General features: G+C 31.6%; 3 protein-coding genes across 11 annotated transcripts; 2 read left to right on the top strand and 1 right to left on the bottom strand.

The window, feature by feature from the left end:
- Positions 1-14,731: 14,731 nt before the first annotated feature.
- LOC148629528 (uncharacterized) lies at positions 14,732-21,713 on the bottom strand. 4 transcript variants are annotated; one of them, XR_015916649.1, is made up of 6 exons: positions 21,580-21,713; positions 19,275-19,378; positions 18,663-18,735; positions 17,485-17,534; positions 15,341-15,785; positions 14,732-15,151 (listed from the first exon to the last, which is right to left on the bottom strand). XR_015916649.1 is itself a non-coding variant. In XM_088553018.1 (6 exons), exons 1-6 carry the CDS (start codon positions 21,689-21,691, stop codon positions 15,048-15,050), a joined length of 597 nt encoding a protein of 198 aa, XP_088409144.1. In that variant the 5' UTR covers positions 21,692-21,713; the 3' UTR covers positions 14,732-15,047. The 4 variants fall into 4 exon arrangements, 3 of the variants coding, with proteins under 3 accessions (XP_088409144.1, XP_088409156.1, XP_088409162.1); XM_088553018.1 differs by having other exon boundaries at positions 15,632-15,785; XM_088553030.1 differs by lacking the exon at positions 15,341-15,785.
- A 2,550-nt stretch (positions 21,714-24,263) lies between these two features.
- On the top strand, positions 24,264-30,654 carry LOC148629529 (eukaryotic translation elongation factor 1 epsilon-1-like). Of its 3 annotated transcripts, none has more exons than XM_088553049.1 (6): positions 24,264-24,403; positions 27,229-27,328; positions 27,709-27,812; positions 28,626-28,721; positions 29,553-29,612; positions 30,542-30,654. In XM_088553049.1, exons 1-6 carry the CDS (start codon positions 24,329-24,331, stop codon positions 30,620-30,622), a joined length of 516 nt encoding a protein of 171 aa, XP_088409175.1. In that variant the 5' UTR covers positions 24,264-24,328; the 3' UTR covers positions 30,623-30,654. The 3 variants fall into 3 exon arrangements, with proteins under 3 accessions (XP_088409175.1, XP_088409179.1, XP_088409184.1); XM_088553053.1 differs by lacking the exon at positions 30,542-30,654 and adding an exon at positions 29,949-30,473; XM_088553058.1 differs by lacking the exon at positions 24,264-24,403 and adding an exon at positions 25,505-25,763.
- Positions 30,655-32,334: 1,680 nt separating this feature from the next.
- LOC148629530 (putative methyltransferase-like protein 24) lies at positions 32,335-41,450 on the top strand. 4 transcript variants are annotated; one of them, XM_088553076.1, is made up of 7 exons: positions 32,335-32,535; positions 33,105-33,205; positions 33,587-33,715; positions 34,355-34,429; positions 34,737-34,878; positions 35,737-36,035; positions 36,889-41,450. In XM_088553076.1, exons 1-7 carry the CDS (start codon positions 32,425-32,427, stop codon positions 36,950-36,952), a joined length of 921 nt encoding a protein of 306 aa, XP_088409202.1. In that variant the 5' UTR covers positions 32,335-32,424; the 3' UTR covers positions 36,953-41,450. The 4 variants fall into 4 exon arrangements, with proteins under 4 accessions (XP_088409202.1, XP_088409196.1, XP_088409220.1 ...); XM_088553070.1 differs by having other exon boundaries at positions 37,274-41,450; XM_088553085.1 differs by having other exon boundaries at positions 32,336-32,499; positions 37,274-41,450.
- The last annotated feature ends 30,639 nt before the right edge of the window (positions 41,451-72,089 follow it).

Raw genomic sequence — 72,089 nt, forward strand, 5'->3', positions numbered from 1 at the left:
AAACAACATGATTCTATGTTTCAGTTGCTTAAAACGAAAATCAGTGCACACGAAGCATCAGTCGCATGTTTACATGTCGTTTTCCCGAAAACTGCATGGTTTAACAATTTAATCATACAAGGCACTTAGTTGTGTTAGTCTCTGCATTGAATTGTAATTTCTCTGACAATTTTCTCTCTTGACAATTCTAATGTCAATTTCATTGGTTTTTATTGAACTTCTCTCCTTAGCTGGTAAATGAACTATATTGCACTGAAATATTCTTTGTTGGATAAACGTGTTTTGTAAAGTTTCTAAAGGTTTCAGTTTGTGAATTTGGAAGGAACAGATTATCAGAAACACTGGGTGCAAATGTGTCCATGACCGACACCAAGTTTTGTTCAAAAAAGAAAGTATACTTATACATGATATTATTGTTATTATTTTAAGACAATTACGAATTCACCACCAAACATGGAATATCAGACGTTCAAAATTGCTGAGAGTCATGCAAATGCTATTAAATAAGTTAAGATTCTAACAATTTTTTTTTTCATTATAATGACTTTCAAGATAAAGTAAATATTGCAAAAAGGACAGTTTACAACCTTTGAACTATGTATCATTTGATGTATCAAAATTTGCTGACACAAACCATACGAAACCCCTTAAAATTGAGGCATGATTCCTAGTATAAAAATTGGGCTATTAAGGTTGTAGCTCCTTTAACAAACTGTAATTGAACTCAACTGTGCTTGATTTGGCTTTCTATTTGGATATATTATTTCAGGATTGCTTGTGTGTCATCTATTTTTGATGAACGATTACTCCTTGAAACAGCATACCGATCTTTGCACTACTCAAATGATTGGTGTTTTTGTGTTTGTAGACATGAAGTCTTACTACAACAAGTAGAGCTCTTTACGTGAAGAAGGTAAGCCAAGTTATTTACCACTACCTTTATTTGTTTCTGGAATTTCTGTTCATCTCCTTAGAATGCTGGTCACCAACTTTGTAAATAATCCACTGATCATTAGTAGTTTGAAAGGAGATTTTAAAAGCAAATTTAAAATGAAGAGATGACTACAACCGAAGGGATGGCGAAAGCTCACAAAACCAGACCAGTGTAATATATTCATCCTCCGTCTTGATTTGGTGTATATTGTTAATCATTGTATGTTATATTTAACCTCTAAATACAATTGCATGTGAGGAAAGAGTGCGTTTATATATATATATATATATATATATATATATATATGCGTTGATAAAACTAATAACTGGAATAATAAAACCAATAAATTGAACTCACCTAGCTACTTAATCACTGCTTTATGACAAATTCGAATTGGCCAAGACCTAATTATATACGTGTCAAAGAATCAGCCTAACAAATGTTTATGGACGGATGGAAGGTAGACTAATATTACAAAAATAAGCTTTTTCTACTCCTAGACAATATAAATGTATTAAATAGGTCGGAGGAAATATGGTATTTAGACAGTGGATCAAATGAATTAAAGAGTGGAGTAATAGAGTAATCAGGGGAACCAATGTTATAGCGGTAATCAAAAGAATGTAATCCAGGGACAAAGACCAGACATACACAACAAAGAACATAGAGTAACTAAAATCATACATACAAAGTAACAAAAGCAAATGAGCAACTCGGACTCCACTACAAACTGGAAGCATGGACCAGGTTCACCGGTCATATTACATTTTAAAAGAAATTTTGAGTCTGAGTTGCTCATTTTCTTTTGTTACTTTGTATGTTTCATTTTTGTTATTTTATTTTCTCTGTTGTCTTTGTATGTTTTCATTGTCTGGTCGTTGTCCCTTGATTACATTCCTTTGATTTCCATTAGAATCTTGGTTCCCTTAATTACTCTTTATTCAAATATGTATTTTTTATGTTAAATTAGAATGCTGATATAAAGTGCAGATGATGCCAAATTAATTTCACTCTACGTTATTTCAGTATGCAAATATAGTACATTGAAAGGTTTACATTTAAAAAAAATTTTATGACACAAAAAAGCTATTGGAAATTATTATTATTATTATTACAAAAAGGATTTGATAAGCCTGTGTAGCAAAACTTGAAATTCAATTCTGCTCTAGTTACACCAGTAGGGAATTCCGATGAATCAGGCGATCCTAAAAACAATTCATGACTTATCGATCATAATAATGTGTGTTATATAATTTCTTTGCATTGCAATGAATCAGCAAAAAAAAGGACATGATTGCATATTTCAGCCACAAGAAATCTAAAATGAAAATTATAAATCAATATGAATATAATATATGTGATCCACAATGAAGACAAAGTTAAGGGAAGATAAACTCGGTGTTATTCTTAATTTCGAATAAACAATTAAATGTTTAGTTCTAAGAACATTAAATCGATTGGGTTTCAAAGGAATTCAATCTTAGCTCCTTTTACATTTGGTATAAATGAAATTACTGTTGCTTTTTTGGCGAAAAGATGGTAATGCTGTTAACCCAATTTCATCTTCATCCCTTTATTGAATGACATAAAGAAACCAAAATAAACTTGTATCCTCGATATATCTGTTCTCATGCTAAAAATATATTCCATCAATGTTTAAAAATGTCCTCATTCTTTTATAAAATAATAATATTAAGGGTATGCTTTTCATCAATTTCAAAAACTATTTTTTCACATGAAACCGTGTCTAACATCAATAGGTGGAATATTTTCATATACTAATAACTGTTAACTCTGTCAAGGATATCAGTGTCTTACACAAGATGTCAACTCGATTTGAACCTGAAGAAGATAAATAGATGTTAGTTAATTAAATTGACCATCGTCGCATTTCGGCTGTGACTTTGAATCCAAATGACTCTAATAAATCCCTAAACCCAATTCTTATTCAAGTGGCCGTAATAATTTGCAAGATTTAAGATGAAACCAGCTATTTTTTCTTAGAATGAAAATAAGGGCATTTAAGGTCTTGCTCAGAAAACCAAGTTCTGTGACCCAGTATAAACATAACATAATAAATGTAAGCAGTGCGAAATTGGCTTGATTATTAATTAGTTTAGTTAAGCTATACATTTTATATGATATTTTTTATTAAAAATTGTGATTTGATTTGATTTTGGGGGGTCAATCTGAAGAAGGTATGAACTGTTTTGCATCGCATTTCAATGAAAAAAGGGACCTTTATCGCTAAAATGAGAATGTGTTACCATTTAGGGAAATAATCAGACTTTCCCAATATCAAAGTTGATTTAAACATATTATCTGCCTAAATGGGTGCGTAAAATATATTTAATTCAGGTCAAGTATGAAAGCATGAAAGTCCGCTTTCTCGGTAATAAAATAGTTGTTTTTAAGTTAGAAATGCCCGTCCAAAAGCTATTTCTCTTCTTAAATAATAAAAAGGTTGGGGTTTATTATTATTATTAATCAAGGACCGTTTTTATGTTCCATTTTTTTTTAAATGTGAATGTACTCTTATATTTTGGTCAAAAAAGTCAAATAACGTGGTTATCCTTTCCTTATATCTGGGTTATCGTATTCATTTTTTCTGATGCCATTATAAAGGCTGTGCGTAAGAAGATCAACTTTGTTTTCCTTTTTTCTGTTAACCTGAAATCAAATTGTCATTCAATGAAAACTATCGAATTCATTTTGATGACTATATTAAGGACCAAAAAGATAGTAATGATCATTGAGTTAGCAATGATGTCTAGTACATTAACCATTTCCATAAAACAATGATATAAACGTTTGATTTATATTCTAGTCAATGAACAAAATGTAATTAGTTGAAGTTATTGTATTTTGTTATTTTAATATTGTTTTCTATGAACTTTACTCTACCGGTGCACCTGGTCCATGCTTCCAGTTTTTAGTGGAGTATGAGTTGCTCATTTGCTTTTGTTACTTTGTATGTATGATTTTCGTTATTCAATGTTCTTTGTTGTGTGTGTCTGTTTTTCTATGTCTGGTCTTTGACCCTGGATTACATTCTTTGGATTACCGTTATAACCTTGGTTCCCTTGTTTACTCTTTATCTATAATTGAAATTGTTTCAATAACTTGAAATGCAATTCTGGTTACACATTTCGGTTTACATGTCGTTCACCATTTTTTATTAATGTCCTCGCTGTAAACTCTATGATTGTAGATATCTGGAGAGACGATTGTTCCAATTAAAAATGTCATGATGGACAGTTTCGATATGAGTGTCTACGGGGAGCGAAGAGTTAATGAGGAATGTGAGCAAATTAATCGATAATTAGAAATTATCCACGTCATTATAGTGATATTTTATGCCATAACTTGTATGTATGTTTAATATATTTTAAATTACACTTATATTCAAATATTAGTTCCAATAGTGTTTATAACTGGTAAATTGTTACCAAATTATGCATAATACGAATTACATAACGTAGAAATATAAGCATCGAATTTAAGTAACAGGCTTCAAAAATAACAGATATCTTCTTGTACGAATCCGGTACACTTGAACGCAATCAAATTCATCCGATTTATCGGCCTGGTACATTAGTGTTTTAAAGAGACACAAATGTAAATAATTGTTTGCAGAAACGTACTAATATTGGAAATCGGAAAAGGGGACGCCAAGTCACCAATAAAATGGTTTTACTATAGCTGTTTTTTTTTTAATACACAAGATACTACTCAAATGTGATGGGCATATATTATCCGTCTGTCCGTTACACCTTTAAGTAACATATTTCTCAGTTTTTACTAGAGGGAATACTTAGATTCCACTGTATAGAAAGGTTACTACAGACAACTTTGTGACAATTTCTGAAAATAAAGCTAAATTGAGACACTTGAAGAAGCAAATCCAATTTTTTCTTGTAAAACGTATATATTTTTTCAAAACTTTACATTATGGAGATCCACGAAAAAAAAATTATTTTCTATTTTGTCTTCAAAATCTGTAGCCATGGTAACATAAAAATATATATCAGTTTTCATAACGTTTTTGGGTGCTTTACCCAAATTGATTGTAAAAAAACAACTTTCCTTAAATATCAGGCACTTTAAAACTGCCAGAAAAAGTAAGCAGGCATGGTATTATTGTAAAAAAAACAATTAAAAAGTGCTTTCTCGTGATGATTTGGGTCGTGTCTCCCCTTTTTACGTTCGTCGCTAATCTACTTCCCTTTCAAGATCGACTTTGTAGTTTTAGGTACTGCAAAATGTAAATTTTCGTAACAGATTTCTCGGCTTCCACAGGAGGAAGCGCCTAGACATTTGGTGCATTGCTTTCGCATGATGACTTATACCGTGTCTCCCCTTTTCAGGTTTGTCACTCATCTACTTCCCGTTTATTAATCAACTTTTGCGCTTTTTTCAGGTACTGCATAATGGAATTTTTTAGTAACAGATTTCTCAGCCTCTACAAAAGGGACTGCTTACATATTTGGTATATTGCTTTCTCGTGATGACTTATATTGTTCTCTCTTTTTCAGGGACTTGCTTATCTACTGCCGTCTTAGCGATCAACTTTTATAGTTTTAAAGGGTGCTGCATAATGGGAATTTAAGTAACAGATTTTGCAGCTTCTACTGAAGGAAATGCTTCGATATTTAGTTTATTGCTTCAGCATACAAATTGTAGTGTGTTAGGCTTCTGGAACAGGGTTATGTTGCTACAAGATTGAATTCATCACTACAGAAGTTTTATGGTCGTCATCATGAACTCGTGGATCGTTATGGTGTATCCATCAGCACCATGAAAACTGATTTATTCAACGGGTCATAGTTTTCCTTTCCTCGTTTGTCTACCCCGGACATAACTTTTTATGAGCAACTCGGCGGGTGTTTCTAGAAAAGCAGAGGACACTTACCCTATCGGTGTACCTGGTCCATACTCCCAGTTTTTAGTGGAGTCCGAGTTGCTCATTTGCTTTTGTTATTTTGTATGTATGATTTTAGTTACTTTATGTTCTTTGTTGTGTATGTCTGTTTTCCATGTCTGGTCTTTGTCCCTGGATTACATTCTTTTGATTACCGCTATAACCTTGATTACTCTTTGCTTTTCCAAGCTTTGACTGAAATAGCCGAGTAGGGGTATTCTTAGCGCGACGTAGCGTGCAACATCTTGTTTATTATAGCATTACTGCATCGAATGCTTCTTTTTAGTACTGTTATGTTTTTTTTCTTTTTTGTTTTTTTGTTTTTTGGTTTTTTTTGTTTTTTTTTTTTGTTTTGTTTTTTTTGTTTTTTTTTTTTTTTTTTTGTTATAGCTGATCTGATCCGAAAGGCGGAAACTCCTTTAGCCTGATCATTTGATCTCAGTTTCTGCTTTAAAGAAGACGTATTGTCTTTAAACAATCTTAGTTTCGAGGATTTAATACATCGCATCTACACTTTTTTTAGATAATTGAGATAAAGGATACTATAGACACTATGAAGTCAGCCTAATATCTTGACTTACACATCCCTTTAACATCTGTATACGGAAATTTCAAATAACAACTCGTATGTTATGCCAGAGCTTGCCGCAGCTACGCGGATTTTTGTTTCGTGCTCGACTTCATACAATGAGGCTTCTGGAACAGGGTTATTTTGCAACAAATTTGTAGTCATCACTGCTGTAGTTTTATAATCGTCATTATAAACTTGTGGATCGTTACTGTGTAATTGTCGGCATAATGAGAAATGATTTCTTCATTTTATGATCAACTCGATGGGTGTTTCTAGAAAAGCAAAGGATGATAGCCCTACCAGTGCACCCGGTTCATGCTTCTAGTTTTAGTGGAGTCCGAGATGTTCATTTGCTCTTGTTTCTTTGCACGTGCATCTTTTTTTTTAATTTCATGTTCCTTCTTGTGTGTGTTTGTTAACCTGCTTGGTCTTCATCCTTGGATTAATTTCTTCTGATTTCTGCTTGCATCTTGGTTCCTGTGATTAGTTATTTCCCATTACATTTCTTTTTTTAAGAGTATCATTTCTAATGAATATTGATTCTAATGACATCAATACAGATTGCTCGTTTTGTTTTGTTTTGTTTTGTTTTGTTTTGTTTTTTTTGTCATGAGAGGAATTGTTCGTATTTGTTAAATGTTAATTTAAAGTGACAGTTTCTAAATCCCATGACGCAATAAGAACTACTATAAGACTGTAATATTCCCATTTATCAATTCGAATTAAATTTCAGAGCTTCCTTCTTGGTGCCCTTAATGGGATTATGGCTGTTTGCAGTTATTTTGCAAGTTTTCCCAGAATCAATTAGGAAACTAATCGATTTTAATGGTCGCTAGTAGTATAGTGTTTTGCTTCTGATCTGCTTGATATGTAAATTTCTCCACAGGCGAGATAACTTAATTAAAATAGAAGTTTATTTCATTCTAATTCGATCGGGTTTTGTTAAACTCCAGTAATGTTTTGTTTAAACAAGTATTCTTTGCATCTTTGATGTCACACATTAGAAACATTTTTTATATCTAAAAATTCGAATTTGTACTAGTATTAGAAAGAGTAATCAAGGGAGCCAATGCTATAGCGGTAATCAAAAGAATGTAATCCAGGGACAAAGACCAGACATGGAAAACAGACATACACAAAAAAGAACATAAAGTAACTAAAATCATACATACTAAGTAACAAAAGTAAATGAGCAACTCGGACTCCACTAAAAACTGGGAGCATAGACAAGGTGCACCGATAGCGTAAGCGTCCTCTGCTTTTCTAGAAACACCCGCCGAGTTGCTCATAAAAAGTTATGTCCGGGGTAGACAAACGAGGAAAGGAAAACTATGACCCGTTGAATAAATCAGTTTTCATGGTGCTGATGGATACACCATAACGATCCACGAGTTCATGATGACGACCATAAAACTTATGTAGTAATGACTTCAATCTTGTAGCAACATAACCCTGTTCCAGAAGCCTATTTGTTAGAGTTCTAGCACGATACAAATATAGAAATTGTTCGTAAACTCGTGATCAAATATAAACTAACGTAATATTCCATAGGTACATGGGAACGTCAAGAATATCAGATCATTATGCTATCATTTGATGGGAAAATTGGTAGGCTATCCTGAATGGCAGTAAATATTCATAAATTGCATTAGACAGGCAACATTTTTTGTGCAATTGAAATTTTTCACAGAAATAACAAAACATTCATATGAATTGGGGCTTTACGTAAAATTCATCAGAAATTCATGCGAAGTGAATGTCACATGAAAACCATGTTCATTGTATATGAAGTTCACGTGAAATTTAAGTGAAGCTCGATTGCATAATTTCACGTGAACAATAATTCCCTATGTAGGGTTAATTAATTTAATTAATAATTAATTAAAAATGTAGTCCAGGAATGATTTGTTTCGTGGTTCTTTGACACGAATATTGCTCAATAAATATCAATTATGCAACCTATACTACATAATGATAAACAGTTGGATAAACCGTTCAACACTTTTGGTTTGACAAATTAAAAAGTTAAAGTTCAGAAATTAAACACTTGGCCAAACCAGTGGATAAAGCAAGAGGTCTGTTAAATAACATTTTCGACACAAAATCACGACTGCTTCTCACAAGTCAATGATCGCATATAAAACAAATCTAGCAGAACTACATGGAGTTACTAATAAGGAAGAATAAACAGGTAAAATGTAAAGTTTTTGGAGCACTAATTAAAGGTCTAATTATTGATAGACACCAAGTTGTTCATATTAGTGACCTCTGGTTATTTTCGAATTTTGATTTACATATTTACAACGTTAACATTCAACTGAATATCTTGGGCTTTCCCTTCAAGTCATGATAGAAGATAAAGAATTGAAGTTTTGCAGGTCCATTTTGGTTTTTAACTTTGATTTATGTTTATGTGCATGTATCTATGGAAAGGAATTTTGTTTTAGTTATCACATTTTTTATCAATTACAATCGGCGATTGTTTCTAGAAAAGCAGAGGACGCTTACCCTATCGGTGCACCTGGTCCATGCTTCCAGTTTTTTGTGGAGTCCGAGTTGCTCATTTACTTTTGTTACTTTGTATGTATGATTTTAGTTACCCTATGTTCTTTGTTGTGTATGTCTGGTCTTTGTCCCTGGATTACATTCTTTTGATTACCGCTATAACTTTGGTTCCCTTGATTACTCTTATCATATTTTTTTTTCATTTTTACCATTTTTGTCAGCTTTGCTGTTCTAAAACAGATGATATATTTTCTCACGCTCATGAAGGTTAGACTGTTTTATGAAAATTGCTTATAATTTCAATTTCCACATTATTCCCAACTTTTCATTTTGCAAAAACACTTTACAGTGTAAAACATGACGAACATCTATTGCATTTAATAGACGTTCGTTCCTGTGCATTAAACTCTGTAATTGGAGTTGTCGGAAGGGGTGATTATTCTTTTTATATGCGTCATGAAGACAATTAGACCCGAAATTGTCTATGGTAATAGGAATTACCGTTCGCATGGCACTGAACTCAGTTGTTTACTGCGATATCAATAAATAGGAATGGTATAATTAACAATTGCTAAGACTTGATGGTTTAAAGAAACCGCCTTCATCGCTATGAAGCTCAACGTATATAACATGTAATTATTCGTATAAACGTCATAGGGATTGTTATTGTAAAATAGAATCAACTTCTGCGCTACAGAACATGATAAGCTCGACCCCAAACTTTGATCATATAAATGAAATATCAGTTGATTTATAAATTAATGTGAGATAAGTCTTTCAAAATACATTTTAACAGCAATCTATAAATATTTTTGACTTTGACAATTAAGTCCCTGTTTTGGTACTAAATGAACCCACTTGGGCTTTTGCATCCATATTTTATTCAAGTAAAATCAAGTATTCTACTGAATTCAGTAGAAAAGGAAACAGATATGGTGAAACCAATAGATGCACCATCGAATAATATTTATACAAAGAGGAAACAATCACGGAGATCACAAAAAGGTCTACAACAAATGTAAACCCACCTTTAAGTAAGCTCTGAAGGGCTCCCACAACAATAGTCATAAAATCAACGGTAATATGACGATGACACTTCTTCAAAATAAACTTAAAATTCAAAACACAGCACACGAAGACACATTAATGACCAACATCTCCTTCACTGTTGCAAGACGTATTGTGCAAAAAGAAAGAAAACGCCCTTGAGAACTAAAACTACGGAAAAATAAATTAAAAATGGTAGTATTATGTTCTCTTTATCCGATCACCTTTATCTATGCTTTCCTCCTGTTATGGTTTCTTAGTGCCTGTTATTTCATAAAATACTGAATTTGGCTATCATATTTGTAACGATACTTATAGTTTCCGCTAAAACTCATTAATAGATTTTGCAATATATTCCCAGGGATACCTTTGTTTATGACAATATCCTTTCAAGCACTTAATAGTGTTTTTATGAATCTCTATAATTCAAGGATTACAAAATTGGTTCTTTTCTTAGAAAATGACACATGCACTTCTTTCTGATTTCCACAAAGCATCTTTACTTCAATAAAATGAGAAGTAAGAAAATATTGCTACCTTATTTGCAACATTTGTCTTAAAACTCTTACATGACAAACTGGATAATAGTACAAATCAACCAAGAGCTTTCTTTCATTACTTTATCTATTTCACACAGATAAATGTACATACACATAATTCAGTTCAAAAATGCCAATCGACAAACCAATTTACCCTTTACTTTGAAAAACTTAGATTCATAACTCTAGGTATGCCACGGAAAGTAAGAAAAAAAATAGCACTCTATGCCAAATTCCTCCCTAAATTGCAAACATATATCAGAAAGAAAATAAACATTTTGCAAATTCGTTGTAAATCGAAAGAGATTCAATCAACAACACAAATAATCTACTACCACATCTGGAAAATTGCACAAAATGTTTTTGGTTTATGGTAACATGTGTATTACCTAAATCCTCACTTTGGGAACAACTTTTAATTTTCACAATTCCATGCATATAAGTGAAGCAAAAAACACATAAAAAAGAACAATACTTACGTAACTGGCGTCAATATCACAACAATTCGTAAGTGTATAGTTGATCGTAAGTCATGACGTCCCAACAGAAAAAATTATTTTGACATAATAACTTACCATTAATTTCACACTTAAGACTTTTTTGTGAAATTGACGCCTGGAAGCAGACTTGCAGTAACAAAATGGTGAGCGCAAAGTTGTAATACGATGTTAATTGGTGCCTTGATCTTATAAAAGTTATTTCCTTAGATTTTGATTGAAACCAGATGATCAATACAAATGTACTGAAATGAAAACTACTGTGATAATTATATAAAATGTTTCGCTTACTAAAGTACATAATTGATTTTCATGAGCAAGTAATGGCCAAGGACGTTGAGAAATCCTTCTAAACACGAAAACAACAATAACACCAAGTATAGGAACAGTCAGCTGATCGTCAGCGTCACTCATATCCTTCGTTTGATTGTTTAACACTGCGTTACGAAAGATTTTTGAGATTTTTGTGGTTTATATTCAAAAAGACAGTAAAATTATATCCTCGAAGCTACGTTCTATCAGCTTTATAATGAACAAAATAAAGGGTGTAACAGGTATACAGAAAGTGCTTTTCAACTTTATTGTTATCGTGTTATTTAAGAAAGCAACAGGCAATGAAATTGGTGCAAACTTATAATTTATAACTGGCATACATTACTACAGAGTGAATCCGATGACAACTTATAATTTATAACTGGCGAAATTCACCACAGAGTATGAATTTAAAAAAATGCCAAGAAAACACACATGTGCAAAAATCAACTATTCAGGGTTGAAACATTGGTAAATGTAATTTTTCTCTTCAGCCAATAAACTATATCAATGAAAAAGGAAGAATTTTAAGATACGAATACATGCAGATTTGAAGTTTGTATAACGCATATACTTGTAGTGCCGGTAATAGTTTATTTTTTGGAAGGCTTCGATTGGACCATTCATGGTCTAAAGTACATTGTTGTATTCCGATATATAAGTGGGCGATTGTATAAACCCGTTATTCAATATTATTCCAAAGGTAATTCTGAACGGTGCCTTCTTTATCTCACTGTGGTGAAGATTTAACGCCGAACCGTGGCTTCATTCAGCATCTTCCCACGTCTTTTAACAGTTATTGGGGAACTTTGCCTGGTAAGTTTTAATTTGTATATCAGACTAACAAAAATACCACATATAATCACCTTATAGAATAATGTCAGGTTGTAATGCCCTTACAGAATTGACACTGCTGATGTGATTCGAGTTCTAGTCAGTCAAGTTGACAAAGCGTTTCCTTACAATGTTAAATTAAAATTAATTGGGTTCATTTAAAGTAATGTAAATGTGATTTGATGCCCTCCCGTCAGATATATTAATCTTAACTGTCATATGTCTTTTCCCAGTCGATACAATGTTAGAATCATTTCCGTCGTCCAAGCATATTTTATCTTAAACCATGAGTCCAGTAATAAATAACTGATGAATTATGCTAAACAAAAGTAATACTTACAATACATATCGAGCTAAAAACACATAACTGAAGTCTACGATACTAAGTGTAATAATTTCATTCGTATACCGGTATTTTCTTTTTCCGTCGGCTTAACATCCTTAAAGACTTACATAATTTGGTCAGAGTACTTCAAGTTTAAATTGTAATCAACTATGTAAACAACTTGCAATTTGATTTTTTTTAAGTGTGAATGGATGGCATACATCAAATGTTGCTAAAAACAAGTTCTTGGGTAACTTATACTATTATAAGTCTGGCATGTAAGCGGCAATCTGCACTTTGAATCCATTTGAAAGAGTAATCAAAGGAACCAATGTTATAGCAGTAATCAAAAGAAATGTAATCCAGGGACAAAGACCAGACATGGAAAACACACATACACAACAAAGAACATAAAGTAACTAAAATCATACATACAAAGTAACAAAAGCAAATGAGCAACTCGGATTGCACTACAACCTGGGTGCATGGACCAGGTGCACTGGTAGGGTAAGCGTCCTCTGATTTCTAGAAACACCCGCCGTGTTGTTCATGTCATGTCCGGGGTAGACGAAAGAGGAAAGGAAAACTATGAACCGCTGAACAAATCAGTTTTCATGGCGCAGATGGATACTTGAAGTTGACAAATGATTTCGGCTTTAGTTATTATTGCATTAAAGTAATCTTTGTTTTACATTATACTATATTTGATTTTTGTGTCAAAGTACTTTCAATATAAACATACTTTTTCTCCTAAAGTATGAAATACAATCATCATTTTTTTAATCTATTACAATGTCCCTTCAGAGAAAGCCTTGTTAAAAATGACTGGTAATATGGATAATAATTTAAATTATGTCCAATTATACTGTCTACCGGTAAGATATAGTTATGAGAGATGTATTTGATGTGCTTCTAATTTTTAAAAATAATTGTAGTAATGCTTCTTTTAGATCTGTCCGTGAAATGGGTGCGTGGGGAACAAATACTATACTTTAATTGCATATTTAAAAGGACTTGATTAGTTAGTTTCTGCTTACTAAGTATCTGTTTACATAAATTCATTTCAAATTTACACAACCATATTTTCATAAATTGATGCTGTAAATAAACTTTGACTGAATGATATTAGGGGTTTCTCTTAACATATTGTTTCAGTTGTGGATTTTAAAAAACCAGGTTCAAGGGCATATAGTCATATACATTACGTCCTTACTATACGCCAAGTTTTGTGTAAGTCTGTTAAGTGGATCCAACAATACAGGAACGTAAGTTCAAAAAGACATTTTCTCGACAAAATTTGGGGTAGCGAAACGTACAGGTAACATGCACAACTGAATGTTGTCTCCATACTTCTTATTCAGTTTCATGAAATTCAGTTCGGTACTCTGAGGGGATTTGCAATGACAAAAAAAGGACTGACGGAATGGACGAAAGATAACAAAATTAAAAAGCTGGAAACATTAAAGATATATCAGACGAAGAACAAGTTCGAAATTACATGAAAAATTCTAAAGTAAAATATTATAAAAAAAGAATTGACCCTAGACTTGCACTTAACATGACAGACATTGTTATTCTCGAGGCATTATTTAATTTCTGTGACCAACGAAAGATAACTCTGGCAAATTTCCATAAATAAGCTTTTTCCGATAGCTTTATAAATCAAAGATATCTGCATGAACAAGAAGACAAAAAGAAGTAACACACATAAATATAAATCATCCAAAATATTATCTTGGAATGTTTCAGTGTAAAGTGTTTTGTTTTTACGACTCTTTGCATCACGGTAGTTTAAAACACAACAGTAGTTTTGAATTAGTTGTACAAAGTTATGAAATGCAATACCAAAATTACCAAACTGGTCAACACAACATTGGAAACAACTATGGGGAAAAATTCAAATAATTTTAAATTGTAAATAAAAGGTCAATTTAAGTTCACAAAATATCCTTATACATATAGTACCCTATAAGAAATCAAAAGCATCAGGTCATAGTTGTATAAATTTGTTCATACACTCAGAATGTCCAACTATTCAGGTCAAGTAAAATGTTCTTAGTACACGACCTTAATCGTATATTTTATGCAAGTATCTATTGGCATTTTCCCACGTATTTAAAAGATAACGTACAATGTACTTCTCGTCGAGTTAAAAACTGACATATAGCTAATGCGACACAATAGGTATAAGAATAAAAGAAGTACTATACATTGTCTTATGTCTGAATGAAAAAGCACTTCTGAACTTTATTCAAGTATTTGTTTTTATTGGAGACAAATACAATATTTCCGGATGTGGAAAATAAAAAAAATACAATATGGTATATATACAAATAATGATTGAAACATTATTTTACTATGGTCTGTCTTTATTGACTATATCTGAAAAAGAATTTAAATTTATGTTCTTTTATTCTTCCATTCATTCAGAAACTGAACCTATTCAACTTATTATTGTAATGCATCCAGTAACAAAGCAATGTAGTGTTTATTGTGCGTTTTATCACAGTTTTGTATTGACGATTGCACAAACAATAAATAAATTATTAAAAAAAAACAAAATCAATCGATCCCATTTACCATTGAAATATTTCTAAATTTAAATCCACCAGAATGAGAGTTTGTGTCCTTTAACTTAATTTCCAACTCGTACCACGTTTCTTTGCCTAAAACAAAATAAATTGTTTCATTTTATGTCTTGGTAATGTTAGAAACTAATGTACATTTTCATGGTATATTCAATAGATAATTGGTAAGGCCATTTTTTTTTCATCAATTTTTTACCTTCACAGAAAATCATTTAAAATTTGCTGTTCCTAATCTAGAACATGTTAGAGAGAGAAAAATATACAAACATTTATTCCGGGCCAGCTGAGTTAATTCCCGTTCGATTTTCGTGTCGCTGTTTGCACTTTTTAATTTCTTTGTGTTGTACGATAAGTTCTTCATTTTGTCATTTTTGGTTGATCCCGGCGTTGTTTTGTCCAGGATGTGACCGCATCAGTTTGCTACTTCCTCTCATGGCAATGCCAATACGTTACGAGCCACGAAGGCATAACATTTTTTTCTGAATATATCAGGTTTCATAGTATTCTAACTATCATATTAACATAACTTCTAACTACATTTTCCCAATGTAAACATACCATGAACAACTTCAGATTTACATTTGAAGACGAACCCTACTCGAGTGTATAGTGGTATCAACTTTGACTTGCATATCAGCAGAATTCTAACGGCACCTTTTTCTTCAGTTCGTACATAATCTATAAATTCTTTCAGCATGCATGTCGCTATTCCCTTTTAAATAATCAAGTTATTGTAGCAAACTAATGTTGTACTAATAACTAAGAAAATTGAATCTGTAAAAAACTTCAATATTTAATATTGTCATACAATATTTAATATTGTGATACAATATTTAATATTGTGATTTAAACAATTGCAACAGTTCATGCACTTACACTCAAGTACTTAAAAGTATTCTTAAGTATTTCCCTATGTAGACAATGTTAAGTTAGAAGTGACAGGCATAAAAAATGAATAAAAGACTTAGTACAAATATTTTGCCATGTCCAACCAGCCTTAGTAAAGGTTCAATTCAAAATTACACAATGAAGACTTCTAATTCTGATATCCATTTTTTATTGTGTGTGTATGATCAAATAAAATTATAAATGTTAATGATTGATTAACTATTTTATAAGGGATTCCCCAATTTGATGTTTACCTCATTATTTCAAAGCGTGAGGTGTGTTTTCTTTTAATAACTAAAACAAAGGTATTACACGAAGTGATTTCTCCCTTTGAATTTAACGACCACACAGAAAGTTTTATATAACACAAATATTTATTTTATCTGTTAAAAACCTATATAGTAAATTTATAACAATTCAATATTTGACCAAAAATATTTTTAAAATCTCCATGTATAAATACCATAACCTTTATGATAACCTTTGACAGAAAAGGGCCCTCAAATAGACAATTTTCCAATTATCAAAGTCCTCATAGTTTCAATAAAACATGTGTTGTCATAGGAAAGAGCACAATAAAATCTAAATAGACCAACAGTATTACAAACAAGCGTAAAGGGGTTGTCTTTGTAACGTCATACCTATATACTGTCATCTCTATCACGCTTATGTTTGGCGTAAATTATTTTTAAAATGTGACAATTTATGAAGACGATATATTATGTAAATGTACCATTAAAACTTATTTAAAATGACAGAAAAATACCGGATGTAGTCACGTTAGAACAATCATATAATTACTAAAAGCTGTTTGCTTTCAAATCGTTTGAAATATCTTACAAACACATGTGAGGGTTGCAAAGCAATGTTGCTATATGATTGTATTAATACAGTTGTATTTTCTTTAACGAAAGTGCGTTTAATTATGGTTTGTATGATTATGTCATTGTAATAATGTTTGTTTAAACAACGAAAATGCGAAAAAGGCATGTAAAATGACCCTTTGAAATATGACCTTAAATAGCATTATGGCTCCAGTTTTTTTTTCTAATCAATAAGTACATACCCAGGTTTTGTCTAAATACATTGAATGATGTTGAAAGCGTTCCTAAAAATGTCAGGGAAGGACGAATAGAAGAATGGACATAACAGCCTGTTACATCCATATACCCTTCTATGTTGCAATTCCGTTGTTGATAAAAGTTACATCATACAATAAAGAGAAAACAATGCATCGAATGTTCTTAATAGTGTTCAGAAAAACGTCAGGGAGTAATAGCGACGGAATAACGGATGAAATGACGGATTTAATGGTGGATAGAATGAATGGAAGAACGGAATGATGGGTGGAATGAAGAATTACTGTATACCATGATTATCTGCAGACGCAGTGAAACCGGTAGGAGAGGAAAGAAGTGACTTTATAAATTCAATTGTGTGTCTTTTTTTTTATTGTGTCTTTAAATAATATATATACAAAGCATAAAAACAGGAAATCTCTAGAGCATGATGTATATACAAACCTGCCGTCGCCTAGACTCTTTAACACAAACAGAGTGTAAACAGATGCTCTCTGGAAAGAAAAAGAATTGTTTATTGTCGTTTTGTACAAGTCTTAGTCAATTTACCACAAGTTGCACAACAATACATTAAGGCAGATCTAAAAACTAACAGTATTCTATCCTGGTTCAAAGTGGTATGCTGGAAAGTATTATTCAATATAGCAAACATATCTGAAGTCCTATGCAAATCTAGAACTACAGCAATTCAAAATACATGGCCAATTTCTTAAGGTAGGGGGAATACTTTACTTGAATAAGCATTTAAAAAATCATTGCTTAATTAGCACACACGATATTGATATATTACATATTTATATATAATGAATGTGTAAATGCATTTCACATGCCTTAGTATCGATTAGCTTGGAAATTTAATATTCTTAATAAGGTAATTATGATTTTTTTCATTTCAAAATTGCACGTATTTGTGTGAAGGTCGTTTGATAAACTGAAGTCTGTAATAAAATATGTATAGATTTTTCAATACTTTCATCACGAACATTAATTGATTTTTCAATTTGGTTAATAAATGGTGATGTTAGAAAGAAGTACAACTTGTAAGAAGCATTCCAGCTAAGAATCATGCAAAATGTGATACATGGGTAAAAAGCCTACATATTTTTATTTTTGATATTTTGTTTGAAATGTCATAGTAAACAGAAAATAACATGTGGTTTTTCATATAACCCGTGCTCTTAGGAGATAAAAATTATACAGAATGCACTGTAGATTTCAAAATTAAGGGAGATAACTCTGTAATACAATAGAATCTACTGTATTTTCAATGTCGATTATCTCCTAAGAGCAGGCAGATTTGAATGAATAATTACATATTTCATAGTATAGACCCATAGAACAGCTTAATTACAAAAATAAAAATATGTAGCCTTTTTTGGGGTGTATCACATTTTTCAGATTTTGCATGATTCTTACTAAGACAGCTACTTAAATATAAAAGGGTTCATATATCATATAAAGTCAAAATTCAGACCGACTGGAGAACTATATCTATTCACTGTATAAGTGCTTTCAAAGCACCTTTCTATAAGGACAACACGGTTTTTAATAGTAACAAGGCAGTAATTATTATAATGAAAGTTGTTCTATAAAGAATTCATTTCCATTTTTTTAATATTTACCTCCATTTGGAATGTGCATATGCATTGCTTCTTCTTTCAATGTTGACTCGTGATAGCGAGTTGCAGATATAAACTGACAAAAAAAATCAATGTGTAGATTCATTTCTGAATGATTATGATAGAAAGATAGATATTTTCATTTTTAAGTGCAACTTGGCATTTATAAAAATTACATCACATCCATACAGTTTCTTCCAACCAGCCTTTAGAGGCTTATGATGCACTATCATTTTATAATAGTTATAACATAAATTTGAATTTTTTTTAAACTTTCAATTTTGATGCTAAATTATTCATAATATCTATAAACAATCGTGTTTTTGTTATAATCAGAATAAAACTGAAAGTTTGGAAAACTTGCTAATCTTATCATATTATCATTAAAAGGGAAAATATGTGGTCATCCGCCGCATTAAACCATAGGAAATTAAGTAAACATTTATTCCATTAAACTGGTTTGTTTTTGTTTTTGTTTAGTGTAGTTGTAGTTTTTTAGGGATTATGTTTTCTAGCTCATTGCCCAAGAAGATTCTGTTTTTGCGATACATTTCATTGCAAATTAAAATCAGTGTTGCCGACAATTCTGTTATATAAACTTTATGTAAGTCTTACTCCCACAAGATCTTCACCATGATAACAGCCTCTGTTTAGTTCTGGAGCCTCAGAATTTCTGTAGGTTAGAATTTCTTCACTTGCTGCTTCATCGGCTGGGTAACCTTTAATTAAAACGGTTATACATAAGTTTAAGTTTTTGTTAAGGTAGAAATTGTTGGTTCTATATTAGGGTAAATTAAAATAAAAACTTACTAATACATTCAACGTCTTTGTACTGTAGTTTTTCTTCCATTTCATTTTGGGTTTTTTTTTGTTTTGTTTGTTTGTTTGTTTTTGTTTTTTTTTTTCGTTTGTTTGTTTGTTTGTTTGACCTAACAATGTGAAAAGGAAGAATTTTTACAATATTTAATCATGGAAGTATAAAATCTAGTTTTTATTATATTTTCATGATCTAATGAAGTATCTACTGGTGAATCATTTTAGTATTTGGTGTTCTCGCGATTATATTTGCACCAATGGCTAACTTAATAACTTGTCAAATACAGAACATTTGAACATGAAATTTTATAACCTGAAACCGTATTGAGATCAATTTTGTTGTATTTAATTTTAAAATTGACAAAGGAAACAATGTAAACAAGATTTAATTGCAGTTATTACTTCATTGTGACTAGAAGGCGTCAAATATCACACTACATTGTCCTAGCGACCTGCCTATTTCATTTGCAAACAATTAAACTGAAACAAACATATAAAGTAAAATTAAATGCTCGAACTTCCATTACTTTTATTGCATTTAACAAATTAAATCTATGGGGCGATTAAAACTTTAACAGAGATGTGTCAAAATTAAACTAATAATTTAGCTGGGAAGTATTAGACTAAACGTGAATTCTCCTGATTCAACGGACTACATCTAAAATTTTGGTGGTCTGTTGATACAAAGATATAAATATATAAACATGTTTCTAACCCTTTTTCAGTGTAACTTCATAAAGTTAGAAATACTTGCATATATGCTTCGGGAACAACCAAATTAAAGTATGTTGATTTGAAACAACAAAAAAGACGTTTAAAAATCAAACCACAGTGTGCATGATATAATACTCTAGTGTACTGGTTCTCAACATGCCTGTCGCTCAGATCAAGTTGATGGGGATTTAAAGTTCAACACAGACCTGACAAATTTGAGAAATATAAAGTTTTCCCATAATATTTCCAATCGGCTAAACAAACAAACTAATCCTAAACTGAATGAACTGTCCCCTATCTATGTGTGATAATCTAGGTAATGTTGCTATTATAAATGTTATCAGCTTATAACAAGGTATACATTTATCTTCATTCACATCTCATTGCTCTATTGTGTATTGTGATCGTGTAAAATACTGTAATGAGTTTCAGAAATATATGCTTTGTATCGAAAAAAAATGTACCGTTATCGAACTCAACAGTTATAAAAGGCGTTTTATCAAACATTAAAATATGAGTATTGTATATGAATATTGATATTTTTTTCGAAATGCAGAAAATTCGGGGACAACAGAAATCTATTTTAAATGACTTATATAAATACTAATGAGATTAAGATGTTTAAGACGCATTAATGTTTAATCGCCAAAAATAAAGTCGAACTTTTATGTCCCAGTTTGTTAATTAAGTATGATCGAATGGCTTCATGCGAAGTAACCATTTTTTTGTGATTTTCACCCTTTTAAAAAATAATTTAAACTGAGTCTTAGTTTGTGCAATAGTTAAAGGTGGGGGAAACGGGGCACCGGGGGGCAATATTTTTCACTTCGTATGGTTAAGTTTTAAAGAAAAAAGGTGGCACATCTGAAGGATTTCTAGACAGCACCCTCATGTCCGAAAAATCCAGAATCTGCACCCCTTGAAAAGAACCGTTACGGATTGCAACATCAAAATGACAATATTGCACCACAGTGCATTTTTCTTTGAAATTCTATATCTAATAAACAATATAAACAATCATTTAGATAATGTTGTAAAATAATATGGCTATTCATTTATACACATCGAAAAAACTAGGCCTACAAATAATAGCTTGGAATTCATATAGTGGTCTGAAATGTACATATTTATAGATCCCTATACAGTGTATTTTTAATCTCTATAACACATTTTATCTTCGAACAATAAGAAGTCTAACTGGAATTGAACGATTTTTTTTCTTACCAACATCATCAGAATAGCCACTTGCTATAAATACTACATGTATAATAAAACATAATTAATTATATATATCAGTGACACGTATGACAGTGAATAAGTCTTGAAAAGTTACGTATTTGACAGGTCATACAGTATCATTTGTTCAGAAGATTTATAAATGACAGGTTACCTTCTTTTTCTAACGCATATGCATCCTTTAACTCCTCTTGGTGCAAGGGTCGAATCTGTAAATATTCAGAAGTATACATTTTGTTCAATCGTGATAAATCCGTCGACTGCATTTGGCATTCTGAACCCCTCAGGAATTATCCTAATTCGGTATTAATTTCCGGCTAGATTAATGTGTTCATTTGCAAAATTTGGCTAAATATTAAATAATATACATGATACGCTTGAACATCATTTTCCCTCTATTTTAATAGCTGTTAGAATTGTGAGAATATATATTCAACATTTGTCAGCGTATCATAGATTTGCCTGAACGTGTTGTAGTATGGACTTACTTCGTCTGGTTTTGGATTTTTAACGAGCCGGGTCGAAGGCAGTGTATAATTTGTATATCCATAGAAAAATTTTCCCCGAAATACACGTTTTTGCTTCAGTAAAGTCTACGGACTTATGATATATATTTTTCGGACTTCTTTTAATATGCTTTCAATGATCAGTTACATTTATATGTAATGATTTTGTCAGTTTTCGAAATGGTTTGTTTATTAGCAGATTCAGATTTTCGTCGATTTTCTTTCTGTGGATCAGATTTCATAGAGATAAACTGGATTCTTTCATAAACCGCAAATGTCGATACCCTAAACTATGAAAGACATAATTAATACATGCATACATATTGCACTTTGTCCTTTTACTAACTAGTATTAGACTTCTACATTGAACCATTTTTCGTACGGATTCTCTTTCCATTTATTTGATGATATAACTGACACGGTACATAGATACTTTGACTTTTATTGCATATGCTTGTGTATAACTTGTATTTTCATTTTGTGATTGCATTGACCTATATAGACTGGTATACAAATGTATTTACATCTGACGCGGATTCAAAGGTGGCGGACAAGGCGAATGCCTCCCCTTCCCTAAACTTGGGGCAAAATTTGGAGGGGCATGAAATTTTGAATTTCTCTAATTCTACCTTCTTAAAATTTTTAAGCCTCGCTTAGCTCAGCTTTAATTCTATTTACGCCATTAACCTGAAATCCTGACCATGATCCGACCCTGACGACAAATAAAATCGAAGCAGAATCATTAATGGACACAAAAATACTGAAAAAAATACCAACATTGAGCTCTAACACTGAGGTCATACTTTCCAATGCAGACGATGCATTCTAAATTAACTACAACTACAAATACAATTACTCCAGCAATGCTAGAGGTTGTCTGGCAAGTTATTTTCTGACTTGGTGCCATCCTAACCTCTAGCATCTGACTCTTTGAAAGACACCACAAATGTGAATTAGCTTAACATGTGTTTTAAAATATTTCAAGTCTTTTATTTACATAAAAGAAGTTTAACCTACCGGAAATCGAGCGATAAAAATCCTAAATGTTTGTTAAATACCTAGAAAAAAATTATATTAATGAAGGCAGTTCTCAAAATTACCAGCAATTTTGAATTGGGTCACTAATTTTACGAAATACAATATATTTTTGACAAAACGAACTTAAGGTTGGTAACGGCAATTCGTTGGTTAATTTGATATGTTCGTTTTGCAAATTTTAAAATTCGTAATTTTATCAACCGGAATTACACACCCAAAAAGCTAAAAACCAAATATGAAGTTCATTTTAACTGCATTTACAAAGTATTTCCAGGATTGCCGGATTTTCTCATCAGGTAGGTCATTTGTTTCATGTTAAAGAAACTGTATAAAACGTTTTAAATGGTAAATTGTTTACTATAATTCTACCGATTTCAAAGAACGTCGGACCGAACGTGTTATGCAATATGGTGCTCGGAAGTAAGAGGTTGGGGTATGAAGGTACGGAAATCCAATTAACTTTTTACGTTGTAGGAGTACAAATACCATCATTGGTGAGTACTCATTGTCTATTAAAGACGGGAATGGGTATTTGCTAGTTTAGTCAATGGATAGCCTTTATTCACAAAATTCAGTCGGTGAAAAGCAGTATATAATCGGTATACATGTATAATCGAATTTATGCGGGAATTACTAAAAGTGTGCACGGTATCTAGTTTTATAAACTCCAGAATTATCCCAAAGTCACACAGTGTTGTTTAAATGATCTTACTTAAGAAACTTACTTACTTACTGTCCGTAATGCCATCAGTATGTGAGAAAACAACAAAGGTTCTCCACTTTGCTCAATCTTTTGCCGTTTTGTTTTCTTTTGTTTTGTTTTGTTTTGTTTTGTTTTTTTTTCTAATTCGCCAAGGGCTTATAATTTTGGTTTTCCAAATCTTCCTATATCAAAATCTTGTTTACAATGAATCCAAAATTTACCTTTAACAAAAGGATTCCCTCCAAAAATGCATGTGATCCAAACAGTCCGATTACAAAGTAAATAGAAATCACATGACCAGACATTAATAACTGTCAGTTGCTACAGTTACACTGGTTACACTGAAGAGTAAATATCAACATGAATGAATACTTATAAACATCAGATGAGAATAATAATAAACATAAATTAAAAAAAAACACCATCATGATATGTTATGAAATTTAGTAATTTTATAGGTGGCAAGGACCTCTCTACTTCACCAAAATAAGAAAACTTCTACCAGGGACTTTATATATAGTCCCTGCTTCTACCAAATACATATAAAGAACACAAATTCACTCTACCACAATTAACGCATAAATTGAGTAAACGAACACTTCATTTTAGTTTGCTATCGGAAGGCCTTTAGGTTTTTCCACCAATTACCGATAAAAATGAACGACTTGGAGGCTTTAGCAGCATATTTACGTGTGCCCGTTGCAAAATTGGCTTTAGACCAGAAAGAGAAGGTATATTTTAAGATCCTAAATGCTTTTTTTGTGTCGTGTATTTAAAAATTGTATCAACCTATGCACATTTCCCTCGTTTTAGAAAAAGGGGGATACGCATGTGACACTTCAATACTATTACTAATAAAACTCATGTACTTTATACTGTAGATGAGAGAATCTTCTTTTGATAGTGAAGCCGTATTTAAAATTTATATACAGTATTTATTGATAAGATTTCAAAATATATTTTACTTACAATTACTTAATGTGTTAACCCAGACATTCCAAAAAGGAGGTCTGTTTACTCGACACTGTGCAGACTTGCTGAAGGGAGGCCCTTTTATGTCAATTTTAAAAGCTCTACATAGCATATGTTTCTTGTTTGATATATCGACTTTTAATAAAGTTGACTTGACTTGACTTGACCGCTTCAATGAAGACAAGTGATTTTCTGTGTACAAACAACAATAATTTTGGAGCTATTGATGGTGTGGAACCATCTCCTCTTTTTCAATTCACCTATTAATACATGTATATATATATATATATATTTTTTTTTTGGGGGGGGGGAGAAATCACAATACTGGTATACAATACTGAAATATTTTTATACCAGTATTTTGTACAATACTGGTATACCAGTATTGCAATCGCTGAGTACATGAGATCCCACCTATGCTTATATACTTGTTTGTTGGGCTGGTTATTTTAATACTCATATACATTTATAGTGGTTTAACCTCTTTCTAATGTACCTCATTCATGTGCAATCACAAATTTAGATTTTGTAACGAAAGAAAGAGCCTACATATGTGGGTCTTTTGTCTTCTAATATAGGTCAACAGGTGTTCAGTAATATTATTCAAATCAGCTCAATATGCCGTATATGGTATAGGAGAGTTTGCCATTCTCATTAGTGATGTCATATTCACTAATTTGCATATCATTCAGTGTCAACTGGATTGGCAATAAACAACTAAATAAACAATTAACAATTTCATGATTAGAACCCCAATTTTAAAAACTTTATATCTTTGTTATCTTATATCCAATTTTGGTTCTGTAAAATGTTTCATTTAGATCAAATAATTCATATTTTGTATGTTAATTTATATCTCTTTTACTCGAAAAATAAATTTGAAATTACATTTAAAAGTTAACCTCTATATTCATATAAAATTATTTTAAAATTGTATGCTCATATAGTCTAATTACCGAATATTTATTTAAAAATTCCATGGATAAAAAGAGTTTTATTGACAGTGAAGGGAATTAAAGAATTTTCCAAATATCTTAAAAAATGAAAAGGTTATGATGATTTATAGTTGATGCCCCATGCAACTCAATGGATTTTTTGCCAACCAAAACCAAATCACAGGTAAGTGATAACATCATGAAGAACTCTCCTATACATGTAATATTCATGCACTTTACATTAAATATGCACACCCTTAAAATCTGTGTATGCATTCTAAATTAAATTCATATTTTAACATTGATTTTCAGCCTACAATAAAATAAACAGAATTGATTTATGGTCAGTCTGCTACACGTATGTACATGTAGGAGGCATTCCTCCTTTAAGTCAGATGATGCATTTTTGTTATTAAAATTATAATGTCCACATCATCAAGAATTTTACCTTAGCACAAGAACAAAAATGATAATGGCCAGCAATGACCTTTGTCATTCATTCATTTCTTAAGTTGGTCAGCATTTACAATCATAGATGAATATCCAGTTTACTTTTTTAGAAACAAAACATATCCATCAAGTGTGGTTTTTGATTTTTTTATCAAAGGCTTTATATATTTGACCACTTGCCTTTACATAACTGAAATGTTGCTGGTCGGGCATTCAACCCCAACAATCACTTGAACATATATTTTGACCATAGGAATGGGGTTAACTGAGTATACATGTATATGTACATTGTACATGTAAGTTAAGCCGCTCATAGATACATCACATTTGTATTTTTTCTTTTTTTTTTTTAGTTTTGTTTTTTTTTTTTTTTTTTCAATACACTAAGCCTCAAGTTGAAAATCAATTTATCCTAATACATGTACATTTGTATATAAATGTATCTTTCCAGTGCTTGATATACTTATTTTTTAAATTATTAACAGTAAATGCATCCACCATGTCGTCTGGCAGTACATTGCAGTAATCCACCTCTATTTGGGGAGTAAAGTATTGTCTATTGGTTAGACAGTGCTTTTTGTACTTCTCAATATATTATACATGTATTTGTGTCCTCTTGATTCCTTGATAACCCAAATGTATTTTCTAGTTCTACATTTAAGGATTGTTTTTAATTTTGGACCAGGTTATGGAAAATAACCAATTTTAGGGCATTTATGCTTCATAAACCATGAATTGGTTTGTGAACAAGTGTAAGCTGTCCCAAAGATGGTCATGCAAGCAATGTTGATGGAGACAAGTGTAAGCTGTCCCAAAGATGGTCATGCAAGCAATTGTTGATGAAGACAAGTGTAAGCTGTCCCAAAGATGGTCATGCAAGCAATGTTGATGGAGACAAGTGTAAGCTGTCCCAAAGATGGTCATGCAAGCAATGTTGATGGAGACAAGTGTAAGCTGTCCCAAAGATGGTCATGCAAGCAATGTTGATGGAGACAAGTGTAAGCTGTCCAAAAGATGGTCATGCAAGCAATGTTGATGGAGACAAATGGTGTTTAATGTCTTATTTGATTTTCATTGTTGAAATAAATCTATTTATGATAACGGTGACCTTTGGTGTGCAAACTAGTAACAAATAAATAAATATACCGTATATATATATTATATGTATATGTATTCGTATTGTGCTTTTTCATATACAGATTGTAGTATTAAAAGAAAAAGATGGAAAATCTGTCCGTGGTTTGGTATCTATAGCCAAGCATCTGTCTAGAAATTCTTCTTGCCATAAACAGTTTACAGGTAAATATCTATTTTGCAATATCTTTTAAAACAACTTTAGGGATATGACAATATTCTAATTTTCTGATCATGCAAGTTGTAGGAATTGTATTTTTTTATTTTTTTTTTAATTTTTGCAAAATCCTATACATTTTCCTACACATTTGCAAGACTTTTAAAGTCTTCATTATTTTCAATACTGCTTTTTATGAAAATATGAAGTTTATCATATCTGGACTTCCATTATACATTTGGAATTTAAAAACATTTAACTTTACAATGTTTTGATATTGCAATACATAGAAGCAAATAAATAAACACAAATGATTTTAAATTTATCATACATATTATTAATGGCACATTAGTACCTAACCACAAACTTTATGTGTTTTTTTTTTCAGGCAGTACTATAGAAGAGAGGGCTGCAATTGACCAGTGGTTGGAATACAGGTTGAATAATATAGACAGAGCTCATCAAGAAAAAGATATTAACAATTTATTAAAGGTATTACTGATATATTAAACTGAGACAACTCCAAATAACTGAATATGCTAAACAATATTATTTACATGTACATGTATGAAAAGTGACTCAATAATAATAATGAAGGAATTAGAAACTAAATAAACATTTCTTAATTTTCAAACAAATGCAAAATGTGGTCTACAGTCAAACTTCCCTTGCTACGAATGTAAAGACCTGAAAAAAATGCAGAGGTGTAGCACCCAAATTTTGATTGGTACCACCCGAGTTACAAACACATGTTGTTTTTATTGGTTTCCAAGCAAAATACTCCAGTTTTTCTATTTTTTTACAAGTTTTTTAGGTACGGCATGCAGTACCAATTTTTAGAATGGTGCTAGCCAGCCTTATCTGTTGCCACACCCAAGAAATGCATGTATGATTGAAAAGGAGAATATTATGAATATTTTCATTCCTATTTTTTGACAAAGGTATACTTCTGTCTGTCCATTTATTTATCCATCTGCCCTTCCTTTATCTTGATTAATTGTTCCACAGATACTGATAATTTTTGTTTTGTTTTCATGAAAGGGAGTTGCCCTTTTATTTTTCATGGATTTTATTATATTTTTATTTCATATCCTGATTTGATGGATTTTAAACATAGAAAAAGAGGACAGACTTACATGTACATGTACCATGTGCAATTAGTAGTGATGTTTTATAATAATAGATAAACTAATGTTTTTGTACAAAGAGTTAGCTTATTGTCCATTAAGTCTGTACAGTACTTATTTGAATAATTTGTCTCGAGAATGTTAATTGTATATCTGTATAAACTTATCTCAATTTCAGGACCTGAACACATACTTACATGACAAAGTTTATATAGTGGGACACAGATTATCTCTGGCAGATTTCTTACTCTATTATGGTCTGCATAAATTGTTTGTAAGTAGCAAAAGTAGTACATGTATTTTTCTATTATTCAGTTACAAGAATGTTTGAAGAATCAGTTTTACTTCATTCACAAGTTTTTGGAAGAGAAATTATGGGATCATAATTAAGCTGGATTTAGGTGGTGTTGCTTCTGATGGGTCCCCCCCACTCCACCCCCAAATTAAGAAAGAATATTTGTGCATGAAATCTTTCACAAATTCTACCACTGAAATATGCTTGCCTTGTATCGCTCAGCATTTTTTTCTATTTACACCCCTCCTAACCTGAATTCCTGGGTCAGCCCCAGTGATATTGTTTGCCTTTAAATACCTTTGAAATAATACTAGTAAGTGTTTCAAAATTTGTCCCCAAAAATGGCTAAAAAACTATCCCAAACATGATGAATTTTTCCAAATTGAAAGGCAAAGTGCAGTATATGGTTTTTCTGTTCAAATTGTTTAAAAGTTGGGACAGTTTAGAGAAAAAAACAATGATATGTCAGTCTATTGTGAAGAGTAGAGAATTGAAAATCACAGTTGAGAGTAGTAAGTCAATCACTAACAAGAATAACAAACTTTTTTTCTTATTTTAAGGTTGACAAAAAATCAAGCTTTGGATCCTGATTGAATGCTTTTGCAGTAAAATATAATATAACACAACATTAACAAACGTGTCTATTGATATCACGAAATAAAAATATTAAGGTACATTTAATCTATAACAAGGTCCGGACAATGGTTTGAGATTAGGAGGGGAGCATAAATAAAATTTAATGCTGGGGAAACGATGCAAGAAAATTTTAAGGTGTTAGATTGTTTTAAAGCAATTTTATTGTTTTTGCAGTCAGAATTGAATTTCTATGACAAACAGAAGTACATGAATTTATCAAGATGGTTCAATAATGTAAGTAATTCTTAATTAGAATTTGCACTATTACAATATGACTTGTAGGTCTCATCACCTGACTATGTGGATTCACGAGAATGAATTCCTTACGCTCATTTAAAAGCATAGGGTGTGGTTGTATATAGAGTAAAGACTACAGTCTTGTCAATGAAAACCTTTTCTGGGTTGGTATGATGATAAAATATGATGCTTAATTATTTTTACACTATAATACATGTAAGTTTGGTAATAGAGCAATATTGAACATTCGGAAAACTGCCCATCCTATCGATGTAACAGGTAAAAGTAAAATAAATACCAGTCAATATTCATTTTTTAATGTTTCTACTGTAGAAATTCCTGATAAAAATGAATCTAGAAGAGATCTATAAGCCATAATTGTTTGTATGTTACTTACACACATGCTGAGTTTGACAGGTGTAACATACTCTAATGAAGTCTATTTAAAGTGGTAGGTTGTTTCTGCAGTATCTTATTTAAGTGACGCCGAGTATAGGTTGTTTCCACTTCTGTGTACTAGATTGTGAACAGATTGCTTTAAAGATTTATTTACTACCAGTAATGTGTGATAAGTCTTTATATGTCTGCTCAGTCTGAATTCTGCTTGTTTTGATATCAATTTCTAAGGGCTATTCCATAAAAAAAGTGTGTCTAGGGCCCAGAACACCATGATATTTAGGAGTAACACCATCATATTAAAACAAAGATGCAATAAATATGTCTTATAAAGAAATTTCAAATTTAACCCCCCTCCCCCACTTCTCCCACCAACACATTAATAAATTCACTGTATTTTGCCATTTTTTTATGGTATAGCCCTAAACATCTTCAGTCTCCATATATGTTCAAGTTTTTACAATATATGTATATTAATGATGTATGTGCTGTTTATGAACAAATCATATATTGTCTTCTTTTTGTTATAGATTCAACATGATGAGATACGACAGAAGAAAAGTGTAATCCCATTTCAAAAAAATCTCATATATTCTGGTTCATCACATTAACATCTTATTCATAATAAAAACATTTTGTTTTATGAACTTAGTCTTTATTGTAATAGACATTTTAATTGTATGTATATGTACGCATGGTAAGAAACATTTTAGTTCTACTGTGTTTAAATTCTATGAACCCTTGAAAAAGATCATTTTTCCAAATGATTTTACTTTTCTATGAGAAATTCTTTTCTATGAATATGAATTCTTGGAAATATTTTCTATAGTGCATACAAACTAAAGAAATATTTTTGGAATTTTATTTCTACAGACCTAAAAAATTATCTTCATGCTATGCAATTTTAAATATATTTTGGTTGTTTGAAAGTGGAACAGCTATTCAGATACTTCATGATAATAAACACACACATCCATGAGGTCAGACAATATATAACAAAGCTAGATCACTTTGAACAAATCCGTGAGGTGGCGACATGCTAGCTTGTGTTCAGCCATTAGTCAGCGTCTGTCACCTGCAGTCGTCCATGATCTTTTCTTATTTTAATCTTTAGAAATACTGAACATAGTAGCCAGTTTTGAGATGTTCCATGTCAGGTTCTACACAAAACTTGTAAACTTGCAGATTCTCAGAAAAAAAACATGAATACGGAGGTAAAAACAAAAAAAACAACAAAGAAATACCCTTAAAACTACATACAGAAACAAGACTAAGTGAAGAAACAGTTCAGGGCCCGTTTTCATGAAGAATTGCAAGTATTCGGTTTCTTCCTCAACTCAAATTTCGACCAATTAAATAACCTGAAAATGAATAATTGAGGGAAATCTCATTGAGACTTTATGAAGCCCAGGCCTGTCAGATTTTTCTTATTGAATTGGTTTTCGCAAATTAATTTGTATTTGTGTGTGGTTATAAGAAGTGGAACTTCAGTATAGTTAATGTAAATTGCTTTTGGTCCCTTCCACCAAATGGTTTTCTTATGTGAAATAGTTGATCAATCCTCTGACAGTGCAATATCTTTCAAAATCGGGAAAGTGAATGCACTCCGTTCTGAAATATCAGATCTTGAAGCGCATAAAAAAAAAGAATTTAGTAAAATGCTCCATGTACCTCAATGGTACAATGTTGCTGTCTACAAGAAAGACGAAATAAAAATAATAATACCTTATTTTACAACGATGAAAGAAAATGTGTCGTCTAGTTATTTAACTGAAATGAGATTGTTGTTCCACTGTTTTATTGGACAAGAATTGGCTCCGAAAAAAAAACGCTATTCTGTTCCTTGAGATATGAACCGTATAATGCAGATATTCAAGGGAGAACACTGAGGTGTGTCTTGACAACTATGAAATAAACATATACAATTAAGTTATTTGTCGTCTTTAGCCCGTATATACAAAGTAACAACTTGTGAAAAAAAAATACGTTATGGACCGCTTTGGTAACTTCGTAAAACAACAAGTAATCAATGAATGAAATAATTTGTTCAAGAGAGGTACCTGCTTATTACATATGTTCAATGACACCCACCAGTGGTGGGTGCTGGGGTTACCCCTATTTTTATTGAAAAAACTCATTTTCATATGTGAAATTGACAAAAAATGAAAAATAATGTCCTAGCACCCCCTTTTCTGAGGAACCATAGCTGGCACCCTCCTTTTCAAAGTGTCTGAATCCGCCTCTGGATTTGGAGGAACGGAATTCCAACCTCTTACGTTGTAGGAGTACAGACAAGTTACCGTTGGTTCCGGTAATAGTCCGGAAATGTAGCACATGTCTTAGGCTGTTCATGATGACATGTAGACAACAGGTAGCGAGGACATTGTCAAAATAAGATGATTTCTTGATTGCTATGCAAGTTATAAGATTGAAAATAATTAAAATATGTTTTGTTTGTGTGCTAGCATTGGCAGTTCTTGGAATAACTGTAAGTTTTACTTGGACTCACAACATAACAAGAAAGGTAACTCTAGTTAGCTACTGCAAATGATTTATTATTTTTTTGAGCTTAATAATATTGTGCGATGAATTGGTACATATATTTTTAACAAATTAAGTAGTGACATGTAGTTGTCTAAATGAATCATGTTGTAAGAAAGGGAAGTGGCATTATCGCGTTGGTGAGCATTGCTTACAGTTTTTTTCTAGTTTAACTTGCTTTAGTGATTGTACACACTTTCTTTTATTTTTTTCTTTTTTGACTTGTTTAATTTTGTTTGATTGTTTGTAATTAATATTATTGTTTGTTTTGTTTTTGTTTTATCTTTTTTATGTATTAAGATAATGATTTATGCAGATGCTAAAAAAAATTAATCATGCCAAGAAATAATCCCAAAAAATTCTGATCTGCCCCTACCGGAATTATTATTTTTGGTTACGGGATAGTACAGATGAATTCATGAATGTATTTATCCTCTCTGCAGGGTCTCTAGTTGGATTCTTGAGCGGTTCGTCTTGGCATGTAAAGGATTATCAACAATGAAATATCAATTTTATTTCAAATACATTAAAATCCTATTTTATTTATTCTAGCCATTGCCTAAGAATTCAACAGACGAAATAAAGTTGACCTTACCTAGTAAATTAGAACTACAACAGTTTCCACATTCTAAACTCGCTTCATTATATCATCAGTAAGTTACCGTTGGTTAATCATAGTGGCTTTAGGTCTGAAAGTCTCGTAGAAAATACTGCCACTGAATGTATTTTTACAACGCTCAACAGATTGTTTTACATTTTTACTTGAAACGCAATGTGATATAATTTTTATTGGTTAAGTTACTCAATGACATAATCGTGTCATAGAATAAGACTTCTTAGGTCTTGGATTTTTTTCCGAGGTCTGTTTAGCATTTGACATGTTTTTGAAAATAGGCGACATGACTGAGATTAACGCATTCACCATTCAAGATTCTGCAACAAAATTTCAGAAATATTTGTATTAAATTAACAGTTATACATATCTACCTTAAAAAATATACCTTTAGAATTCAACCTTTTTTCTTTTGTTTCAGTTACATTTCTACCTTGCAGATTGGTTGTGATACTATCATAAGACTCGGGGAGGAAGCAGACGGTGGATGGGAGGTGTGTGATGACATTACATACAGACCGGAAGCTGCATGTCTTGTGTATTCTTTTGGGTGAGAATTTGTTTTTGATTATTGTGACAATTAGATTTTTAGAGAAAGTCTTACATTGAAAAGAAAGTAAAATCGATTCGAAACCTTGGTAAAAGAGATATAAAAAGATAGATACCACGAGCATAGTAAGTGCAAAGCTCTAAAAACAGTTGAGAAACAAGGGGCATGGAATAAATCCATTGGTAGGGTTAGTGACCCTTGTTCTCCGAAATGCACCGTGTTCGTGTTATATTTGACGTTAAAGAGAAATAGAGCTCAACATCTGAAAAAGAAGAGACCTATTCCTTTGTAGAGATTCACATGTGCCAAAACGGTTCATTTTTAGTTTAGACACGTATTTTATTTCCCAAAAAAAAAGACGAATTATGTAGTCCTTAAGCTTTTTGGATTGGATTTACTGTGATTTTTTGTTAAAAGTTGGAATTTTATACTGTCATTTAATTACAAGAAACTGTAGTGTGATGAATTATTTAGCTTAAAACTTCGTAAACTTATCATGTGGCAAAATTAATTTTTGAACAGCATGCGACAATCCTGATATTCGCCCTACCTGCACCGATGACTTATTGCTTCATTTTTTTTCTACTGTTAAATAACAAGCATAATTAAATGAGTAGATAATTAGTGAATCGTTTCTAGGATCGACAACGATTTCAGCTTTGATGATTCCATAGCAGAGAGATATGGATGTGAGGTACATTCCTTTGATCCAAGGTAGATTTTATTTGATGCATCATTATATTCTACGTCCTGTTTCTCAAAGACCTTTGAAACTTGAAAGTAATTAGCATTGTAATGATGTTTAGGCTTTCAGGCAAACGATATGCAATCAAATTTAATCTAGTTAAAGACAACCATATTTATGCTCAAATTCTTTTTTTAATGATATTTTTAGACCAGATATTCCCATTTAATTGGAAGCACACCCATTTAAATTGATTTTTTAAATACTAATATTAAAAACGAACTTTTTAAGATACACTTGTTCAAAAATCTGTTCCATCCTTTACCTATGTTCCAGCATGGCTATGGGAGAAAAACAAAGAAAACAGAAGACTTGGTTCCATCCATACGCCATTGGCCCACAAACCAAAATCCATGAAGGGAACAAGTGGCAAATGTTTACAATTTCGGATTTGAAGAAGAAATTAGGTCACAAAGATGTAAGTTGTTTTATAGATACGATTACACTTATCTTCACATATATACTTCCAAACTAGAGGTAAGTTACCGTACAAATTACATGGTTGGCTTATAAATTTTAAACATTAATGTGAAGGGTAATACCAAAAGCACCAAACTGATAAACCCTAGGCAATAATCCTAAGTAGTAGTCAAAAAGGAAAGCCCGTATAATAAATGGCAATATCAATGGAAAACAACCGCAATGGTCCTGACAGGCATTACTGATGAAAATGGTTGGTTAAACCATGTTTTATAGCCCACTTAACCTCCCTGTTCCATTACGGTTTATTATTTCTAGTACATTAATTTATTAGTACTTCATATAATACAAAATATCTAAACTGTTACAAGTGACGACCCTTTGTTGTTATGCATTCATTTGTAAAACTGTTGGCATTTGATGGTTTGGTAACACCATATTTCTCTACCTTATATTTTTATTCTAATGAATTTGTTCAAGGTGCTCTGATGTATATGGCTGTCTTCTGTTTATAATATTTTGCCGGTGATTCAAAATGTTCTTTGATCATATAAATAAAAGTAAGCGTAATGAGCTTAGTGTATGTAAAAAGTAGAAAATGAGGGTAATATCTAAAACTACAAAACTAGTACTCAAGACCCTTTCCTAAAGGAGCAAATCCAAATCAAACAAGATTATTAAATACTCTTATGGTACAGGGGAATTTACAGTGTTGAAACTTATTACTGAAAGGCATTAGCAATATTGGAACATCTAGAATAGATCCATTTCGATATTGAAACTAATTGCAGAAGGGCATTAACGATGTTTAATCTTATTTCAGAGGGCTTTGACATTGTTGGCTTTTTTTTTGCAGAGGTCATTGACACTGTTGAAGCTTGACGTGGAGGAATGGGAAATGTTAGTCCTACCTAAGTTAATGAAGGATGGAACATTACAGAAAATAAGGCAGCTTCTGATTGAGCTTCATATCACCACCCGCCCAGAACCAAGCAAAGAGAGATATATCCTAGGTCTAGAGATACTTATCGACTTGTATAATATGGGATTCAGGATCTTCTGGACCAGAAGAAATCTATTTTGTAGGTTTACATCATTGGAGGATGATATAGAACGGACAGGTTGTCATGAAGTCTCATTTGTTAACATTAAAAGGTGAACGAATCATTTAAGGTGCTTGAATTATAGGCATAATTATTATTCATTATGACAAGGTTTCGAAATGAAAACACACAGTCAGGATTACTGTATAATTAGTTGGTTTCATGGTTTCAACCTATAATTCTTGAAGAACATGCCCAGTAAAACTGGAAACTGAATATGGCGACGAGCAGTCTGACGATGATGATGGACGCAAAGTAATGACAAAAGTTCACATGGACCTGTGGTACACCTGGTCCATGCTCCAATTTTTAGTGGAGTCCGATTTGCTTTCGTTACTTTGTATGTATGATTTTAGTTACTTTATGTTCTTTGTTGTGTATGTCCGTTTTCCATGTCTGGTCTATGTCCCTGGATTACATCATTTTGATTACCACTCTAAGCTTGGTTCTCTTAATTTTTCTTTCAAATAAGTTTCTCCGTGCATTCACCCCTTGAGTAAGTGATACTCAGTAGTTTTTTTTTGTATTTCAGTTGAAAATTATAATTTTTATTTTATGAGTTGTTTTTCTTTGAGCCTTTTAGTATTTTCATGTTATGTTTACTTGTAAATCATCATTGCGATTTTATAATTTATTTACTAGATTATTTGCATGTGTAGGCATTTTTCAATTTTTCAACAAGAACAAAAATATTTCATTAAAATCAAAAAGTTGATTAGTTACTATAATAATGTGAAATCTTAGTTGCTCATTGATTTGTAAGGTTTTATTTAGATTTCTGTGCGTATTTGTTGTTCGGTTTTCGTGACACATTTATGTCCCTTGATAGTATCAATTCTATCACTGTACTATTCGTGAACTTCCAGTTGCTAAAACGTGTGAAATTTGATAATTTACTTTTTCAGCATATATTTCCATGGAATAAGAAATCTAGACTACCGAAAGACGTTTTATCACGTCCCGGTGTAAATTAATGGAACTATTGTATAGATGATAGATTATTGTTTAATGAGGCTACAGTAGGCCTTGGTGTCCAGAAGTGAAGAATAACTAAGCTGTAGGTTTTAACGAGCATTTTTTCTATAAAATTGTCGATAGATTGGCTCTAAAGTATGCCAAGGATGTCATTTTCTTCAACGTAGATGTTATTAGACTAATTTCCACGTTTCTAGTTTGATTTTTGGGAAACTGTAACCATCCTCTGAATAAATAATAAGGCTATGTCTAGAAAATGACTTTCTCTGGAATGAACGGTATTGAATTATTGCATGTTATTTGTTCATTTGGCAGGAAAAGCTTCTTTGTTTGCCATGAAAGTGAAACAAACATTCTATCTCCTTTCCAATTAAGCTGTCGGGAATGATGGATTTATTTGACGGGAGTTGAGGGATTATGCAACCAGAAAATATCATCAGTAATGGTCAGAATAGCAGGAAGTAGCGGACACTGACTATATATGGCAACTATAGTCGTAATTCAATTGAAATGCACTTTCTGTTTCGATTTCTGTATACCTTGAATTATTGATAACACTACACTTTCATGATGTAAATATTTTGCTGTCATATCAAACCGTGATTTCCACATTGCTATATTTACACTTGTTTTGTGTAAACTTTATTGTAGAAACATTTGGATTGTTTGTTGTACCTGACTAACAGCTCCATTTTAATATATCCCACAAATCGTTGTCAAAATAACAAATTCTGATTTCATAGAAAACCATATGTTATAATCGCCCTAAAACGCAAATCACGCATTGTTTTACCAAGGGGAATCATTGACGCTGGAATCAGAGAAAAAGTCCGTGTTGGTACTTGTTATCAATGAAGTATGAAATTGTAGTGTTGTTTTTTTAATTTATTTGAATTTTTCACTGTTAGTCATGAGAATTCAAAATTTATTGGCAAACAAGTCCTTGTATGTATCTTTCGCAGCGATGTTATTGATTATATATTGTACATGAAATGTTAATTAAGCATTTTTACAATTGCTAATTATAGGCAGAATGAAAACACTTTTATCTTACCTGAACCACAGGTCCATGTGAACTTTTGTCATTATTTTGCGTTCATCGTCATCGTCATACTCTGTTCGTCGCCATATTCGGTCACCAGTTTTGTTGGGCATGTTCTTCAAGAATTATTCCGATCGGCATCAAACTTGGTTGCCATGTCTATCTATAGAACACAGGTAAACCAATTAACTAAAATGTTTAAGAGCACTGCAAATGTTTTTATTGGCCCGCTGTTGTATAAGAACTCCTTATGCTTCAACTGAAAGGCAAAAAAAAAATGACATTTGAAATTAGCTTATATTTTGAAAACATTCATATTAAATAGAAAGACATTTTCCGTTGATGAAATGATTCTCATGTTTCCAGATTTTTAAATTTTCCAAGTAATTGAGTTCTTTGGAGCGTTGTGTTTTTCATCAACGATAGAAAATTTTACCAAAATATAACCGATTAAGACTAATGAACAATTTCCGATTTTGTGTTTTATATATTACTATATCACATTCCTTAAGAAAATATGAAAAATGTAGCTGGTATCCGATATTCAGAGCAGGTTAACCCCTATCTTTGAAATCCCCCTTATCCGTAGATGGCACTTCCTTTTTTAAAGTATAAAAATCATAGTGTGCAGATGTATTCATAAGTAAATCCATGGGTAAATCGGAAAATTACCAAATTCATATCATATTAAAATTATCAGTACAAATCGTCCAATCACTTCTAACAATTGAACACAAGAACAAATTGGTAAAAAGAGACCATATACACAAAGGATTTTGTTATATATATGTAGTGTATGTGTGGTTACCTGCACTAAAGCATGAGCTTTATTACTAGATATTTTTGCAATAAAATGAAGAAACATGAATACTTTAAGTGACATCAATAAAAAAAAATGCGGAGGAAAAAACGTAAATGAAATTAATGACTCAACACAAATGGAAAATAGACCAGTTAGGTATGGCTTTCCATGTTACACTGGAAGTAACCAATAGTTTGATTGATAGATTGAAGACCTCATTGATAAGAAATTGTTGTGTTTTTATGGTGAGGATTAACACATCATATCAGTTGAAAAGTCTATTATCTCACTTGTCAAACCTCTGAAGTTGTAACTTTTATAACAAGTATAAACCCGCTCCATAAGCTTTAGAGAAGTTTTAAATGATATAAAAAGTAATTGTTTCTTTAGAAAAAATTGGGATTAACTTGAGATAATGTGCCCTGGAACGAATTGAATGTTGGCATCACCACAAGGTTGTATTATTTTATAAAATTATGATCTGACGGGGTTGACCTAGTACCACTATCTGTTTCGGAGATAAGCTATTATAATTTGCCTAACATCCATAATATATCAATTCCAATCCGTCAACATCTATCAACGCCGTTATCCATGATGCATATCCCTGTGGAACTCTCTCGATGAAGGCATACACCAAACCCTGTCCTTATCTAGGTTAACGTTTAAGTAAACATGAAAATATTTTCCTTGAATGCACTACTAAAATATTTTTGTTATAGTGTTAAATCACCCTTGACTACGAGACAAATGTTTCATTGTGTTAAACTATGATTACATGATTCCATATTCTGATCTTTATAATATTGTAACACTGTGCAAATAAAAAGATACCTTTTAAAATCTACAATTTTTACAAGGTCCCGTAACTTTGGAATTGTCACTTTTTGGTCATGTATATTTAAGTAGGTACCAGTGTATATTTACTTTATGATGTCATTTATTTATTATATACTTGTCACTGTAGGTTCTGGTCGCCTCTCCTTGTAATTTATTTTGTTTTATCATTTATAACAAAATATACACTATGATATCGAAGTAAATAACATTGTAATTATAAAATAAAATTGGCCATTCGAAGGTCGCCAGTATCTATGACAGTAATCCAATGTTTAACAACGTCTTACGGAAATTACAGTTATGGAAACTTACTTTGTTGCCATATAGTTGTAAAAAAAAGTTGTGTTCAATCCCATTGTTGTTTGAGGAATAATAAAATATGTTTAAAATGATCATCACAAATAAATGTAAAAAAGAACTCTACTACGAATTGATAATGTTTGTCATATTTTTTTCGTCAAATTCAACAATAATTTAAACAGATTTAATAGAGTCTCTGCTTTTATCTTGAGGTCCATAAGATGAACGGGCAGAGAGAATCTCTTGATCATGATTTCTCAAGATTAAATATAATCTAAAATTAAAGCATTCAATGCTGGGAAAAGGAGCCTGCTATGCAAGTGGTTTTTTTTTACTAAAGATTACGAGCAAAAGAAAGCTATCAATCACTACCCCATTGGAAAAAATACTTTAAAATTAACTATTTAAATTTTTCAATTAGAGGAGGCATCAGGCGAATTTTCAACGCTTCATTTCAATGAAATCACCCGTTAAAACTTGAATTTTGTAATAGAACTAAAGCAGAAAAATCTAATTTCACCCTTTTCCGACGCAGTCGGAATAGTTTCGCTTTTTACCCTTAGACCTTAAAGACGCTCTTCCATGGAAACGCAAGTCACCTGATCGCAATTATGTTTCCCGAGTGGTCGAATACTGATAACCTAGTGGCGTTCGAAAAAAAAACTGTATCGGAAATTAAAATTGCGTGCCATGTGTTATTTCCAGAATGAAATGTAGAAAATAATAAGTAAAAGGAACAAATTTTACTGCTATCTTTATTTTTAAAGATATTACTTGTTAAATCTTAATTTCTCCTGTTGAAAAAAAGTTATTGAAATTCCTGTCTTAATTACTTTTCCACAGTATTGTGAAAGTGACTTGGAATATATATATATTCTCCCAAAAAGTACTTCATTTGTCAACAACTATAACTTGTACACTTGTGCTCTGTTTCTATGAGAATCAACGAAGAATGATATCTATAAATTTGTTCATGCCAGTTATTCGTTTTAGTGTTGTAGTATGCATGATTGAAAATGCGAATTACACGTAAAGTTGTTTATTAGCTTATACTCTATTTCAGTTTAAAGCCTCTCCTTGTGTTTTTGAGAGTCTTGTTTTTATAGCGATGCATACACGTGCTTATGGTTCGATGCATATTTGATGGTTCAATTTACAGGCTTAGCCATATGATTGGAGTATAGATATCTAGTATAAATTGCAAAAAAAGCACTTAATAATACCATGGAACACCAAACAAATTATTTTATTTATCCCCAGACACAATTGTCCATTTATATGTATTGTCATGATATATAAAATGCCAAAATGGTGAACGGTTATTGTATGAAACTTTAACTATAGAGGTATATATATAGAATCCCAAATATATTGTGAATAATGTTTATTACATTTCACAACTTGCGGTAGCTATGTTTGCATTACATGTACATAAATGTGCTTACATATTTAATCAAATAGTATAGTTGACTACGGCACTAATTAAACTTACTTAGCAACCACTGAGTCTATGCGGCTGTTGTTTTTTACCTTTTGGATATAGTCAACAACTCGTTAGTAAAACTTATCTAACCCGATTAATATCAGAATTATATACCGAAACTTGCTGTATTACAAAATCAAAAGCCCTTAAATACTGAGACTTGATTCCTTGTATTCCGATTTTTTATATTTGGAATACTGTTTGTATTAACGTTTTTTAAATTGAGATCTACTTATTTGCTTGAATTTGGTATTAATTTAGAGGTTACTCGTTCAAACACGTGCACAGTATACCAAAATATGCAATATTAACATGAGGGGTATTTTTGTATCTATTTTTAGTATTCTTATTTTCTGATGGACATATCGAATATTTTTGAGAAATTACTCTTTGCTTCGTTTACCAATCTTTGGGTGTTTACAAATGAAATGACAATGAAGTTCGGTTCATAAATAAGATCTGCACAGATTAGAAATGATACGTTTTGGAAGAGTAATCAAGAGAACCAAGATTCTAGCGGAAAACAAAAGAATGTAATCCAAGGACAAAGACCAGACATGGAAAACAGACATACACAACAATGAACATAAAGTAACTAAAATAATACATACAAAGAAACAAAAGTAAATGAGCAACTCGGACTCCAGTAAAAACTGGGAATTACGACAAGCTCTGGCATAACGTATGAGTTGTGATATGAAAACTCCATACGCAGGTGCTGAAGGTATGTTGCAACAGATGACAGGAAAGTTGACAATTCTGAATGAAAAGTCATCACGTTTGGAATGACAGCAGTTTTTCAAGTTTCTATGGGAAATTTTGTTCGAACATCTGCACATGTATGTTCTTAATCTATCAAATTTGTGCAGTCTTGTTAAATAAACGATGCATGATTTTTTTATATGTATATAAGAGTAATCAAGGTTTTCACTTGAATTTACTTTTACACGATGCTTGATTTTTATATGTATATCTGAACGAACCAATTTAGAATAAGTTGATCAGACAATATTTGCTTCGAATTCACTACTAATTTCAATACTTTCTTTTGCACATTTATTTCGTCTTTCTATATAAATTAAAAGTTATAATAAAATAATTTATCGCGTAATCATAGGAAAGAGAGATAAAATGTATTTGGACTGGCAAAATCAAGGATAAAACGAAAATGAAATTAGCCATTGAATTGGAATACCCTTTTTTTTAACTTCAGCTTTATCTTTTCCCCATATTGTACTCAAATAAATAAGAATACAGCAACTAGAAAATTCAACAAATTGAATTGTACATCAACAGGAATTCTGTAACTTACAATACAAATCATAATATTATTTAAAAACTTGTTCCGTTGGTTTCATTCCAGCTACATAAAACTCGCCAATATAAATAAACGATTGAGTCCTAAGACACTGTATGATTATACATTTCCTTTTTGCACTTGACGGATCTTCTTGGTGCTGGATTAGGCTTCCTATTAGGATTTTTTATTTTTTTATTTTTTTTTATTTTTGGTTTTGAGTACTTCTTTTATGATTTTTTGGGATTTAAATCTTCCTATTAATTTCTTTGGGTTTGCAATACCTGTATTATTTTATTTGTTACCAAACACATCAATTTCATTTTATTTATTGCGCGCGCTTTCACATATTTATTCGTTGTTCGTTGACTCTTGCGTTTTTTATCTGAAAATAACAATTTTTAATTAAAAAGAATATCAATGTTCATCAAATAAAATTTCGTAAAAAATTATTTACGGTGCTACATTCGACTAATCAGTATATTTTCTGTATTGGAATTTTTGTTATCCATGCAGCTAGTTTTGGCTTCCTGTTCATTTTTTGCATGTTATTAAAACTTATTAATGGCGTCTTACCAAAAAGCAACTATTGTAAGTATACAAGATAAATTAAGCAAAAAGGGACTTCCAAGCTTGATTTGTATACATCAAGCCACATTGAAATATACTCACAAACAGCCTAGAATAAACCGGTATTATAATGTTTTCTTTGTTAGCTCGTGATTTTTATGTAGTACTCAAGCTTAGAATCATGCAAAATGTGATTTATGGCTGAAAAGCCTACATATTTTTACTTTTGATATTTTGTTTGAATTGCCATAGTAAATAGAAAACATTCGGTTTTTCATGTAACCTATGTTCTTAGGAGATAAAAATTACATAGAAAGCACTGTAGATTTTAAAAAAAAAAAATAAGAGAGAAAATCTTTTAATGACACTCAAATACAATAGAATTTATTGGATTTTCAATGTTGATTATCTTCTAAGAGCAGGCAGTTATGAATTAATAATAACACATTTCATAATATAAATCCATAAAACAACTTAATTTTAAAAATAAAAATATGTAGCCTTTTTAGGTGATTCTTTCAAAGAGAGCTACTTAAAACATATCCAACCGCCACCCCCTCCCCTTCAGTGTATTAATGGGGTCGTGTTGGACGATTTTTTTCAGCCTGTACATTTTGTGTCTTCTTGGACAAATTACTGGAAATTACATGTAACTTATTCATTAGCAACACCTTCCAACTTGTATAAACGTATTACATGTTTTTTCTTCTGTCAATAAAACATGTATTCGTTTGGAGACATGATTGGAACACGATGACTAGACTAAAAAGAAGCTGAATTCAGTTGACTCATTACGTAATATAATAATGAAATATGGCGTCATACATAAGCTGAAAAAGGCAGGTTGAAGCAACAAATGAAGAAACAAAATTATGATGAAGCGCAACAAATGCACCAATATATAACCCCTACAAAATAGTAAATACGTCTTTATTTCATATGAATATTACTAAAATTATTCATTTAAAAAAAATACCTGCATAACGTTCTTTTATTTTTCAAAGGAAGTCTGACAAAATTGCTATTGAGATTCAAAATGTATATTAGAATGCTTAACTAGTAACTAATGAAGGCATGTCCCTAATGATCTTTAAAGGTTTTTAAAGGTAGAAAGGTAGTGCATTTATAGTTACAAATGTCGAATCCGCTGTTCTTCAAAAAATAATTAGAAATATAAAATGTTGTGCAATGAAATACTTCAATGATATGGGCTTTCTTCGTCTAGAAAGAGTAATCAAGGGAACCAAGGTTATAGCGGTAATCAAAAGAATGTAAACCAGGGACAAAGACCAGACATGGAAAACAGACATACACAACAAAGAACATAAAGTAACTAAAATCATACATACAAAGTAGCAAAAGCAAATGAGCAACTCGGTCGGACTCCACTGGGAGCATGGACCAGGTGCACCGGTAGGGTAAGCATCCTCTGCTTTTCTAGAAACACCCGCCGAGTTGCTCATAAAAAGTCAAGTCCGGGGTAGACAAACGAGGAAAGGAAAACTATGACCCGTTGAATACATCAGTTTTTATGGTGCTGATGGATACACCATAACGATCCACAAGTTCGTGATGACGACCATAAAACTTCTGTAGTGATGACTTCAATCTTGTACCAACATAACCCTGTTCCAGAAGCCTATTTGTTAGAGTTCTAGCGCGGTACAAAAAGTCTGCGTAGTTTAGGCAAGCTCTAGCATGACGTATGAGTTGTGATATGAACACTCCATACGCAGGTGCTGAAGGGAAAATATTCTACCCTGGTAAAATTTGCAATACATGGCAAGTTGTAAAACGATGTTCCTCTTGTGTTCTTTAAGAAAGAAAATCGAAATAGTTTACCGTAAGCTATAACCGTATAACCTTATACATGTCAACTAAGTATGTGGTACATCAAATACATAGAGTAGCACTGAGTGGTTTTGAATTCATTAGGGTTCCTATGTCCTATGACTAATATGACAAAAATGGCATGAGAAAAATTGGATGTTTTTGTCTTTTGTTGCATAATAGAAAATTCCTACAGATTAACGTCATTCCCATTACTGGATTTCCTCCAAAAATATTTCATCGGTGTTTAGCAAAGTGGCAGAAAATCGTTAGCGCGCTCTAATTTAATGACTGTCAAAGATACCACAAAACAGTTCCAAATTAATTCGCATGGTTTCAATCATAAGCAAATTTTCTGTCAAATAAGATGGATCGCAAAATCATTTAAGACGTTAAGAAAATGAGAGGTCGCCTCCTTGTCGAAGTTGGTGCAATTTAAAAGTTTGAGAAATGACGGAAAACTGGTTGTGATATCTAAATGAAGGTGATCTGAAAAGAAAATCTATTTGAGGTTTTTCAATTGTTTTACATCGAAAGATATATCAGTATTCCTTATGACAATGACACAGATGATTAATCACTTATATTGTTTCATTAATGAAGCCTGTAGAATCTCTGCAATCCAAATTATTACATATTCAAAGTCAACATTAAGTATGATTATTCAACGATACGATATTAAATGCTAAACTTAACTCGATAGTCTCAGTATTAGTCAACATATTTTATATTTGCATTCAAATTATTTTGCTTTGAAAGCAGACAGAAAAAAGTTTTCTTTTTAATTCAGAAATTTTAATATTGGATAAAAGTTTCGTCTGTTATCCATCGGTGTAATCTAGCCATGTGACAGTGACGACCGTGCTAGTTACATTTTCTTTTTTATTTGATTAAATATCTTGACACTTAATAACCAATATAACAGTCATTCCCTATATACATATATGAACGATGTTAGAACTGTTATATTTGCGATGCAATCTTGACAATTCTAACATTGTTGGGAATTTTTCAGACCCTTCTATAAGTTTACGTTATCTTCCCTGTATCAATTTGATCTGATGGAGCAGTGTAGCGAACAGAGTCGTCACATTCTGAGACGTTTGTATAATATTGATTTGTTGTGACATGCAGCATTAATTTGATCCTCTATCCTACATTATAACACCTAGATGAACTGTCCCGTACTACCATACATCGTGAACTAATTTAGAGCCCTGGATTAATCATACAAGGAGAAATGACCCGGCCAGCGAAAGCTATACTTTATATAGCCTAGCTGGTCGAGTGGTCTAAGGCGCTGGAATTCGTGCAGGCGGTGTTGCCATGGATGTCACAGCAGAACCCGTTCGAGTCCCGCGGAGGAATCGACCAAAAATTTGCATCGCAAATTTGACAGTTCTAACATCGTTGGGAATTTTTCAGACCCTTAAATATATATATATATATAGAGAGAGAGAGAGAGAGTAGTACAATTTTTATATAGTTATATTAGTACGTTTTTAATCTTATTGCTCGATAGTTTGTATTTCGCATAACATATCCCCGTCTTCCACAATCTATCCAAACTTATTTGTTTTTAAAACGTTATACAGTTCTTTATTTATCAGTATTTACTTATTATTTGTTTGTAGTGTCGTTGCATATTGATGCATACGGCAATCATATTATCAATCGATTAAATCTGTTAAAAACACGCTATTGGATGTTTATGAATCAGAACTAGAATTTCAGCTGACACAAGACACAAATTGATTTAAATCCGCCGATCACAGAATTAAAATTCGTGTTGGAAATAGCGATAAATTATGACGAAAATATATTGATCAATTGTATATCGTACAAAAAAAAACATAATTTTTCGTGTTAAGAACACCTGAAAATTCAGCTCATGAGTAGAACAAGTTAAGCCCACTCGTTTTATCTGGGCTTCTTCGACACTTCTGATCATATTATGGTTATTAACTCTTTCCGACTATTACCTGGGCTATTCAACTCAATTTATTTTATTTCAATAGACCCTTTTGTGCTAACTTTAGGATAGTCGATGAGCATGCGTAGAACATGCCCAATATACACTTCCGGGAGGAAAATTCTTTTGTTCTACAAAAGCCCTAACTTAAGAAAATGCAACAAATCACACAAGTTATCACAACGGCGATTTTTTATATTATGGTAACGCACCGTAAATAATGTGATATAGCAAATATCTAGCTGTCAAATAAATAAATAAAACAACCAAATGATTTAGAAACATCGTTATAATATATCTATATTGCAAAAATATTTCCCTCATGAAAACTAAAAACATATAAACTAAAAAAACTAGTTCATATTATTAATTCAAAACCAAACTAAAACTAGGAGCCACTGTGCGTGTCTTTGTTTTGTTTTGTTTTGTTTTTTTATTATTTTTATTTTATTTATTTTATTTTTTATTATTATTTTGTTTTTGGTATATACTTTTTTATGTAAATTATTTATGGGTACCAATGGCAGGAGCATCAAGACAAAAACACCACTAAATATAGAGTTATTTAACACAATACGTATATAATAGGTCTTCATTCCACCCAGTGTATAGTAATGGTCGTCAATCAATGCCCGCTTATAAGTTAAGAAAGTACAGATGACAGGAGATGGCTTGTTCTTTCCGAAAAGACCTATGAAAATTCAAGGTTTGTAGCATGTAAGGAATTAAATCTTAAAAGATTTTATTTCTATAAAGTTGTCAAAATCTATTCCAAATCAGCTTTAAAGTGATCATCATCTTACCTTAGCCTTATTACCAAAATAAATTGAAGTTTAAAGTGTTTTGAAGAGCTACATCTCTCTCTTAATTCAGGCGTTAATGACTTGTTCAATACAAGATATAATAAAAGCATCTCTATTTTTTCAATAAAAGCGATGTGAAAATTCCGATGCTAGTTTTAGAGTTTTCCTGTTTTCAGGATTAACTAAACTGTAAGCAATTGGTCGATTATACCAGCACAGAGTTTTAACACATTATTTTCGGATATTGATCGGATAACAAACACTTTTCTAAAATCTTCACGGTCTGACACCAAAATTCCGACAAAAATTCAATTATCCATAGACGTTTATTTTGAGTAATGATAGAACTTAGTGATTGCTGATCAAATTTTGTTTCCATGGTAACGGAGTTGCCATGTTATTTGATGGATATTCTTTTATTGGACGCTGTTTCGTCTTAGACGGTAATAAAATGATATTGATAGACATAGAATAAAAGCTTTGCTTTGGTTAACGTGACGTATCGAGAAGGAAAATGTATTATTGAATCAGATGCCCGGGCTATCTCAAAAGCTCTTATCAAAACTGCAGGAAACAGTCATGACTCTGTCATCCAAAACACTATACTACTCATAAAAGCTGCATCTCTATGTCATTGTATGAATTATGACTCCTCTTATTAGAGTGAAAGGAAATCTAAGAAGAAAATATAACTTTCTAAATTACGCTGTCGTGATGTATTAGGGAAGGGGATGTGCGGAAATGTAATATTTATTGAATTTGTGGCCAGCAATTTAGTGTTTATGGTAATGGTATGTGGTATTGTATGACTCTGAGAGGTGGAATTATCTTAGGATGCATACAAAACACTTATCATGTCAGCCCTCATGATGCATCGTGAATGTACCTAATATTTAAAAAAAAATAGTTACGTGTAGTAATCACAGCGATAATTTTTATTTGCATTTCAATGTTTGTAATACGTAAGATTGCATACAAAGATCGTTCAGCATCAATAAAGTTAAAAAAAAATAGGTTTGTCTTCATCTGCTTGATACTTGAATATATTTGTACTTATAACATGGACATTCATCACTTCTGATGTTCTCCTTATATATTGTTTTGTTATTTGAACCTCCTTGTCAATAATATTTATTGTGAGGATATTCTTCAACATATTTGAACAAATGATAAGACAATTGCTAGAATATCTTTTTTTTATTTATATTTTTTTTTTTGGCAATGTCAGGTCCATGTTGTAATTCCATTCTAGATAATACATTGTCATGTCTGTAAACTCTATTCAAATAGAAGGAAAACGAAGCAAGTACAAAAGGAAACCTTTGTAAGAACAAGTTATCCAAATTAATTACTTCTTAATTCAGTATTTTTTCTCCCGATGTTGTATTTGTTTTAATGTCTTTCATTTAGTGGTACACTGATACTTTTCTCTTTAATTAGCTATGTTAATTTCTCTGAATTGAAAATATAAGTTTTACTCGAAAGATTGTAATGATCAATTATTGCACTAACAATGTTTGCCTTGTTCGAAAAAAAATATAAAATAACATACTTTGAGCAACGGCATATTTGTCATCTATAATGGATTACTTACTGTTTGTTATTGTCGTCGTTATGGTTGTTGTTCTTGTTGTTTTTTTCCCAAAGTTCTTGCGAAAATATTTTCCTTCAAAGTATGTTTTCCGCTGTTAATCATTTATTATAGGTATTTAATTTTCCAAATCAATGCTTACCTATTCCACAGATATAAATGTGCACGTGAAAAAGTTTTTAGACATAGCATGTCCTAGATATGTACAAGTTTCTTAAAAGGGTATGTAATATTCTAAGAATGACATGACTTTTGCTGTGCATTTTTTCCAAATAGCAGGAGATGACAAAGTATACAAGCACATGGATTTCAGTTGATATGCCTACCCATTTATACAATTTGAACCCCCAGTTTTGTACATGTGACTTTCGTTTTCCTTTTGAAAAGCATGACTATGTGAAAATAGCACACTTTAAATATATTAGAAACATCTAGACATGTTTTGTCAACTTAGTTTATTTTGCAAAAATGTACAGCAAAATCAAGTTAATATTCTAATTTTCTAATAATATAAAATGAATTTAGTTTTAATTATTTATGTCCAACCATACTTAACAGTTAATACTTATCTCTAAGTGCACAAGCTTGTCTGTCGACAGAACAAATCATGTAAAATGAAAAAAAAAACCAAAATGTTAAAAGGTAATGATGAATGTTTATTTTATATTTCTTGGAAACTAATAATGTAAAACTTAGTGTCAGCCATAATAGTTAAATGTTTGATGATGTATTCTGTATCGAAACAACAATTTATAATTGTTTTGTGTACTTTGTGACCGTTGATTTACCGATTATGACAATGGCGTGCAAATGCTTTTTAATCATCACTGGTATAGTCACGCCGCAATGGAAAAGGGGTGTTTAGCGCGCTGTTTAACCTAGATTTAAACCACCATTTCGTCAGAAGTGCCTTGACTTGATTGTGCAGGAGTAATCAGGGGAACCAAGGTTATAGTGGTAATCAAAAGAATGTAATCCAGGGACAAAGACCAGACATGGAAAACAGACACACACAACAAAGAACATAAAGTAACTAAAATCATACATACAAAGTAACAAAAGTAAATGAGCAACTCGGACTCCACTAAAAACTGGGAGCATGGACCAGGTGCACCGGTAGGGTAAGCGACCTCTGCTCTAGAAAGACCCGCCGAGTTGCTCATAAAAAGTCAAGTCCGGGGTAGATAAACGAGGAAAGGTAAACTATGACCCGTTGAATAAATCCGTTTTCAACGGATGAGTGTTCGGTAATTTTATTGTTACTCTTTTAACTTTTTAAAACAGGTAACAACAAATCATAAACAATTTATTTTTTATATGCGAGAACACTTTACAACAACAAATCATTTTTAGTTCTATTGCTTTGAAAGACATTAAAAATTGTGTATCCTTTTAAGTTATCGCATCAGATGTTACTTAAAATATTACATTAATTTATTACAAACCCTAAGGCTTAAAAGTAAAATATTGATTGATTTATTAATATCCAACCATTGATTGTGATCTAAATACTGCATTTTATAGAGTAAAATCTTAAGCTTATAATGTTTTCAATTTCAAAATTATAAACATTGTAGGTTTGTCCTAAAATAAAACTAAGATTTAAGTGCGTGTATTTTGCAGTTGCTAAGGATTAACTTTCGAGTAAAAAATACAAAACTAACGAGTCAATTCGTCCGATTTGTTTTGTAGATTTTTATAAGATGACTGTATCATTGGCAGTGAATGAATATCATCGACTGTTCCCCGCCTTTGTTAATTTGCTTCCAGATTCACGTACCATTGTGCTCTTAGGGTTGGCTCCCTGGCTTGTGTTTTCCTAATTATATTTAATAGACGTACTTAACTAAAAGAAGGCGAGACATTCACATTATTTTTCCATCACTTAAAAATGCAAATCATACTAGTATTATATATTTCAGTATGCTATATACGTGTTGCAGTGAGTAATCTCTCAACAGAACCAATTGTAAGGAAATTCAGGATCCAAAAACAAATTGTATACAAGACGATATAGAAATAGAAAGCCAAATCCTGCCCAAAGGAGTTCTATCATGTGAAATACTAGGAAATTAGCTTTTGGGTTTTAAGGGATTAGTCTAACTTGTGAATACCCCCTCGGCAACCTATGGTCCACTGGCAGTGGCATCGACCCAGTGGTCTTCAAATATGAGAATGCCAATCATTTAAATGTTGCTAATTTAGGTGTACTGCACACGTCTTTCAATGAGTAACTTCGTATTAGCAACATCAGAACTAAATAAGGAAGTTCAAGATCAAAAAACAAATTATACAAGAAATGGATTGATAAGGTCAATAAAAAAATTACCAGTAAGAGGTATAACTCGAGTGTTACAGTTTATTTTCCATGTACTCAAATGTCACGAAATCAGTTTGAACTAGAAATATCTTTCGGGGATATCTTTCGTTCTTAAAGATCTATTATCTTCTTTTGTTGTTTTTCATGGTGGAGGTGTTGTTGGTGGCAATGTACTTATTCTGTATATATATGTTTTTCTTGTCTTTCTTTCGTTTATATACTTATGGCTAATGGCTGTGCATATGTATATAGAGAGAATCTTTAACTATCTGATACTTTTCCTTGACTTGACGGCAAGGCACCATTTAAACAAAAAGGATGCCGACACGATCTTAAGCACGAAAGGGTCAATATTTTAATTAAGGTTCTGACTCACTCTCTACGATTTCGACACTTACAAACATTATGCAATGGACATACTAGCAGGCACAAAAAAATATCAAACCACCATGTTTTGAGAATAAACTAATAATATGTCCAAACCAATTTCATTTACAAGTGTTTTCGCCTATTTGGCTTTGCTTTTATATATTTATTTATTTTGTGTGTGTGTGTGTGTGTGTGTGTGTGTGTGTGTGTGTGTGTGTGTGCTTTTTTATGTAATCTACACCTCTTTCTGTGCATTAGTTATGATATACATGTATTCATGGCAAAGGATCGCATTTTCCCGCTGTTCTTAGCCTCAGTCAATGCACTGTTATTGTTTCTGTATAACCTTTCTGTCTTTTTTTTTAAAGTGAAAATACAGCGTTAAATACTTCCTTTACGAGATAAAATGAAATAGAATCGGTAAAATCTCTGCTTAATTTGTAAAAAAAGAACTATCGTGATCTTTCGTATACGGATTCGTTCTATAATAGAATAATAAATTGATATTTCAGTTGAAATACACTTATCATCTATGTCATTAATCTGTTTTGTTTCATAGGTAGCTTGATATATAGCTCAAGTTTAAATCAAAGCGCCGATGGCGCTGTACTACGGAAGTCATGAGATATTTATAAGTATTTTCAAACTTTACAAATCCGCTGATGTTTTGTTTTTTCTGTAGTTCCAAAACGGGATGAGCGCTTTCACCACTACTAAAACCGGACACCAACACAATATTGATGATTAAATTTAAATTTGAATTCCATATATGGATATCAAAGGCATTAGTTCATACTGCTATATTTGTATTTGAATTTTACTTTTATACATCATCGAAAATATAAAATTTCAATCTGTAAAAACGGGCAATGTACTTACACAAAATAATCTATTTGATACATTTTAATATTCATCCGGTAGATCTCTAAAAAAAACTCATTGTTGTGGTTCTTCTACTAAATTGTAGTATTGAAAAGAGATAAGCTATAGTATTGAGTTAATACGATAAGTTGAATTATAAATAGGATTAAATTATTATCAAATGTTGAGTTGGAAATGCATGCAAAAGGTTTTATAAGTCCTAATCAACTTGGTGTCGTGGATTTGCCAATATTAAAATGTGCGGATCTGAAAAGTTGTATATTACCTTACGTTACTTATAGAACATATCTCAGCAGCACCAGATCAACAAAACGTCATATATCCCAGGTAGCATATTTTATCATTATTTTTGTATGGATCTTGCTTGTTTAACCAAGAAATAAAACAATGAAATAGGCTGTATCTCCCGCATAAAACAATAAAATAGGCTGTATCTCCCGCATAAAACAATGAAATAGGCTGTATCTCCCGCATAAAACAATAAAATAGGCTGTATCTCCCGCATAAAACAATAAAATAGGCTGTATCTCCCGCATAAAACAATGAAATAGGCTGTATCTCCCGCATAAAACAATAAAATAGGCTGTATCTCCCGCATAAAACAATGAAATAGGCTGTATCTCCCGCATAAAACAATAAAATAGGCTGTATCTTGCGCATATAAATGTTATCAAAAATATATTGTGGTAAAATCACTTAATAAAAATCAAATAATTAAAGTCTGTTTCGCTTCTTTGCATTCAATGGACAAAATATGCTTATTTTCGAATATTTTATTCCCTTTCAAAAAAAACAGATAAGTATTTCATGACACAAGTGAAATATTAACGTTTTTGTCATCTTGTAAATTATATATATCATATATATCATTGGTTAGCAAACAATGTTTAATAGCATGTAAAAGCTTTATTTTTTAACTATTTTCAAAGTTTTTTATTTAATATTTCTAATGTTAATATGGTAGGAAATGTTCTATAGAAATGAGATTTTCAGTTAATGTTTTTTTTTAAATAACAAGAAACAGGAAAGTTCCGTGATCCTTTATTCAAACAAACTCCCCTTTTTTTAGTTTAGTTTTTTTTTTTTTATTGTTTTGCTTTATTTGGGTTGTTTTGTTGTTTTTTTTAACAATCCATCATTTATTTTGTTACCCAAGATTTGACTCTCAATTGTCAAAAAAATCAATGACTGGAAGTTTAAATGTTTTTTGCTGATTACAACTACTACTACATTTTTTTGATATTTTGTTCAGTAGTTTGTGTCAAATCACTGTTATAAGCATTGACATCTCTAGTTCTTGTCATTTTCTGTTTTCTTGATGGACCATTGGATGACAATGTATCACATGTATCAGTATTCAATCTTTCGGTCATGCATTGTTCTCTATGTTCCATTTACAGCCTATACATAAAAGCATTTGTCAGTATTTATCAGTGAATATGCATTTCTATCACTTGTCGACATTAACATTTTTTATTCTTGTTATTACCTATTTTTACACTATTATTTATCCTTCGTTAAAGATTAAAAAATCATTAAAACAAAAATCACTTAGAAGTTATACAGCACGTTTAAATGCTAATATCTTTCAATTATAATATGTTGTTGTGATTTTTTTTAATTTTAGGTATTATCTAAAACATGCTTCAAGCAACAAAAGTATGGTAAACGAAAATTAAATCATTCCCAAGCATTCAGTCTAGCCCCGTGTTGGAAACTAGCACAAAAACGGCTAGAAACGTCTTAAACATGAAATGGTCCCGGTAGATAGATAAACTATACCACCGGCCCAGGAATTCACAAACCAAGATAGATTCAAGAGATTTAGGGGAAATGACATGAAGAAGAATTATGGATGCTGAAGTAACGCCTATTTGGCAAAACCCAGGGGGAAAGTAAAATAGAAAGAAATGGTTTCTACCTTATGTGCTACCGGACACGAGGGAGGAATTAGGTTTAAAAAAATATGTGCAAAAATAACTCTGATACGTTGCGTATTTAAAAAAATGAAATTAATCAAAATTCGATTTTAAAATGCTTCCACACAGAAATTCAGATTTTCGCTTGACGTACGTTCTTAATTTATTCGAAAAAAAACAACACATTAAAATCGTTATTTTGATTCAGAAAATGTAAATTAGCTATCCTTAGATGAATTCACTAGATGCAATGGAATCGCCGAGATGAAACGCGTTCCATAATTGATTTTTAGGTAAAATTCCATAATCATCAGGAAATAATTTCCAAAAGGTCATAAGTCCCTGTTTTTATTTTTTTAAATGATCGAAATGTAGTGTGTTTCTACGTCTTTGAAAGAAAATGAGCCTCATGCAGGTCCGGGTGTTAAAAGAATAGGCCTGCAGCAACGCTAAACTTGTCGTCAAGGGCGACTAAATAGTGCTCAGAACCCTAGCCGGGGGTTAGGGCGCTCTGCCCACAGAGCAACTGGGATGTGTGCCCCAGGTGGTGGAATGGGGTACCCCTGGCGTGTTACATGTTGGGGTTGTCAGGTTATAATACGGAAAACCTGACCGCAAACCATAGTGGTGCACCGTGTTGGGAAAGATGCCACGTTCCTCGCACGTTAAAGAACCCTACTGTGGTATTCTCCCGGAGGCTAAATTGCCCGACAATACCCACCTCTCCCTATTTTCAGTGGCAATCTAAATTTGTCGACCCCATTGTCCTTGTGTCCCATCCCTTTTTCATTTTATCATCAATTTCATGTTCATCGTCTGAATATAGCTTAAATATTGATGCTCGGACGTTAAACCCCAACAAACAAACAAACAAACAAAAGAAAATGAAGGGTTTAGTTTCTTTCAATGTATAAGTAAACAATTAAGTTAAGAAAGAAAATACTTTACTTCCAAAGGCGTTTCATATTACGTGTACCTTAAAATATTGGTTAAGGAGAGATTTTAACGAATGAAAAATAATAAAACTGAAAGTAAGGACTTGTTTTGTTTATTATAAAGTAATAATAAAGCACAAATATAACGAGAATGGATATGGTTAATACGTCAAAGAGGAGAAAACAACCCCATCGGAAGGAATAATGTTAGCTCAAAGCTACCAATGGGTTTTCAATAAATGACAAAGAAACCCTCATACCACAGGGCAGGTTGCAGCTGGCCCCAAAACAACATTATACCCAGGTACAGCGAAATATTTGCCGCCGTTTACTCCAGCAACATAAAAGTAAACTGAAAGTAAAAACGAAAAGAAACATACAGAGGCCAACAAATTCCTGACTCGGGACTAATACTATAACACTGTAAATGTACTCAAAAGATGTATCTGTAAGCTTTCGTATAATGACGTATAATGAATATAATAGGGAATTAATATCTAACATAGGTAGTTATCACTACTTTTTTTATTTAAAAAAAAAAAAGAAAGAAGGAAATTAAACAGTATATATGATTGGCATTTTTATATTTTACAAACAAGACTAGCAAAATCCGCATTACTAACATTTATAAAATATATTAAAGAATAATCAACATTTTCCAAAAGGTAATTTAGACAGCTTGCTTTACCCATCTTATATATTCATATCAATATACATTTGAAAAGTAAAAAGAAAGTTTGTCGTCATCTGTTTTAAAACTAATATGAACTTATGTTGTCACATATGAAACAATAGATAAATTTGTACCATTTTGAGATGTATCTTAAAATATAATCATCGTCTTATAATTGAGCATTCCATTTCATATAAATTAATAGATGTGATACTTACGACTCTGTGTCTAAGATGGTTTAAGCATTGAACCAATAACTCTTCAACATGTCACAGATTCTGTGTATTCATGCAAATTGAATTATACAAAGAAGAGCTAAAGAGACAAAAATGCGATAAATTGAATATAAAAAGGAAGTTTGGCTTTTCAAATTCTGTATTAGTTTGGTTTCGTGCTATAATTATCAGAATAGTTCGGAACTGGTGAAACTTAATGCGTGGCATTGATCCATCACATAGAATCTACAAGTCGCAATAAGTTTGCAAATATGATATTACTTCCTTGAACACTTATGATAGTTATTTTACTATCTGATATAACGAAAACAACCTAGTCAATAGCTACACCACAAACCATTATCTACGGAAGCATGAGGTGACACACACTTTCACAAGTCATTGTAATAATGTCCGACTTTAAGACTTCACTGATCAAACTTCACATTTCATAATTCGAATTTGTGTTCTATACATCTGACTTCCGATTTTCCATTTCAAACGACAAGTTGTGTATAAATGTATCTTAATCTAACCCAACTCAACCCTAACAACGTGCAGTTCCTGGTGGCAAGATACATTGAAACAGTATCAGGGTTGACGCTGATTACTTTCAAATGTAATCGATTATATCATGACTACTTTTGACAAAATAATCATGATTATTTCATGACTACATATGATTACTTCACTTACTTCCACACATGAATAAAAGAAAATAAATTTTCTTGGCGAAGATTATGTATATAATAACATATTTAGAAAAATAATTTATATAATTCAAAAGCAGAAGAAATACTTCATGTATTATATACATAATTTCAGAGCTGTGATAAACACGACCTATCAAATTTGTACATTGACAGTTATGTTGAAAATTTGTATTTTAATCTTATTAGTAGACCAAGTGTATTTCACTCTTATTAGTAGACTAAGGGTATGTTATGTTGCTACAAGATTGAAGTCATCACTACAGAAGTTTTATGGTCGTCATCATGAACTCGTGGATCGTTATGGTGTATCCATCAGCACCATGAAAACTCATTTATTCAACGGGTCATAGTTTTTCCTTTCCTCGTTTGTCTACCCCGGACTTGATTTTTTATTAGCAACTCGGCGGGTGTTTCTAGAAAAGCAGAGGACTCTTACCCTACCGGTGCACCTGGTCCATGCTCCCAGGTTTTAGTGGAGTCCGAGTTGCTCATTTACTTTTGTTACTCTGTATGTATGATTTTAGTTACTTTATGTTCGTTGTTGTGTATGTCTGTTTTCCATGTCTGGTCTTTGTCCCTGGATTACATTCTTTTGATTACCATTATAACCTTGGTTCCCTGGATTACTCTTAAAGTGAGGTAACAAAATTTGAGAAACAATTGTATAGCTTTAAGGAAAGTGAATTACAAACAATAGCATTAAGTAATATATTTGTGTTGTAATTATGTACATTAATTTACTCTTCATAGAGACTATTTCAATCAAATGTCAAGTTTGATAAATAATGTAAAAAGTGAAAATACTGATTCTTAATAATCTGTATTTTACAGAACCTTTTTGTATAATGCAATCAAAATGTAATTAAGAAATAATCATGATTACACCACTTACTTACCCATGAAATCGATTTCATATGATTACTTGTAATCATGATTTAGCAAACACTATCATAGTCATATTAAATATCAATTTTAAATCTATCGTTTCATTGTCACCATTCAAAGTGATTATTGTTTAAATTTTATGGGAAAATTGTTGCTTGTTACTCGTTTTCCTTGTTCACCATTCAATTGGGGAAGCAATATTTCTTAAAATTTCTTACACTAAAAACGCTAAATATGATAAATATCCATGATAAACGTAATGTAATTCATGACACTATTTTCCGAGAACTGTAGTTTTGTGAAAGGTAATGAATAGCTTATATTGCACAAGTGTGTTGAATATTTTTTATTCCAAATTTTAAAACGAATTCTACATTGATCCCTTATCTCGAGAAAAGAACTATATCAGCACCTCTGGATGATTTTCAAAATATTCGTTACATACTATAATAAAAACGTATAGCCTAATCTTTTCTTTCGTTTCCTAGACATGCCGTTTCAAGTTCAGTGGATCAAATTGCTCTTTGATACTAACGTCTACTAATAGGTAATTATGGTTTTATATTATAGCTTCAGTTTTTGTGCATTTTTGAAACTATGGTAACCTTAATGTAGTAGGTAATTTAAATTATTAAAGGTGAATATATATAATGTGCAATGACATAACTGCCATTTATAACGACGAATACTCAGTGCAGACTGGTATTTGCTGATTCAGGAAATTAACACAGACATATAGATTGCAAAATAATCAAAGCGTTATGGCAGAGGCATTAGTGCTATTTAACCAAAGTTTTTGAAGTTCTTTTTATAGAGTAAAATTATCTTTTAGGCGTATTTAAGACTTATTTGTTTTTTTAATTGTCTGCACGTATTATTACTTTTAAAAATCACGAGGTATAGAAATACAAGGTTTTTATTGTATACAGTCACAAGAATTATCATATATTTTATGTACCATACTCGATTTAAGCAAATAACTTCAACTTATTAGTGTGTGTGTGTGTGTGTGTGTGTGTGTGTGTGTGTGTGTGTGCGTGCGTGCGTCTGTCTGTTTTTAGTATTTCAAAGGTAGTTTTTTATGTCAATTTACTTTGAGGAGCACATATTTTAGAAAAAATGCCCAGTTAACATGAATTATAAAAAATAATGAATACTTGTCTAACGTCTGTCCTGCTTCGTACTTGCCTGACAATAAGACAAGTAACATTATCTAACCGGGTTTCTGAAGTTACTTCTAGATGTTTTATTAACAGCAAATGAACTCTATGATCAAATATTGGTGTATATTAATCAAATAACAACAAATGCAAGAGGAAAGTCCTTTCTGCTCACGTTCAACTTCTAATTTATGAAAACTTCCGATAATTCTTAATATATTACTATACGGATTATTATCACAAGGAATATCGTATACATTTATAAGATATGGTTTAAACAACACTACACTATAATTATTCTTATTACTTCGCTTCATCTTTTGATTTACATAATAAAATGATAATACTCACAGAAGATGGTTTCTGAACTGTAATGTTGAATAGGCGATGAGTTGAGGAATTAAAGTCACATAAGTCTCCGTCATGATGAAAAAATGACTTCCACATGGCATTCACCGCGTGCCTTAATCGTGATATTTCACCAAGGCTAACACAGTGAACACAATATGGTAAGCCTAGATCTAAATCAACCCTCATCACTTTGCCTTCGCTAATGCAAAATAACTGATCAGCAAATATTAATTGTGACAATGTCCTTCTTTTTTAAATTAACAGTTCTGTATCTTTGATGACTCTGCAAATACTTTTAATATATTTTGTAATATTACCCTCCCATTTCTGTAGAAAAGATTGCTAAAAAATATTCGTATATAGACCCTATATATTCCTGTTATGGTTATATAACATCATTGCAATTAATTATTAATCAGGTAAATGCAGAGTTACAATAAATAGTTATTACAATATCTGAATAATTTTTTTTTTCTCAATAAAACGTTGTGGATAAAATCACTCCATATTCAAAAGTGTATAACACATCAAGGCAGCTCATTGTTTTAAGTTAAAATATTATATCAATTATTTTAAATCGAGGGGAAAATATATTATTCAGGAAGTTAAAAAAACAGACAGCAATATTGATTTTATCAGGAAAGATAATTTTATAATGTAGCCTTAAGTTTCGGTTTCATGTTACAGTTTGTAAGAAAATTGTTTTTCCTAGCATCAAGAATACACAGGTACATTTTAATGATGCAATGGCAATAAACGACAAGTTATATATAGTAAAATTCTTGTATTCGTTGAACTAGAAAATTAGGAACAGACGCATAACATGCAAAACAGAATCAAAGGGGATAAAGAATTCGATGGTACTTCAGATATATGGACCTTATCTGTTTCAAAAATATATTAGATGTACCATTTGTGTTAAAAGAAAAGAACATATTTCTCGAAAAAAAGATCAATTTAGATAACATTTTTGAAGTATTTGGTGTTTTTCCTTGTCTTGATTATTTATCGTGATAAAGATTCACATATATGTAAACATCTTACCGTAATTGTACATGGGCGGTGCGTTCTGTTCTTCCGATGTATTGAACGGTTTACCTGAAATTAATACAAATTATTTTGATATGCTTTAAGAAGATCATAACTAATTTTGGTTTATTTTGAAGCACCTAAAACTAAGTAAATCTATTTATATCCTTTGAAAGCCTATCGAGTTGTTCGTTGATATAGAGCACCACCCATTGTAGACAAATATAGTAAATCAGAGCTTACAGACGACGTGAAACAAGGTATAATTTCAGGCGTTATTGAAAGATTGACTACGTGCTTAAAGATAAATAAAGGGCGTCGTTTATTTCTGTTGTATTTTGTAAGCATGAATAATTATTAAAATGAGAAGTACGTATCAATTTGGTATAAATAATCAAGTATCACAAAATCCAGTTCACATCAAGGGTAAGGGTATTATATGTAGTTATATTTAAACCGAGTTAGTGAATACTTACTTATCAGAACAAAGAATCGTTGACACACAATATCATAGTCATTAAATTACTTAATTTTCCAATACATTTATTTCTCAAAATATTTAATGTGTGTTACTAAGCAAAAGCAATGCTTGTGTAAAAAATAACAATTGATGCATATGTAACAAATAAAACCAGTGCTGAATTCAAGTGCCCGTACTTAACTTTAATCCAGTATTAGTTCTTGTATTCTGTTTCAATTAAACATGAACAAAATAATAAACACGCTTGAAATTAACAAACTGGCAACTTTGATTGTTCCCATTTTATTGCTTTGCCACTATGTCAGTAACGACAATACTAATACAACTCCATAAGGTGTGAAAACAACAATAAATCACCTGCAACGATCTCTGCAAGAATATGAATTATTTGATCGATTTTATGTAAATTTTGCATGAATTACTACGTTAATTGCGGGCAATAAAAGCAGATATCATTATCTGGGATATTATCTTGTCACTGAAAATTTGTTTCAATTAATATAATGTGTCAACACGTAGAAATGTCATGCGATACTGTTCAAAGAAAGCGATATGTACCACTACACAAAACATATCATTGAGTTTTTTTTTTTTTTTTTTTTTTTTTTTTTTTTTTTTTTTTTTTTTTTTTTGGGGGGGGGGGGGGTGTTTTGTTTTTTTTATGATATTTTAAATAGATATACATAATTCACGTGTACTCGTTTGTTGTTGACATATGACACGTGTTGGATGTGCATTAAATAGTTCGAACTTGACGTCATAAAAATAAATATACTGGAATTGTTGCGTTGTCTCTAGTTGAACTATTCATTTTAATTATTCACGATATAGCATAGAATAGGCAATTAAAAGGGAAGAAAAGTCTGTCTACTTTTGCCATGAATTACTATAAAATACCTTTAATGGAATTGTTAAATATCGGCACAAAATAAAGAGTGAAAATAAGCTTCAGAATAACCTAAGAAAATATTTTGTCTGGTTGTTATAAAAACTAATTCTTTTTTAAAGTCAAAGCCACGAATACAAAAAAATACATAAAAAATATAGACAGGTTTCCTAAATATAAAGAAAAAACTATACGTTACGAATAGCAATTGTGTTTCCTTCGGGTTTTTCCAACATAAATATTTAATGATATTGAAAAATACAGATTGTTGATTCAATAGCCTGCATATTGAAGCGACGCATAGTACTTGGCATCATAAATGTTACTTTTCTTTTATATATGACATAACCGCTACATCTGTCATAAACATTTAGTTAAAAATCAATAAGGGTGATATCAATCATCCCTTTAACACATATAACTCGTTTAGCAGGTACCACAGTATTGCATGTATGCTGCAACGCCTTTCTCAGTAGCCTACATTTACTAATAAGACTGGTCAAACAAAATTCATTTGTCTGAAACAACTAGATTTTTTACATGACGCATTTGCTCATATATAAAGAGACGCAATGAAGTCACTAGGCTATGGCAATTCTACGAGATTGAATGACATATTAATCCCACATATTTTAGTTGGATCTGTTTTATTAAACCTGTGAGATGCTATCGGGAAAATTTTCATGAAAACAAAACGTTTTATGCGTCCCTTGATCTACACAACTAATCTATTTTCATCAGATATTCCCCTCAATTTAATACCCAGTTATGTATTTGTCGTAAAGGATCAGCCTGAATTTTATGCAATCAACCACTAATGAGAATACGAAGAATCATGAAAAAGTGGTTGAATTGCAAATTCAAAGACTCATTGTCAGACTTTCCATCGTTTAATTTCATTTTAAAATTCTGAAATAAGCTCCAATCATATTAATAATCTAAAAAGTTTTGACGTATACCTGTAAGACATGAAATTTTACTAGGTAGAGAATTTTCACTAGTACAAAATTGTCAAAAAGAACAAAATTAAATAATGCATTGTTATTTTTACAATAAAATTAAAGCGAATGGAAGGTATACATATTCGATATAAAAAATATGTTCTTGAATATTTCAAAACATAATTATTATAAACACTAAGCCAATTTACTTGATTTGTTAATTAATAAAATTGTGACATTTCATGGAAGGTAATAGGATTTAACCACCCAAACAGGATATGAAATATGCCCACTACATGTTTGGACTCGACTAATATTGTTTATGCTTGATAGTGAAATTACTTCAACAAGTGAAATTCGGAGTGGTGGCTTTGCATTCTGGTAGATATATGGAATCTTTTTATATACATCAAAGGGCATGTGTAAAGTTTGTATTCAATTTAAATTCAGTCCATAAGTAAAATTTCGTCAAATCGATACTTGCAAAGAATTGTGTTTTTGCCTTTGTTCAAAACTTTCTTGTTACACCGAAAAACTTGATTCCACGACAAATTCTAGAAAGATATATGCATGTAAGACCAGAACTATGAACGGTGACGGAAGTGACGAAATTTGTCGAAACGGAAGCAGACGATTGCGCAAGCGCGAAGGCGCTGTTACGTCGATGGATACGATTTTATATTGATTTATTTATTTAATAATAACTTGGAAATTATTGACTGAGTAGAAATGTATAAAGCTTTCCCAGAACGTAAACAAAGAATGAGTTATGTCCATCACAGGCATACCCTAAGATTATATTAGCTACATGGTTCGAGAAGGCATCTTAAAATATTTACATCATGAAAGCGAATTGAATCATGAGACCGGACAAGATGTTCAGATCATCAAAGAAAGTTGCATAAAATTTTGGACAAGCCAGTAGATAACTTTTCCATTTCATTGGCAGCTTGTAAATTGTTTCTGACATTTTAACATAAAGTAAGGAAATAAGCCTATTTCATTTGGTAAGTAAATTACAAGAGACTGGACAGTGTGTAAGATGATATATAACTCTTTTCCGTCAAAATACAAAGAAAGCTGTTTCCCATAATTCAGTCGAATTTATTGGACGACCTGCAATAAAGCCTTGTTTTACGTGGTAAATACAAATGTTATTATTTTTGACAGAACATTATGATTTGTAAACATATAAACTTTGCTATTACGGGTGTTTTACCACCGCTTGTTATATAAATAATTATTCATAATTACAAATTCAAACTTTTGAGATATACATTGCCAACTGAGTATCATATTTACCGGGATAGTCTAATGTACCAAGATATCAAGTTTCATCAAATCCAGACAGTGTTAAGTATACTACTTCAATTGTGACCATTTTGAAAAAGGCAGCCAATGCGGAGTCCAAATTGTTGATTAAACCGCACTAGTATTATCCAGGATGGTCTAAAAAGCCTAGGTATCAATTTTCATTAAAATCGGATACTTTTTTTATTTTCGACCAGTTTAGCGTCCTTTTTGAAAATGGTGGCTGAAACGCATGTATTTTTTTTCGGGATGTTGTTTGAACACTTGAGCTGAACATCGAAACCAAATTCGTCAAATTCTAATTAGCGATTTTTGAAATATATAAGGTATGAGTTTTTTTAATAAAAATTAGGTGCTCTTAGAATGTCAGTCATTGAAATGTTTATTTCGGAGTTCTGCAGAATAGTCTCGACTTCTCGTGAAGTCCCCTGTTAATCGGATGAGACCCATTCGAGAAAACGGTCAGATACTATCAAAAAAGTAGAGACAGGAGAATTAAAAGAAGAAACGGAGTAAAAAAATCTGACAATAAGAATCAAACCAACTTCGGGGTCGGCGACTAGACGATTATAATTTGAAAGACTTATTTATGCTGTGCTATTGAAACGTATTAATTATTTGCGGAGATATCACTGACGAATGAGTTGAAATCTCAATTAAAACATGCCATAAAAGCATATTCTTTGAAATTACCTCGGAAATGATTTTATTTCTAAATCTCTTGTTGACATTAAAATATAATGTTTCTCTATTTTGTTTAAATGTATTATCAAGTTTTGTAAAATAAACTAAAAAGGCAGTTTAGATTACTATCATGTTTTATGTGCATAGGTTCAAACGTGTAATATTTTTGTACACTGTTCACATGTTTTGATTGGAGGAAATCTATTGACGCAACAATTAGGTTTATTTATGTTTATCATTACTAAACTGTTTATCTACCAATGTTGTGGAAAACATTTCTTGTCTGTTATATAGAAGACACACAATGAAATGATAATACCCATGTCTGAATCAATATCATCAATGTCTCTGGAAACGTTACGGGGCCATTAAGCTTAATAAAATGGTTCCTTTTTGAAAATTATTGCGTCCGACATTATCTTAATTTAATGTTACATATGCTTCAAGAAATGTCTATTGAATAGAAAATAAAGTCTTCCTACGATGATTTAATCAATACAGAATTAAAACAAATAGCAAATCATTCATCTTCAGTAAATGGTAGCTGAAAACTTTAGCTTTTCCATGAAATCACAAGCCGTTACAGTCTAGATTAAACGAAACTCATTTTAATATTAAATTTTATCTATCTACAATCGACTTTTTTCAGCTGGATTGAAGTTTATTTATTTTACTCTGTTAATCAATATATAATATATCTCTTTTTCGTGTCCTGCCTAATATAGAAGATTAATGACGAAAGTGAAATGCAAACTACAATTTCAACAGCACAAACCCATTACGAATCTAGTGAATTCGTACTGATGATTAAACTAAATTACCCAATATCTTCGTGAAGGTGAAATATCGACATCTAGTGATTTTTTTGACTTATTTAACTTTTTTGTTTAATTTTAGCACATCTATTGATAAATTATTACTTTGTGTGCATGTGTATAAAAAGTCAGGTTAATTTCATCTTTTCATGTTGAGTCTGTATCAAATAACAGCAAACTAGTGATTAAAATTTTATTGATAAAGTAATAATACCGAATTGAAAGGTAGAATATTGATATTTTGTAGAAAGTCCTAACAAGGTTTTAAAGATCAGTGAAGGATAATAACAATCTATCAAACCTTTCCTGCGTGATTCATGAGGACAGAAAAAAATTTGATTGCATACAGGAAGGAGTTTTGCTTTTATAATTTTGTCTCGTTTTATTTACTTTGATTTTGTCATCTAGAGTTGTATAATTGTTTGACTGCTTTCGGTTCATGAGACTTTTTAGTTGCTTTAAAACATTGGAACTTTGTTGTTTTGTTTTAAATGCCATTGACTTGATTGTATTGGAGTTGATAAAACTTATGTAAGAGATTAATTTCTTCACGATATGTTTATTGCCTTTTTGCAGGTTCAGAGTTTAGAATCAGACCCTGATTATTATAGCCCACTCTATATGCCTTTTAACCGTTCTATTTATATTTAGCTCATTTTTTTTATTATTATTATTTATTAGATCATATTCGTTATTCCGGTATATTTATGCAATAGAAACATATTCCTTCTGTCTTTCTGTTTAAGTAAGTATGAGTAACAGAAACACCAAAATAATAGTCTTGATTTGAAACCTCAGCACGAAAGTATTCTCTCTTGCCTTTATCGTCGAAAAGAATTTTCCATCAGTGACAATCTCTTACTCCTGACCTTAAAAGGGGTTGAGCTCGTAGGTTGAACAATATTTTTCCGTATTGATTACAATTTGTTTCAAGGAGATATATTTGATTTTTATCCTTTTGAGACAAATACACAGAAAGGGTTTGGGGATTAATAACATTGAAGTCGTCTAAAATGGCAAGTATTGATTGCATTCCATAGCCAATTCTATCCCGTCTTTAAATCACATCATCGCTAATATGATGCTTCAATAAAAATGCAAAGCTTGTGGCAAAAATTAATCTGACAGAGAGATTCTCAGTCAAATTAAAACCGTCATCGATCCATGTTCTCCAGACCATTGGCATTTAATGCACTTTCCTGGTTGAAATCCAATGATCTCTATCGCATGAAGAAAATTCTAAAACTGTTCCACATATTTGAAGTAAGTATGAACGTTTTTCGGGTATTATTTTGTGCAAATTCCTACATATGAAGTTTGTAATATGGAAATACAAACGCGTAGTATTTTTGAAATTTTCATTCACATAGTTTTATCTCAAATTAACATTTAAGTATTCAACATTATGTGTAGTTAAGAAAAGATTATCTATAGTCATCATTTAAAGCAGATTTTCAACAGCAAACAATCGATTATGTCAAATGAAACACTATACATTTGCTCTCTCAAGTCACGTGCAAATTACAACCAAGAAATTAAACAATATCGTTTCCCAGAGAAGAGTCCTAGAGGGAATTCTCTACAATTAATCATTAAATGTGTAGAGAGAATCTTTATTGCTTTAAGCAGGAGTGATGAGTGCACATCTCAGAGTGCGTTCGGGCATACACAGCAAATTACGAACTGCTTCTATGGTGGAATTTAATTACTGCGGATAAAACAGGATTGTCCATAATACCAATACCAGGAACGTTATCATCGGAGTATTTACTACCGAAAGCACTGTAACTCTAATGTGTAATTAGAAAAAAATATCCAAAAAATATTTAATGAATAAAAATAAATTATGTCTCCTTTAAACAGATATAAATGATTTACACTTTAATATTTTCATCATTGCAACTTTAAAGTTAAAGCAATAAATGTGTCTATCGATGATGCTTTGGGCCTTTCTTTTAAGTTTTAGTAGAATATAACGGTTGAAATCAAAAGAAATAAAAAAAAATGAGTAGGTGCTGTTGTTGTTTGGTTTTAATTTGGAATCCTGTAAGTGCAATAATTAAAAATTAATCTAAATATGTTTGCTGCAGAGATGCAATCAATCGTATGTCAACATAATCTACTAGAGATAATTAGTTTTTCTTCCATTTTGAAAACATAGCAATATCAAAGAGTTTACGGCGGACGACACGTTACCTTCTTGGCTCCACATGAAAGTTAATATTCAAAGGGGGTCTACATGGAATTAAACTTTCTTCCTTGAATAACCATAAATTATCAATTCAATGTTCATTAAAAACACAAGGTGCAATTTTTTCAAAATCCAACACAAGAAATCCAATGATAAAAAAATCGGATACAGAAATGTAGTCGAACTTTTCTGGACATCAACCAATTATTCCTTAATTATCTTATTAAAACAAATAATATTGGCTCTTATGAACTAAAATATCAAAGACTTCATTATTATGTCACTTAAGATGAGGTGAGATCATTGACATTTTATTTTAGGAAAAGATGAAACATATGATTCCATTAAACAATTCTAAAGATTTCAGAAACGACATCATGGGGTTAGATAGAGGGTTCGTGACATTATAGAATAAAATTTAAAGTAGCTTTTTTTCAGACAACGTAAATTTTCCGTAAATAAAACAACACTTTTTCCGTACCAGACTGTTAACATTAGCTATTTACAGGAACCACTCCGTATTTTGCGTGCTGCACTTAAAATAATTGCATGGAATATTACCATCCATATCCAGCTAAGGCAGAATTCTCGTTAATTAAACACAAAGTAATTCATTACTCCAAGTGACCTAAGAAATCGGAAAATCAAACAAAGATTTTATGTGCTATGATTTCCTTTGATTCTTTGTTTGTCGAAGTCCGTAGTCACTAATTAAGAATGATTTTTCTCTTGTACATTAACTATTAATTGAACTGGACACTGTTTTTTTTTTTTTGGGGTTTTTTTTTTTTTTTTTTTTTTTTTTTTTTTTTTTTTTTTTTTGTACTAATTTATGATGCTTTAACTAGCGAATACTAAAAAAAACAAATAAAAAACTATTATAAAATTACATTACATAAAATACTGTAAAATAAGGTTCTTCTCATGTTATATTATAAAAGTTAACAAATAAGAACAATGAAATTCCAATGAAAATATTTTGGGTTCCTACCTTATCCGGTTCATGGTCTGCTATCCTCTGCTGTGATCAGCGGCGCTGCAGAATGTATTTTGACCAATGCAGAAGACTATTGGTTTTTAGACATTACCAATCGTCGGACGATATTGATCGACAGAGCCCCAAGAACCTTAACTTAAGAAAAAATGTCTTCTTCATTCCTGACCTACCGGTCGCTACGAAGGTATCATTATGTATAAAGTTAATTAATCCTAATAAAGGCAAGATCCACATTAAAACAAAAAATCGATCAAACTCCATGCATTATTAATCACTCTGTGTATCGTATTCATGTTCACACGATAGAAATGTTTCATTCAACTTCTCCTGCATCAGCGAGCAAGCAATGTTTCACGCCGTGCTTTTTCTCTTGCTTTTTCTTTGTGTAGTAAATTATTTGTTACTGTGTGAAAATCGATAGAAACGTCATTAATTTAATAAAATTGTTCTTGGATTCTTTCTAGGCATTGAAAATTCACAGACTATTATCATAATTAAATTAGCATCCTACTTAAAGAGATATTACTGCTTTTCAAAATGCGCTAAATTTCGTGATGACCGTATTTATATGTATATTCCACTTGTGTTTAATAAGTTGGTTGAATTTACTGTTGTTTGGTTAAAAAAAGACAAACGCGTAGGCAACGCTTGATTTTTCCAATCTAAATGAAGAAACTTAAAACACGATATTTAAATAATTAATGACATTTGTGCGGTAACATGTTTCTTCGGCAAATTGAAATTAGACTACATATATTTATCAATCTTTCCTTAGTATAAATTTTTTTTCTACTTCATGATCTTCTATGATACTTATTTTCTTTGATCTGTTTAAAAATAGAGAAGGCCAATTGTTTGATCAACCTAGACTTTAAGAGAGATCTTCCAATACAGATATCTTCAGCTTTGACCTTTTTTGTCTCCTGGTGATAACTAAATGCATTTTTAACAAGTCGTTGCTATAAGTTCAATTTATACTCACAATAAATGACTACGACAAATATCTCTCTTTTTCCATCACCGAGCAATGTTAAACTGAGTACGATTTTCTATTTAAGCACTAAAACACAAAAGATTTATATACGTTCTGAATGTATGCAGACCGTTTACCATAGAAGAAAAATAAGTTGATTCTAAATATCATATTACAAACAGCATAATTATGATATGTAGCTCTTGTTAGATATTATAGTAAAACATGGAGTATCGGAATTTCGATTCTATAACGGTATAACGACTTACTTGAGAGTGTTCTTCCTTCATCTGGCAACCCTGACAATCGATCTAGGATTAATCCGGAGAAGTCTTTCGGTTATTGTCCAAATCGATTCCTAGAATTTTTATCTTCGGAAGCATTTATTTACCATCCATCAAAGCAGGAGAATACGTCTAAAATGACACATGGTATCCTCTTCACATCACGTGGTCTTGCGAAGCTGAGAAGTGGCATCGTCCAAATCGAGGCAAATTATAATAATATTTGGTAATGAAGGCCTTACAGAAAACAGGAACGGACAATTCACGCTTGTTTTTTTTTTATTTATACATATTTAATAGAGGTTATATATTGTTCCGTCTCTAGAGACTATAGCCTCCATCTGTTCTCACAGGTAAATATCAGGTGAAAATTACGTTGATTTGCCTGAATTTGAAGACTTCCAATCAAATATTAAACAAGTTAATTAAGCTTAGATTGATATTTAAGATAACTGTGTGAACAATTACCAAATTAATTCGGATTTAGGATCGATTATGATGCTGAATACAATGAAAATTATTATCAAGTCTTATGGCATAAACCGGGCTCTGTTGCGTGTAAAAATAAAGGCGTATTGCTATGTAGCGTGTCTTATCAGAGTCCTTTATTTACACAGCCAGCGCTTCAACTGCTACATGTAACCATAGTGCTTACCATTGTATTTGCGTGATTTCTAAGGCTTCGGACCTTTCTTAACGTATTATGTAAGTGTCAAATCTGGTGTTTTGTCATCAAAGACCCAGCTTGATTTGTTCTTTGGCGATTCAATGTGGTCTAGTGCACCCTTTTTACATGATACTGTACTATTCAACTTTTCAGAAACCTCGAAGTTTTATTATTTTTTATTATTATTATATATATATGTGTGTGTGTGTGTGTGTGTGTGTGTGTGTGTGTGTGTGTGTGTGTGTGTGTGTGTGTGTGTGTGTGTGTGTGTGTGTGAACTTAAATTATTTCGATAACGGTATACTGTATTTGACCCAGTTGACTCCCTGTTCATCTATTCAAAATTTGCAATATATATGATTCTTTTTATTTTTTATTTATTTATTTTATTTATTTTATTTTTTTTTGTATTCTTTATTCGGAAGAACAAAATAGAAACCCGTAATAATACCCATAATTAATGTATTTGATTTTCCTGAAGAAAATAAGCTGTACAAAACAGCACATTAAGTAAGAGAGCATCTGATTAAGTTAGTTAGTGAACGTCTCTTATTTCTTACCGAACAATACAAAAAGGCTTTTCAATTCAATTTCTTTAAGACCAATCATTGTTCGACAAAACAGAATAGAATGGTACTGACGTATGCTGTCCACTTTTATCACTGTCATTCTGTAGTTCTTCATATCATATTTCTTTAAATACCAATATGTTCCTCGCACCAAACCAAAGGAAGTTCATTGCTTTTTAGGTAAACATATGTGTGTCTCTTGTAAGTCTCTGATTTTGTCATGAATTATTAGCTAAAGCTCGTTTACAGCAACGGTAAATTATTGTAAAAACATGTTCAGAGATCTAAACAGCTCATTAACCTTCGTCATGTACCCACGTGATGTTGGGCTTTCTTGAGAGTTGCGTGTAG

Source organism: Perna viridis, chromosome 1 (genome assembly GCF_037379345.1).
Source record: "Perna viridis isolate PV_CMFRI_1.1 ecotype Kerala chromosome 1, ASM3737934v1, whole genome shotgun sequence".
Classification (NCBI taxonomy): Eukaryota; Metazoa; Mollusca; class Bivalvia; order Mytilida; family Mytilidae; genus Perna; species Perna viridis.

Bases quoted from the DNA above. Each gene is read 5' to 3' on its own strand.
- LOC148629529 (XM_088553049.1), top strand. From the start codon at position 24,329: ATGAACGACTTGGAGGCTTTAGCAGCATATTTACGTGTGCCCGTTGCA. The intron at 24,404-27,228 runs GTATATTTTAAG...TTTCATATACAG, and splicing joins CTTTAGACCAGAAAGAGAAG to ATTGTAGTATTAAAAGAAAA. The intron at 28,722-29,552 runs GTAAGTAGCAAA...TTGTTTTTGCAG, and splicing joins ATGGTCTGCATAAATTGTTT to TCAGAATTGAATTTCTATGA.
- LOC148629528 (XM_088553018.1), bottom strand. From the start codon at position 21,691: ATGCAGTCGACGGATTTATCACGATTGAACAAAATGTATACTTCTGAA. The intron at 15,786-17,484 runs GTTTGTATATAC...ATTATTTAAAAG, and splicing joins AAGAGTCTAGGCGACGGCAG to GGAATAGCGACATGCATGCT. The intron at 15,152-15,631 runs GTATGTTTACAT...ATTTTGTTTTAG, and splicing joins TAAATCTGAAGTTGTTCATG to GCAAAGAAACGTGGTACGAG.
- LOC148629530 (XM_088553070.1), top strand. From the start codon at position 32,425: ATGCAAGTTATAAGATTGAAAATAATTAAAATATGTTTTGTTTGTGTG. The intron at 33,206-33,586 runs GTAAGTTACCGT...CTTTTGTTTCAG, and splicing joins CTCGCTTCATTATATCATCA to TTACATTTCTACCTTGCAGA. The intron at 36,036-37,273 runs GTGAACGAATCA...TTCATTTGGCAG, and splicing joins TCATTTGTTAACATTAAAAG to GAAAAGCTTCTTTGTTTGCC.